At 47.3% G+C, this 69616-nt stretch overlaps 3 protein-coding genes across 18 annotated transcripts in view; all 3 read left to right on the top strand.

Moving 5' to 3' along the window:
- SLC41A1 (solute carrier family 41 member 1) overlaps positions 1–761 on the top strand; it is a 22010-nt gene extending 21249 nt beyond the window's left edge. For all 4 annotated transcript variants that reach the window (XM_051821240.3, XM_070055190.2, XM_051821239.3 and 1 more), the window contains exon 11: positions 1–761. This exon is cut by the window's left edge and continues 1651 nt beyond it. The gene's annotated coding sequence lies outside the window, so the exon portion shown is untranslated.
- A 9663-nt stretch (positions 762–10424) lies between these two features.
- RAB29 (RAB29, member RAS oncogene family) lies at positions 10425–24017 on the top strand. Of its 11 annotated transcripts, none has more exons than XM_051821246.3 (6): positions 10425–10952; positions 11279–11524; positions 14089–14160; positions 16349–16530; positions 17492–17613; positions 17892–24017. In XM_051821246.3, the coding sequence occupies exons 2-6, from the start codon at positions 11401–11403 to the stop codon at positions 18004–18006; spliced, it is 615 nt and encodes a 204-aa protein (XP_051677206.1). In that variant the 5' UTR covers positions 10425–10952; positions 11279–11400; the 3' UTR covers positions 18007–24017. The 11 variants fall into 11 exon arrangements, with proteins under 11 accessions (XP_051677206.1, XP_069911289.1, XP_051677214.1 ...); XM_070055188.2 differs by having other exon boundaries at positions 10925–10952; positions 16354–16530; XM_051821254.3 differs by lacking the exon at positions 10425–10952 and adding an exon at positions 10961–11150 and having other exon boundaries at positions 16354–16530.
- Positions 24018–34434: 10417 nt separating this feature from the next.
- NUCKS1 (nuclear casein kinase and cyclin dependent kinase substrate 1) lies at positions 34435–68809 on the top strand. Of its 3 annotated transcripts, none has more exons than XR_016218843.1 (7): positions 34435–34685; positions 49223–49272; positions 53542–53647; positions 57508–57563; positions 60802–60954; positions 61643–61837; positions 63591–68809. XR_016218843.1 is itself a non-coding variant. In XM_051821244.3 (7 exons), the coding sequence occupies exons 1-7, from the start codon at positions 34669–34671 to the stop codon at positions 63788–63790; spliced, it is 729 nt and encodes a 242-aa protein (XP_051677204.1). In that variant the 5' UTR covers positions 34435–34668; the 3' UTR covers positions 63791–68809. The 3 variants fall into 3 exon arrangements, 2 of the variants coding, with proteins under 2 accessions (XP_051677204.1, XP_051677203.1); XM_051821244.3 differs by having other exon boundaries at positions 61691–61837; XM_051821243.3 differs by having other exon boundaries at positions 61688–61837.
- The last annotated feature ends 807 nt before the right edge of the window (positions 68810–69616 follow it).

Genomic DNA, 69616 nt, shown 5'->3' with positions numbered 1-69616 from the left:
CACTGCTCCGAACGGCTCAGAAACGTCCGCACTCACGGGCGAGCCCGGGCGTTTGGGTGCAGGCTTTCGCCTCTGTCCGAAGCCTTCCCATGAGCCCTCCCCTCTGTAGCCGTAAGGGTCCATGTCCAAGGCGTCCCACGGACACCACGCCCTAGACCTGCAGAGCCTGACTTTTCTCTCCCTCCCTTGCCACCCAGGCCCCTCCAGAGTCCTAGAACCTTAGAACTGGAAGGAATCATAGAGGTTCCATAGTTGAAGTTGGGTCCAACAGCTCATTAACACCAGCCTGAGCTTGTGTCTGCTCGTCTTTCTGGCCGCCTTTCACCTTTGCCTCCACCTCGAAACAATGGACTCTTGTACAGGCACCAACCCAGCTCCTACCCCGAGGCTGTGCCCCTGTGCCCCAGCCAGTCATCACTCCGTCTCGAGCTCAGCCAGGCGTCCGGGCGGGCTCTGGAGCAGCCTCTGCCTCACAAGCAGGCAGGCGGGCATGCCCCGGGCCCATGTCAGCAGAGGACTGTGGGGACGGGGAAGACAATGAAGTTGACTTTTGTGGAAGATTCATTTCGGATCCCCCGACTGTACCAACTGCATGAGCTTTAGGCCTGGCTGCACGGAGCAATATTGGTTTACTCTTGTATCCTTAAAAAGTTACAGAACTGTGTCTTAAAGAGAATTATTTATAGTTACTATAACTGAATTGACAGATGTCAACTTAACTGATAAATTATATTTGGTAAAATAAAGAGGATGTTTATTTAGATGGCTGGTGTTTCCTGTGTGTCTCATCAAAAAGCAGCTGCATCTTTTTTATCTGGGTCCGCTTTATGGCCCCACTTCCTCCGCACTCAGAAACAGAAGGGGGCCAAAGAGTGACAAGAGACACAGCACTGCTGAAATACGGAGATTGTGTCGTAGGAAACACACAGCAGTTGTTCACTGAGGAAGTCAGTGGTGCCCGGGGACACATTCCAGAAGCCAAGTGCACGATCCTTGCTCTCAAGGTTAGGCTACGGACTGTTTGCTTTAACCCACCTCCACTGGGGAACTGTGCTAGGGATGGCAGCATGTGTGTTGAAGTCCTTTCCCTGAAGACACTAGAATCTGGTCAGAGAAAAGTAATAATAGCTGCTATTTGTTGAGTGCTTACTGTGCTCAACTCTTTAAGCTTTTAGAAATGTACAATGGGGGCTGGCGTCGTGGTGCAGCAGGTTAAGCTACCACCTGCCACGCTGACATCCCATGTGAGTGCCCGTTCAAGTCCAGACTGCTCTGCCTACATTCCAGTTCCCTGCTAATGCACCCAGGAGAGCAGGGGAAGATGGCCCAAGTGCTTGCACACCTGTCCCTCCCATGGGAGACCTGGATGGAGTTCTAGGCTCCTGTCTTCCATCTGGCCCAGCCCCGGACTGTTGTGGCCACTTGGGGAGCAAACCAGCAGATGGAAGACCTCTCTCTCTCTCTCTATCTTTCCCTCTCTCTCTCTCTCTCTCTCTAGAACTCGGCCTTTCAAAAAAAATTAAGTAAATATTTTTAAAGGTTTATTTATTTATTTGAAAGGCAGAGTTACAGAGAGAGGGAGAGGGAGAGTCAGAGAGAGAGAGAGAGAGATTTGTCCACTAGTTTACTCCCCAAGTGGCTGCAATGGTCAGAGCTGGGTGGATCCCAAGCCAGGAATAAGGAGTTTCTTCTGGGTCTCTCATGGGGTGCAGGGGCCCAACTACTTGGGCCATCTTCCGCTGCTTTCCTAGACCATTAGCAGAGAGCTGGATCGGAAGTGGAGCAGCCGGGACTTGAACTGGTACCCATAAGGGATACTGCATTACAGGCAGCAGCTTAAGTTGGCCTGTAAAGTTGTAATTTAAAAAAAAAAGAAAAGAAGGTGCCAGTTCTAGTCCCGGCTGCTCTTCTTCCAGTCCAGCTCTCTGCTGCGGCCTGGGAAAGCAGTCGAAGATGGCCCAAGTGCTTGGGCCCCTGCACCCACGTGGGAGACCAGGAAGAAGCTCCTGGCTCTGGCTTCGGATCAACACAGCTCTAGTCGTAGCAGCCACTTGGGGGGTGAACCAATGGAAGGAAGACCTTTGTCTCTGTCTCCCTCTCTCACTGTCTATAACTCTACCTGTCAAATAAATTTTAAAAAATTCACAATTGGCTGCAGTGGGTTTTGGTTTCAGGCCTGCTTTCCAATGCCAGCTCTTCTGTGCATATTCGCATGGCCTTGGGCATGCGACCCTCTGTGAGCTTCGGTTTCCTCATCCGTACTGATGCCCGGTGCTCAGGAGAGTCAGGAGACTTCAGTGATAACGTATGTCGAGCACCAGGCCTGATGCACACGGAAAGTCAAAGCACCAAGGTTACGATGGAGGGGGACAGGCCAAGGACACACAGTGTCGGCGTACTGCAGGGGTAAACCGAGGGTGGCCAAGGGGGCAGGCAGATAGGATGGGCGCCCAATCAGCGGAGATGGAGAATAGGAGGGAGCTGTGCAGAAAGTGGGCGGACAAAGGCCCCCAGCAGGGACACCAGTGGGCTGAGATCCAGGTGAGGACTGGAGTGTGACGTGCAGAGGGCGATGGCACCACCTCATGGGACACACACAGTGGCGACCACGGCAGACACGGAGGGCAGAGTCAGAAGGCAGCCCACCACCGTGTGTCTGACTCCAGAGCCTGTGTCGAGAACCCTGCCCACCAAGCCCCGCCCCCGCAACACCTGGCCCACTGTGACGTGGGGTGACCAGAGCGCTGGACATCTGCCGATCTCGAAAACCGCGCCTTTGCTGCGATGCTGGGCTCAGGACTGACTCTTAGAGCTGCGGCATGTAGCTCAGGCTGTTAGGGCTCACGTCCACGTTCCCGTCCCTAGGGTGTTTTAGAATTCAGTGTGCTTTTTCTTCAGAGTCTCATCACAACGTCAGGATGACTTCTGGTTACTGTGAGATGGGGATTATCACCATTTGATAAGGAAGGAGTGAGTTTCAGAGTTCAATATTTTACCCCAAATGTTCACTGGGTCTCACTAGGCTAATCCTCCACCTGCGGTGCCGGCACCCCGGGTTCTAGTCCCGGTCGGGGCGCCGGATTCTGTCCCGGTTGCTCCTCTTCCAGTCCAGCTCTCTGCTGTGGCCCGGGAAGGCAGTGGAGGATGGCCCAAGTGCTTGGGCCCTGCACCCCATGGGAGACCAGGAGAAGTACCTGGCTCCCGGCTTTGGATTGGCCCGGTGCGCCAGCCGTAGTGGCCATTTGGAGGGGGAACCAACAGAAAAGGAAGACCTTTCTCTCTGTCTCTCTCTCTCTCTCTAACTCTGCCTGTCAAAAAAAAAAAAAAAAAAAAGGCTCTTTCCATAGATAATCCTCTAAAGGGACCACAAACAGTGCTGGAATGATCCCCAAAACTGGTGCCTGTTACCCCCATTTTGCTCACGAAACACCTCACATTACAGCAAAATGTGGACAGTCTTTAGATAGACAGCATCTCCCAATGGACATTTAAAAACACACCTCGCAGGCACAGCCTATCTCTGATGATATTTTTACAGCATAATTACAGGCGGCACGAGCAACCCTGCCATCATCAGCTGACAGTCTCCCGGAGACGGCTGTGTCCTTCAGCTAAAATTCACAGCCTGAATAATTCACACGATAGTGCATTGCATATTACCATCTAAATATAAAATCTTGGGAGTTCAGCTCCCAAGAAAATGGTTGGCCTGGGAGGCTAAAAAAAGGGAAAAAAAAAAAAGAAAGAAAACAGAAATTGTTGGAAGGAAAGGACATTTTGGCTAACCAGAAAAGTATTCTGAAAGACAATTTGAGGGACTGGCTCTGTGGCATAATGGGCAAAGCCGCCTGCAGTGCTGGCATCCCATACAAATGCTGGTTCGAGTCCTGGCTGCCTCACTTCTGATCCAGCTCTCTGCTATGGCCTGGGAAAGCAGTAGAAGATGACCCAAGTCTTTGGGCCCCTGCACCCATGTGGGAGACCTGGAAGAAGCTCTTGGCTCCTAGCTTCAGATCAGAGCAGCTCCAGCCGTTGCAGCCAATTGGAGAGTGAACCAGCAGATGGAAGACCTCTGTCTCTCTCTTCCTCTGTGTAACTCTGACTTTCAAATAAATAAATAAGTGTTTTTTTAATAAAAAGAAAGAAAGACAATTTGAAAGCTTTCATGGCTGTATTCATGTTTATCTAAGTGGATGATTAATACTCTGAAGCTATTGGTGATTTTCAAAAACTTGTCGTGAAAAATAAGTTTAAATGTCATGTCACGTGCAGTCATTTATCCATGACAGAGCTTCTGATTTTGGGCCAGTAGATGGTGCACATCGCCGTGTGGCCTGCCTGGGACACCCATGGTTATCTGTCCTTGGCTCAGCCACAAATTGTCATGTGCGTAACTTTCAGGCATATGACCTGGTTGTCGACTACTTCCCAAATTACTCAGAAATGGAGAGTTTTGTTTTTTGAAATTAGAGATCCGTGGAGGGAGTTGCGTGGTGGCACAGCAGGCTAAGCCTCCTAGGGACCTCCACATCCCATATCAGAGTGCCTGGTTCAAGTCCTGGCTACTCCAGGCTTCTAATCCAGCTCCCTGCTAATGTGGCTGGGAGGCAGCAGGTGATGACCCAAGTGCTTGGGAGACCTGGATGGAGCTCCTGGCTCCTGGCTCCTGGTTCTAGCCTGGCCCAGCCCTGACTACTGGGGGCACTTGGAGAGTGAAGCAGCAGATGGAAGACCTCCCTCTCTCTCTCCCCCTTCTCTGCCCGTATGTCTGCCTTTAAAGATAGGTAAATAAATCTTTAAAACAAAATTAGAGAAATAGGAGGTACAGCGTGCAGTGATGTGAAGGAGCTAAGAGGAAGTCACGGAGCTGGAGCTCCCCTGGGCCTCACTCAGCAGTGAAGTGGGGGCAGACAGAGGGGGCACGGCCTTGCAGACAGGCGGCCTGCCCCCTCCGCACAGAAGCCACCGCTGTCGCATCTGGGAAGCCAGAGACCACGTGTGGCCACGAGCTGAGTGAGTGGGGATCCCAACCTGGGTCCATCCATCTCTAATTATTCCTGCTTTTTATTGACCGTGTGTCTGGGGGGCCGTGATAGATACGCCTCCCCTGGGTGAGTGCCCCATGACCCGAGCCTGGCCTCATCCTCGGAGGCTCAGAAACACAGTCCCATCCAGAAAGCGTCCTACTCAGAGAGGCCTGTGCATAGACCAGATGGCACTGGTCAGGGGGCTGGACAGACACGCCTGCCTGACCTGCACACTTGCTCCCTGCAGGCAAGCATGCAGGCAGGCTGAAGTCTGGAATCCTAGCAGAGAAGCTTGCTGAGTGTGGCAGGTGCTCCTCACCAGCACCTCTGAGGGCGGGGACCGCCCGTACCACTCTTTAAACCTGTCTTCTCACCAGCTTCCACTCCTTCCCACCTCTTCCCCTGGTCCTTGCTTGGCATGAGAGGGAGGGAGGCGGGTGGGCAACAGAGCAGGAGAAACGTGATGCAGTGTTTCCCCTGGGTACCCTCAGGCTCAAAACTAGCACCTGTGTGGGGCTCGCGCCAGCGGAGCAGTGGTAACAGGCTGCTCTTTGAACTTGCCAGCCTCTCCTTCGCGGGTTTCCTTGGGCACGCGGCACCTTGGGGCTGAGCGACAGCTGTAGCCCTTTCTGTCTGAAGCCAAGCTCCCCAGTCCTCAGATTGCTGGGCACCAGGTCATTTCTCTCTTTCTTTTCCCAAAGAAACCTTTTATTTAAGAGATACACATTTCATAAGTACAACTTCAGGAATACAGTGATTCTTCCTACCATACCCACCCTCCTACCCACACCCCCGCCCCTCCTCCTCCTCCCTCTCCCATTCCCAGTCCCATTCCCCATTAAGATTCGTCTTCAGTTAACTTTATACACAGAAGACCAACTCCATACTAAGTAAAGATTTCAACAATTTGCACACACACGCACACACACAAACTGAGAACAAGTTTTACAGTTAACTCTCATAATACAACTCATTGAGGACAGAAGTCCTGCATGGGAGTTAGTGCACAGTGACTCCTGTTGTTAGCTTAACAATTAACACTCTTGTGTATGACGTCAGTAACCACCCGAGGCTCTTGACATGACCAAGTCATTTCAACAAGTGTTCATTGAATTCCTATGGTAGGCATCGCCCATAGACGCTGACATGAGCCATGTACCAAGACATACATCACAGCCTCTGTGTAGAGCACTTGCCAAGCATATTTGTCCTGATTCTAATCTTGAGGAAACCATCAGGCAATCCAGAATGTAGGACTTGCTGCCATCAACTGGCCTGCACTCTTTAAAAAGAAAGTGAGCGCCATAAAAAGCAAACAAGGAGGCAGGCATTTAGCTTAGGAACTATAAGACGCCAGTGAGGACAGCTGCATCCCACCTCCGACGGCCTGGGTCATTCGATACCTGGTTCTGGGTCCTGCCTTCAGCTTCCTGCTAATGTGCAACCTGGGAGGTGGTGGTGATGATTTAAATAAACGGGTTCCTGCCACCGTCATGGGAGATCTGGGCTGAATTCCCAGCTCCTGGCTTCCGCTTGCCCCAGTCCCAGGAGTTACAGGTAACTAGGGGAATGAACAAGTGGATAGAAGCTCTCTCTGGGTCACTCCCTTTATCTGTCTCCCTATTTCTCTCTCTTTATCTCTCCCTCCCTCCCTCCAATAATTTAAAAAAAAAAAAAAAAAGCAAAAAAGGGACCAGTATTGTGGACAGCTGGTTAAGCCGCCACCTGTGATACCAGCATTCCATACGAGTACCAGTTCAAGTCCCAGCTGCCCCACTTCCAATCCAGCTCCCTGCTAATGCACCTTGGAAAGCAGCAGAAGATGGCCCAAACCCTTGGTCCCCTGTACCCGTGTGGGAGACCTGGAAGAAGCTCCTGGCTCCTGGTTTCATCCTGGCCCAGACCTGGCTATTGCAGCCATTTGGGGAAAGAACCAATGGATGGAAGATCTCTCTCTCTCTCTCTCTCTTCCTCTCTAACTCTGCCTTTCAACAAAACAAATAAAATAAAATAAATATTTTTTTTAAAAAGGCAATATTTAGTGTGTGATTGGCACGCCCGGCTCAAGGGCAGGCTGGTAGGCCGGCACTTTCCTTTCTACCTTCTCTGTGGGCTTGACAGTTTTCAAAATAAAAAAGTGGGAAGTAAGAAGTAAAAACAAGAGAGGCAGACAGCCGCGGGAAGCGTGATGATAGTAACCGAGCAGGCGTGACCACTCTCCAACTCCCCAAAGCGTGTCCTCAGAGATCAGCCGTGTGCCACTGTGAATGTTGTCACTCCCTCTCAGTGACAAGTGTCTGTCTGGGGACTTGCTCAGACTTGCAGCTCTGCAGTGAAGAAGTACCCCTCCCAGGGGCCAAAGGGATAGTTGACTCCTGTGAGAGACTGACTCAGGAGAGTACCAGAAACTTCCTTCTTCAGTGTGCGCTCCCCACCTTGCTGCAGTGGGAAACCTAGAGCAGTTCCTCTCACACAGGGCCAGAGACAAGGTCAAAACTCCGAGGTCCCTGTTTATTTCGCAATGTGCTGATTGCTTTTAAATTTGATGATTATAAATTGGTCACATAGTTGGGAGACTAAAAGTCAAACAAATTGTAAAAGCCATGAGTTGCTGCTGAAGCCTACAAGACTGAGATAAACGTTCATAAATGAGTAGATATGTACCTCAGGCCTTGATGTCCCATTTCTCACAGTGGAACCTGGCCTAGGAATCACGTGGGTACTTGCACAAAATGCAGACTGCTCTTGGTCCTACCCCAGCCCCACACAATCAGGGTGTCCCTGTTTAAAAAGCACCCTCAGCTGATTCTTATGCACACCAGAGTTGAGAACTGAGAGTGTCATATGACTTAGATAGACAGAAACATGAAGAGTATTCTAGAAGGAGAGGCATCCTAGGCAGAGATACAAAACCAAAGTGAAATTGGACTCTTAAGGAGTATACGAAGGGGTCAGCGTTGTGGCACAGCGGGCTAAGCCAGCTTCCCATATGAGCGAGCACCAGATCCAGTCCTGGCTCTTCTGCTTCTGATCCAGCTTCCTGCTAGTGCACCTGGGGGTGCAGCAGAAGGTGGCCCAAGTGCCACCCATATGTGGGAGACTCCAGATGGAGTTCCTGGCTCTTGGCCTCAGCCTGGCCCAGCCCTGGCTGTTGTAGCCGTCTGGGAGGTGAATCAGCAGGTGGAAAATCTCTTTCTCTATCTCTCCCTCCCTCTCTGTAACTCTGCCTTTCAAATAAATAAATGAATCTTTTTTTCAAAAAGAGTATCTTGGGGCCAGTGTTGTGGCACAACAGGCAAAGCCACCACCTGCAGTGCTGGCATCCCATATGGAGGCCGGTTTGTGTTCCGGCTGCTCCACTTCCAATCCAGCTCCCTGCTAATGCAGCTGGGAAAATCAGAAGATGACCCAAGTGCTTGAGCCCCTGCGCGCACATGGGAGGCCTGGAATTCCAGGCTCCTGGCTTTAGCCTGGCCCAGCCCCAGCCATTGCGACCATTTGGGGAGTGCACCAGTGGATGGAAGACTCTCTCTCTCTCTCTCTCTTTCTCTCCTTCTCTCTACCTCTGCCTTTCAAATAAATTTTTTTAAAAGAAGGAACAAATAATGGTGTTCTAGGACAATCACTTGGCCAGCTATATAGGATGAATTAAAGAGAAAAAGTACTAGAATCATGGAGACCAATGACTAGGTTATTACAGTGATCCAGGTGTGAGATGATGAAAGCCAGAACTAGGAAAGCATCACTGGATCTCACAGGTGGGAGAAGCCTTTCTGAAGAGGAAGTGTCCAGGATGTGGTGACTGTCTGTTAAAAGGGGAGAGAGCCGTAAAGGCCACATGTAAGAAGAAATGGTGGCCGGCGCCGTGACTCACTAAGCTAATCCTCCACCTTGCGGCGCCGGCATACCAGGTTCTAGTCCCGGTTGGGGCCCTGGATTCTGTCCCGGTTGCCCCTCTTCCGGGCCAGCTCTCTGCTGTGGCCAGGGAGTGCAGTGGAGGATGGCCGAAGTGCTTGGGCCCTGCACCCCATGGGAGACCAGGAGAAGCACCTGGCTCCTGCCATCGGATCAGCGCGGTGCGCCGGCCGCGGCGGCCATTGGAGGGTGAACCAACGGCAAAGGAAGACCTTTCTCTCTGTCTCTCTCTCTCGTTGTCCACTCTGCCTGTCAAAATAAATAAATAAAAATTAAAAAAAAAAAAGAAGAAGAAATGGCAATAATGCTTGAGGTGTGAGGCCCTAGAGGAAGGCAGACACCGGCAGGCCGCTGACGGAAGTAGGGAGCTGAGGAGAGGAGCGGGGCGCTGTGACAGGATCCCCCACTTTGGCTGTTGCACGAAAGTGATTGGGGGATAGTTTCAAAAAGGAAAACAAAGAGTTAGTTGACATCAAAGGTAACCTACTAGAGTAAAGTGTTTATAGGATCACCAACTAGGGACCAAGAACTAAGCCTTCGGATATCCTTTGGGGGAGACGGGAGGGAGAGAAGCCTGAAAGGTACAGGTGCTCCTCCGAGGAGGAAGCTGGAAAAGGAAAAGAAACGAAACCACGGAATTCTAGAAGGCACGTGGGAAGCAAGTCTCAAGGAGCAGTGAACTACATCAAAGCAAATGGGAACTAAGAACACTGGGTCCTTACAGATGAGCAGCCTCGGCGAACCTCCCGTGCCTGGAGCACACACACTTGGGGCTACGCGTGTCTGGAACGAGGCTGATGTTTTCTCCTCGCTGAAAGTGGCAGCCTCCCTAGCAAGACACGGGGACAAGATTTCACAGAGCTGGCCCCTGGGCTGTCTTCCTGGCCCCTGATGGTTCTCTCCTTCTGTTCTTGGAAAAAGCATGGCAAATGGAGCTCATTTTGCTAGCCGTGGAGGTCGCTGCTGCTGACTCCTACCTAAGAGACAGGCAAGTCAGGAGAGTTACAGGCTGAAAAATTAAAGCTATTTGCCTACTTCCTTCTATGATTAGTCATGAGCAACAAGCAGAGGACTCCCAGTGTACACCAACCAGCTGCCAGGTCGGAGGCTGTCGGCTGGGAGCTCGCAGTGTGGAGGTCTCTATCACCATGGCCGCTTAGTGCATGTAACTTTGGAACTGGGTCGGGTTTTGTTGTTGTTGTTGTTGTTGTTGTTTAGATTTATTTATTTATTTGAAAGGCAGAGTTACAGATAGAGAAGTTGAGAGAGATGGGGAGAGAGAGAGAGAGAGAGAGAGAGAATCTTCCATTTGCTGGTTCACTCTCCAGATGGCCACAACTGCTGGGGCTGGGCCAGGTCAAAGCTAAGGGCCTGGAGCTCCATCCTGGCCTCCCACATACATGGACAGCAGGGGTCAAGCATGTGGCCATTTCCTGCTGCCTTCCCAGGCACATTAGCAGGGGCCCGTACGGGATGTGGGCGAGGCAAGCAGCGGCTCAGCTCACGGGCACCGCCACGCCGGTCCCTGGTCTGGATTATTTTAAGCGTCGGTTTGATCTACTGGGTTAGGTTCTCCTGAGCTTGCCTGGTATTGGGTCTTATGGAAAATATGAGATTATGTTCACAAGGCCCTCGACTTCCTTATTTGAAGGAACTTCACTTGGAACACGGTGGGTGAGAAATGGGCTTTCATTAAAGCGATCATTTTTAATCTTAACTCCATAAAACCTTTAAAGAAATGAGAAAACTGAGGGTGGACTGAGTCAGGGGATAGCAAGTCTAACAAATGTCCCCTGACGGCACTCTACTCTTCGAAAGGAGGAGTTCGAAAGCCTTGAAAACTTCACGTAGGTTTTCTCCAAACAAAAATAGCGACGAAACTACATTTCCCAGGCGGCATTGCGGGCGGCTCTCTGCGCTCGGCCAGGTCTCCGGGCCGTGGGGCACGGTGGGAAATGTAGTGCGCCAAGCAACTCCGCGCATGACGCCCACGGAGGAAGGAACGGGACGGTGAGCCAAGGGCGAGAGGGGGTGCCGGGGACCGAGATGTGGGCTGCTCCAGCCCCTCAACATGATTCGCGCGCTGCAGGGAGGGCCCCCCTCCCGGCCCCGCCCGGGTCATGAGCTGGCCGGGATGGGGGAAATCCCGGTGGGCGAGGCTCCGCGGTGCCTGGTCCCGTTTCTCGGCAGCCGGCGGGGCGGGGAGAGGTGCGAGCTGCGTGCCGCGGGGGGCTAAGCGCGCGCCCTGCGCCCCACCCCAGCGGCGGCCGCGCGGGGAGGAAGCGCGTCTGGGTTTGCGTGCCAAGTTTCCTTTTTTTGCTTTCTCGTCGGAGCAGCTCGAACGCGTGGCGGGTGAGAATGTCGAACTCGAGCGCGGAGGGGGCCCGGAGCCGCAGGGGTTAAAGCAAGTGACTCCCCCACTTCCCGCCGCCCGGCGCCGCCGCACGCGCCGCCGGCCATGGGCAGCCGCGACCACCTGTTCAAGGTGCTGGTGGTGGGCGACGCGGCGGTGGGCAAGACGTCGCTGGTGCAGCGGTATTCCCAGGACAGCTTCAGCAAGCACTACAAGTCCACGGTGGGAGGTGAGACGCCGCCGGGGCCGGCGCGGTGGGCGGAGGCCGCGGACCCGAGGCGGCGGGAGGTGGCCCCGGGGCCGCGTCCGGCTCAGGAAGTGGGCGCCTGGCACCCGGCGGCGTCGAGGCCGGGGGCTGGCTCTGGGCGCCTCCCGCGCTCTCCCTACCTGGTTTAACCCAGCCCAAGCCGTCTATCTGTCCGCAGTAGGAGGTGAGTCGGCGTGTGCGGACGAGGCCTGGGACCGGCTGGGAGGCCGAGGGCGCCTGCCACGGGTCGCCGCCTTGCGAGCGGCCGGCCGCCCGTGCTGGGCCCGGCCGGCTCTGGGGCGTGAGGGACGGCTGAACACCTGGGTGTGCAAGCTGGCTGGGGGCGGGGGTGAACCTCGGAAGCGGAACTGGCTCCGGGACGCTGGCCTTGCCCTGGGGATGTGGGTGGCCTGGGGGAACGCAAAAGCCCCTGATGGCCCCCGGGCCACACCGTCAGACACCTGTCGGGCGAGAGCTGTGTTTTTGCCCAGTGATGGCTTCATTAAGGTAACCGAGGTTGTTCGAGGAACGTGAATTGCACCACTTCTCCCGCCTCTGCCCACCCGGGTTCCCCGCTCTGGGGAAGGCAGCGCGCAGCAAGAACCCACAGGGCATTCGCTGCTTTCCCGCCCGGCCCGGCCTTTGGACCCAGCCAGCTGATTTTCCAGAGGTGGAAACGCTTTTTTTGTTGCTTAGCAGGCGTTTAGCGGGAAGGAGCTGGTGGAGGGAGCGGGGTCACTTAACATGGATTTATTTCTGCTCAAAAGAACTTTTTCTAAAGAAAAAAAAAACTGCACTGATGTACATTTTTGACAATGTGTGCTGGTGTTCATATGGACTTTTTTAAGAGGAAACTATTTACAGTGCTATTTAAAATATCCTCCTTAAGAAGATCCAGCGGGTTTAAAATTTCACAGATTATCCCCAACCACTGTGCGCCTCGCTCCCACATAACACGAGGACCCATGGTTCGTGGACTTGGGTTTACAGTGTCCTGCTCCTTAATGTTTAGCAAGTGCTCCCCTTTGCCTTGAGTAAAGAATATAATTTTTAAAATATGTATTTATGTATTTATTTGAAAGTCAGAGTTACATAGAGAGAGGAGAGGCAGAGAGAGAAAGAGAGAGAGAGAGAGGTCTTCCATCCACTGGTTCACTCCCCAACTGGCTGCAATGGCCAGAGCTGCGCCAATGTGAAGCCAGGAGCCAGGAGCTTCTTCCGGGTCTCCCATGCAGGTGCAGGGGCCCAAGGACTTGGGGCATCTTCTGCTGCTTTCCCAGGCCATTGCAGAGAGCTGGATCAGAAGAAGAGGAGACGGGTCTCGAACCGGCGCCCATATGGGATGCCGGCGCTTCAGGCCAGGGCATTATCCTGCTGTGCCACAGCGCCGGCCCCAAGAATATAGTTGACTTTTTTTTTTTTTTAACGGTGCTTGTACTAAATTTCTGCTAGCTTTTCTCTCTGTCGCAGATCAGAAGGATGTGCCTTCAAACCTTGGACACTCTTCTGTTTCTGTCCTTAGCCAAAAGCTTTCCCGGGACCGCTCCTGCAGCCTTTGGTGGTGGAGCCCAGCCCAGCTCTCGCAGCTGCAGCTTCTTCCTGGGAAGCCTCTCGGTGCGGGACAGGCAGGGAGTCGGAGAGGGACAGGGAGCTAAGGTCAGCCCGGGCACTGCCCACATCCCGCCACCTTCCCTGCAGAGTCAGCCTGCCGTCACTCCGGGCCGTCTGCCTTTTCCCCATTGCGGCTGGAGAGCACTCCTGCAGCCAGGCTGACTGGAAGCCAGCAGTAAAACCGAACGTAGAAGATGCAGTGCAGCGCCCTCACCTCATTTCCCCATCTCCCCCATCGTCTCTGAGAAAATCCCCTAAATCTCCCAGGAACTGCTCAACGGAGAGAGGGGGGCTGGTCTCACAATCACTGCTGCCCTTTTGTGCCTGGCCTTGGAGTCACATGGATTGTGTGGGCAGGAAAGCAAAAGTCGGGCACCCCTTTGGAGAATAGGAATTCCCTGTCCCCCACTTAATATGCCAGGCTGAGCTCATTCAGACCTACTGAGGGCTTAAAAATAAACAAACGAATGGCTTTGGAATTGTGTGTCCCCAGGGTTGTAACTGCTTCTCGGATATGAGTGTATCCCTGTGGTTTTTTTGTTTTGTCGTTTTTGTTTTTTTTAATTTTCAGGGAAGGGTGATTGTGGCCCAGCCTGTTAAACCCCGGCCTGGGATGCCCGCACCCCGTGATGGAGTGTCTCGGTCAAGGCCTGACTGCTATGCTTCCTGCTAATGCACTCCCTAGAAGGCAGCAGATGATGGCCCAAGAGCTTGGGCCCTTGCCACGTATGTGGGATACCCTGATGGAGCTCCTGGCTCCTGGCTTCAGCCTGGCCCAGCCCAGGCTGCTGCAGGCATTTGAGAATAGAACCAATGAATGAAAGATCTCGTTTGCTCGCTTGTTCACTGTGCATTCAAGTAGATGCAATAAGTAAATAAAAATCTTTTTAAAATAAAAGTAAATTCTGTTAAAATACGACCTACCTGTGTTTCAGTGGACTTCGCGCTGAAGGTGCTGCAGTGGTCTGACTCGGAGGTGGTGCGGCTGCAGCTGTGGGACATTGCAGGTGAGCTGGGATGGCCGGCTAGGAACAAGCGAAGGCCTGTGACCTCACCAGCAAGTGCTTAGAAAAGAAGCGGGCCGGCGAGACCAGAAAGGTTTTTTCTGATTGGGCTGCTCGGAGGAAAGGAGCCGAGAGGAGGGGGAGCTTGGGCAGATGTTCTGCCCTGGATGGACCTGGAGCCGCGTCTGGCTAGGAGGAGGAGCTAGCAAGGTGGTGGACTATCCCAACTGGGGGTGGATGTTCCTATAGCAGGGGTTTACAGCTGACCCTGAGGAGAAACAAGGAACCCAGAAAACAGGATGATAATACTGGACCCTTACTGTGCCCCAAGCACTTTCCTGCGGATGTTAAATTCAGCTGGTGGGGTGCAGGGGAGGGAGGAGAGCAGACAGAAGCAGATTGGAAAACAGGTACCAAAATGCAGAGAGAAATAACAGATTCTAGGGACCGGTGTTTGGCATAGCCGTGTAGACACGCCCCTCACCACGTCCACATGCCATATCCAAATGCCTGGATTTGAACCCCAGCTCTGCCTCTGATGCTAGCTTCCTGCTAATGTGCACCCTGGGACACAGCAGATGATGGCTCAAAAACTTGGGTCCTGCCACCCACCTGGGAGACCCAGATTCAGTTCTGGGTCCCTGCCTTTGACCTGGCCAACCCTGGCTGTTGTGGGTAAACCAAGGAATGAAAGATTCTCCTCTCTTTTTCTCTTTCTCTGTCTGCCTTTCAAATAAATAAAAGTGAATAAATATTCAGTAAAAGAAGCACTAGATTCTAGTGTTTTTGTTGTTGTTGTTGTTTTTTGACAGGCAGAGTGGACAGTGAGAGAGAGAGACAGAGAGAAAGGTCTTCCTTTGCCGTTGGTTCACCCTCCAATGGCCGGCGCGCTGCGGCTGGCACACCGCGCTGATCTGATGGCAGGAGCCAGGTGCCTCTCCTGGTCTCCCATGGGGTGCAGGGCCCAAGTACTTGGGCCATCCTCCACTGCACTCCCGGGCCATAGCAAAGAGCTGGCCTGGAAGAGGGGCAACCGGGACAGAATCCGGCGCCCTGACCGGGACTAGAACCCGGGGTGCCAGCGCCGCAGGTGGAGGATTAGCCTAGTGAGCCGTGGCGCTGGCCTGATTTGATTGTTTTATGCTATATACATGTGCTGAAATACTGCATAGTACCCCATGAAAATGTACAGGAAATGGGGGCCAGTATTTTGGCATAGTGGGTAAAGCTGCTGCCTGTGATGCCAACATCCCATATGGGTGCAGGTTTGTGTCCTGGCTGCTCCACTTCCAGTCAAGCTCCCTGCTAATGGCCTGAGAAAAGCTGTGGAAGATGGCCCAAGTGTTTGGACCCCTGCAACCTATGTGGGAGCTCCTGGCTCCTGGCTTTGCTTGGCCCAGCGCTGGCTATTGTGACGTTCTGGGGATTGAACCAGCAGATCTCTCTCTGACTTCCAAAATAAATAATAAATAAATAAATAAAATGTACAGGTGTTACATGTTAGTAAAAACTTTCAGAATAAAATTTTCTTAATTCAGGGACTCATTAATTCCAACAACCCTATCATAAAAGCTGATTTTCTAAAAAGATTTATTAATTTATTTGAAAGCCATAGTGACAGAGAAAGAGAGAGAGAGAGATCTTGCGTCTACTGGTTCACTCCCCAAATGGTTGCAACAGCCAGGGCTGGGCCAGGCTGAAGCCAGGAGCCAAGGACTCCATCCAGGTCTCCCCCAGGGATGGCAGGGGTCCAAGCACTTGGGCCATCTTCTCCTGCTTACCCAGGAGCACTAGCAGAGAGCTGGACTGGAAGCTGAGCAGCCTGGACTCAGACTGGCACTCCAGTTTGGGATGCCAGTGTTCCTAGTGGCAGCTTAACCTTTCACTGTGCCACAACACGAGCCCCAAAGCAACTGCTTTTGACTTCACTTCACACACGAGAAATCTGAAGCACTTAGCAAGTCACACAAATAACAGTAACTGAGTCCAGATCTGGAGTGGGAGACTGGGAGCAGAGTCTGCCTTGGGGATGACTGAGTTTAGTAGGCCCTCTGTGGGATGGAGAGAAGACCAGGAGTGGGAGAGGGCAAGTCAGAGGGTTCCTGTGTCGCGTACGGGTGAGGCCTCTCCGACAAGAAAGGGCCGGTGGGCAGGTGGGGTCACCTTCTCGAGGGCGGCCCTTCCTCCCCAGGGCAGGAGCGCTTCACCTCCATGACGCGGCTGTACTACCGGGACGCCTCCGCCTGTGTTATCATGTTTGACGTTACCAACGCCACTACCTTCAGCAACAGCCAGAGGTGGAAACAGGACCTGGACAGCAAGCTCACCCTGCCCAATGGAGAGCCCGTGCCCTGCCTGCTCTTGGCCAACAAGGTCTGTGGCCAGTGTGAGAAAGTAACTCCCATTTCTTCTCTGTGGTCAGAGAGCAAGCATATCTGAAATGTCCTCTGGGGGTAGGCTTTTCCCCTGGCGGTCAAGCTGTCACTTGGGGTGCCCGAATACCATAGCAGTGCCCGGATTTCCGTCTCTGCCCCACTCCCACTTCCTGCTAATGCATCCCTGGGAGGCAGCAGGTGAGGACTCAGCTGGGAGACCCGGATTGAGCTCCTGGTTCCTAGCCTAAACCTGGCCTAACCCCAACTGTTGTTGGCAGTGGGGAGTGAACCAGTGAAGGGGAACACACACAGACACTCTCTCTCTCTCCCCATGTATCTCTTTGCTTCTCAAATAAATACAAGGCTTAAATGCTCTCTCATTCTGAACATTTGTTTCACCTTTTCAATTTGGCAGAATCTTTACTTCCTCCCTTCAAGGAATATTGTGAGTGAGACTCTCCTTGGGAAGAATGGGATTATAGGTTTTAGATGCTAGTGTTCATTGCCATTGGTGGAGAAAGGTTTCAAATTGACGGGGGTGGGGGGGGGGTGGTGGCACTGTGGTCCAGTGGGCTAACCCTCCGCCTGCAGTGCCTGCATCCCATATGGGCACCAGCTCGTGTCCCTGCTGCTCCTCTTCCGATCCAGCCCTCGGCCTGTGGCCTGGGAAGGCAATGGAGGATGCCCAAGTGCTTGGACCCCTGCACCTGCATCAGGGACCCAGAAGAAGCTCCTGGCTCCTGGCTTCATTTTGGCCCAGCTGTTGCTGCGGTGGCCATTTGGGGAGTGAAGTAGCGAATAGAAGACCTCTCTCTATCTGTCCCTCTCTCTGTATCTCTGCCTCTCAAGTAAACAAATAAATCTTTTAAAAAGTGAAAAATAAGTAAATTGGCAGGTTATCTGAGCCGAGGTCCTGTTCTCAGGAAGGTTATGATGTTGCCTTTTCTTATCTTTGTCAGTGTGATCTGTCCCCGTGGGCAGTGAGCAGGGACCAGATCGACCGGTTCAGTAAAGAGAACGGCTTCACAGGTTGGACAGAAACGTCAGTCAAGGAGAACAAGAATATTAATGAGGCCATGAGGTGAGTAGCTCCTGCTTTTCTGGGGGTGGGCACACGGACTTGCCCATCTTCCGCTGTGACTCCAGGGGCCCCCTTTTCTGACTTCTGAGGGAACAAGAACGGATGGAGCCCCTGGAGCGCCCGGCCCTGCAAGCCCGGATGCTGTCTTCTCTCCTGAGGACTGTGGTGCATGAAGCCTTGTGGCTTTACCACCTGCCGTCTGGTCTAAGACCGACAATGTCTGTGGCTTCTGCTCTTCCTCAGCCAGCCTCTCGGGCTTATTTTTATTTGCTTTTCAGAGTCCTCATTGAAAAAATGATGAGCAATTCCAAAGAAGAGGCCGTGTCTTTGTCCACCCAGGGGAACTACATCAACCTGCAGAGCAAGTCCTCCTCCAGCTGGGCCTGCTGCTAGTGGCTTCGGCTGCCTGCCCAGCCCTCTTCTAGGACTTTCTGTCTTCTCCAGTGGTGGTCCATCTGTCAGTTCCATCAGCTGTGGTCCGTACACTGGAACTGTCCTCTGCTGACCATCCAGGAAGGAGGTCCACCATCCCTTGGTAAAGACCCCTGGGACCCGTGTGCCTTTCTGTACCCCCTAGAAGCTGGCTCTGACCTGCTGCTGACTCATGGGGTCCAGCGCGTGCTTTCTGTCAGGGAAGATCATCTCAGCCCTCAGTCGGTCATCTGGAATTTTGCGGCAGGGATCTGTGTTTTAAAGATCCTTATTCTCACCTACTCTTGGACTTATTTTTCCATTGGATGCATGTTGGTATCATGACTTCAGTTGGAAAAGAAAATGAGATCAAATGACATTTCCCAAATTAGTGTAGGACTTCATTTTCAAATTCTTTCGGTCTTGAACTTGGAATTTAACCAGTGCAGGGGGATAGAGCCTCGGGTTTTTGGGTTGATGTCTTGACGCAGTTAGCTGTGATGCTCCAAAAATAGGCCTGTCCTTCACAATTCGGGAATCTGGATGGGAGAAGAAAAGGCAGAGAGGTTAACAGAACGGAGTCCAGCCGAGCCACCTTGTGAGCGCCGTGGCAGCAGGCACTGGACAGCCACAGGAAACTGTGGGCCTTGGCCCTGCAAAGGATGCTTAGACAGAAAATCAGTAGGCGATTTCAGCCATAAACTAGGCAGGCTTTTAGGGTCACATCTCTCCTAGACAGTTTAATTTGTTAAATTCTCTCTAGGATGGGGATATGTAACCTCCCCGAGGCTCTGAACGTTCCTAGTGAGCTCGGAGCCTGGAAGTCCTCTGCTAGACCTTAAAGAAGCGTCCTGAGTCAGTGGTTCCCAAACCTGGCCCAACCCCTTGAGAAGCTGAAAAATGTATTAATGTTAAGGTTTTTGGATCAGAGTCTCAAACCTACTGAATCAAAATTTCCAAAGGTGAAGCCCAAGACTGTCTCATTTTCGGAGCAGGTGATTCTGATGAGCCTGGTTTGGAAATCCACGCTGGGGAATTCTGTAGATTCCATATGCCCTGAGGTCTCTGGGTCCTTCTGCCACTGGTCAGATTTGAAAGCCACTGTCCTGAGAAAGAAGGGGCCAACAAGCAGAAAGAGAACCAGGGCCGAGCCTTCAGCCTTTTGCTGTTGGTTATTAATAGCAATTGTTGTAACTTGAACAATCTGTTAGGTCCTTAAAGTTCCTCTTTGCGTTGCTGTTTTCAGGTAGGGTTTTGACTACAGTGATTCTAAAAAGGATAGTAGAATACCAGCTTTCCTTTACATGAGAAGAAAACTGGCTTTTTTTTTTTTTTTTTTTTTTTTGACAGGCAGAGTGGACAGTGAGAGAGAGAGACAGAGAGAAAGGTCTTCCTTTGCCGTTGGTTCACCCTCCAATGGCCGCCGCGGCCAGCGCACCACGCTGATCCGATGGCAGGAGCCAGGTACTTATCCTGGTCTCCCATGGGGTGCAGGGACCAAGCACTTGGGCCATCCTCCACTGCATTCCCTGGCCACAGCAGAGAGCTGGCCTGGAAGAGGGGCAACCAAGACTAGAACCCGGTGTGCCGGCGCCGCAAGGCGGAGGATTAGCCTAGTAAGCCTTGGCGCCGGCCGAAAAGTGGCTTTTAATCCCTGATTCCAGCCCCTGAAAAAATAAACGAGAACTGAATCTTGTATTCCTGGCAGTCACTGGCCTTCCGTGTGAGTTTGTAAAATGCTACTGTTCAAGAGTATGTGGAAACAGAGACTTTACATTTTAAATAGACCTTCTTTTAAAATGAAGATAAATGTTACTGTTTATCTGTTGATTTACTAGTACCACTTGGATCCAATTGCCTGGTTCTGATTCAGTACTCAGTGTAACGAGTGAGCCACCTACTGCTTAAAGATGTGACCATTTGAAAAACTGGATGTGCTTGCTTTGCCCTCTGCTGACTCAGGACTTACCTACCTCTTCAAGCATTGCTAGGGGCTGGCTTCCAGCCCTTCGGGATTTTCTCTCCCAACTGGCAAGCATTTTAGGCCTAAAACTAGTAAAAGAGGACGTGAGAGAGAAGTATTTCCTCTCCGAGCTCCTAACCTTAAAGGAAAGCAAACTGGTTAAGAAGAGGAAGAAAAATGTTGACATGAATGGAAATGTGATTCTACTAAAAACAACTGGGCTCGTCACTTGGCTGCCACCTCTTGGATAAACTTGTTAGCATGCGGGTACTGTTGGAGCCCCTCCCTGGAGAGGTTTCTGTGTTTGAATCAAGATGCCCCTTCAACCACTCAGCTGGCCTTTGGCCAAGAAGAAAACATAAGAATTTCCTACAGAGTATATTGAGAACAAGCCGTGGGATCCTGGCTGTCTTGGCTCTCTTCTCTGAACAAAGTAGCTGAGTGACCAAATAAGCAGGGGGCGCGAGATCATAGGTCAGGGAAGGCCCTTTCGCAGTAATGACCGATGACTGCTGTCCCAACTCATGAGCCCAAATTACTCCACGACGATTCCTTTAATTCGCTTTTCCCAGCTATTGCTAAGGAATAATTGAGTTTCTCATTTTTTGTCCTGGTATCTCCATTTTTTGGGTGTCTGTCTGCTCTCCCTGGGAAACGGCACTGTTCCACTCAACGTGACACTTCTCTTGCCTGTCCTTATCGTTGCCTGCGTTTGGCATGTCCTGAGGCATGGCTGGGGGGTGTAAAAACCCCCATGAAATTCTCTCAAATCCAGAGACCACATTGCCCAGGAAACAAGCTTCAGGGCCCTTTTACCCTCCACCCTCGTTGCTCCCCTGTGTGTAGGAAGATGGCTCAGCTGTGTCCGTGCCTCATCCTTAACACCAAATAACGCCCAAAGCTCCAGGGCAGACTAGGTGGGCAGTCAACAGAAAATTATGTGTGTTGGAAAGAACTCTACATGTATTTTTTTATTAGCCTTTTTTTTTTTTTAAAGATTTATTTATTTATTTGAAAGGCAGAGTTACAGAGAGGCAGAGAAAGGGAGAAGGTCTTCCATCTGCTGCTTTGCTCCCCAAATGGCCACAATGGCCAGAGCTGTGCTGATCTGAAGACAAGAGCCAGGAGCTTCCTCCATGCCTCCCACATGGGTGCTGGGGCCCAAGGACTTGGGCCATCTTGTACTGCTTTTCCTAGGCCTTAGCAGAGAGCTGAATGGGAAGTGCAGCAGCTGGGACTTGAACCAGTGCCCATATGGTATGGTGGAACTGCAGGTGGTGGCCACAGAAGTGGCCATAAACACCAGAGGCTGAAGAATATTTCCATGCATGTCATTTGCTCTTAGAAGAACCTGCCTGGCCTTAGTTTTCAATCGTGATCTGAAATTCTCTCAAGTTTTATCTGCAGAGTTTCAGGATAATAATGCTATTGTATTAAGGTCCTCCGGGGAAAGAGAACCAACAGAAGAGAAAGAGGTAGGTGTAAACATGTAGACCTATAAAGATGTAGCTTTAAGTATATATAAATATACATATATATATAGAGAGAGAAATCTTTATGTATTTAATTAGGAATCGTCTCCCTTGATTATCGAGGCTGGGAAGTCCAGAATCTGCCAAGCCCATGTCCTAGCTCAAGTGCTAGCTAAAGTCCAAAGGCTGGAAGGCTGGAAGAGCCACTGTTCCAGTTGAAGACCAGCAGGCAGCGGGGAGGCAGCCTTTAGTTGTAGTCAGGCCTTCAGATGAGGGCATGAGGCCCACCTGCATTAGGGGAGGCATTCTGCTTCCCTCAGTCTGCCAAGTCAGATGTTCATCTCACCCAAAAATACCCTGGCAGAAACACCTAGGATAATGTTTGTACAGTTACCTGGGCAGCCTGTGACCCAAGCAAGTTGACCCGTGCTATTAACAGTATTTAGTGGGCAATGGTACTGTTTCCATGCCTTTTCTTCACACTCATTTAATTTGGCTCATATTCAAGTTGAAGTCTGTCTCATTTGGAACTACTTACTTGTCCATGGGAATAAGGAGGAGAAAATGCATAGGAAGACGAAAGAGATAACATAGATTTATTTATTTATTCGAAAAAATCAAAGAGTTACAGAGAGAGGGAGAGATAGATCTTCCATCTGCTGGTTCATTCCCTGCATGGCCATATCAGCTGGGGTTCATTCCCTGCATGGCCATATCAGCTGGGGTTGGGCCAGGCTGAAGCCAGGAACCAGGAGCTTATGGGTTTCCCATGTAGGTGGCAGTGCCATCTTCCACTGCTTTTGACAGGCCATTAGCAGGGAGCTGGATAGAAAGGGCAGCTGGGGCCTGAGGTGTGGCGTAGCCGGGAAGGCTTCCGCCTGCTGTGCCAGCATCCCATATGGGCTATGGTTCAGGTCTTGGCTGCTCCACTTCTGATCCAGCTCTCTGTTATGACCTGCGAAAGCAGTAGAGGATGGCCTAAGTCCTTGGGCCCCTGCACCTGTGTGGAAGACCCAGAGGCAGTTCCTGGCTTGTGGCTTTGGATTGGCCCAGTTCTGGCCACTACAGCCATTTGGGGAGTGAACCAGCGGATGGAAGACCTCTCTTTCTCAATGCCTCCGCCTCTCTAGAACTCTGCCTGCCTGGCTTCTTCCTTCCTTTTTCTTTCTTTGAATGGCAGTTACAGAAAGGCAGAGGCAGAGAGAGGTCTTCCATCTCTGGTTCACTCCCCAAGTGGCCACTTGGTTGGGAAAAGGCCAGGCCAAAGCCAAGAACCTGGAATTCCATCCAGGTCTCTCATGAGGGTGGTGGGGGCCCAAGCACTTGGGTCACCTTTCCCAGGCCATAGCAGAGAGCTGGATCTGAAGTAAAGCAGCTGGGACTCGAACTGGTGCCCATCTGGGATGCTGGCATTGCAGGCAGTGGCTTAACACACTGTGCTACCATGCTGACCCATATTTCTTTTTTAAATGAAACAAATGTATTTGAAAAGCAGACAGATCTCCCATCTGCTGGTTCATGCCCCAAATGCAGCCAACAGCCAGAGCTGGGCCAGGCTAAAACCAGGAACTGGAAACTCAATCCCATTCTCCCATGTGAGTGGCAGGCACCCAACTACTTGGACAATTATCTGCTGCCTCCCAGAGCGCACATTAGCAGGGAGCTGGAATCCAGAGTGGAGCTAGGACTCAAACCCAGGCACAGATATGTGGTGTGGGCATCCCAAGTGACATTGTAACCACTGCATCACAAGGCTGGCCCAGACACAGGTATTGTATGATTTACCATGGTAGCCCAGTAGCACAAGACACCAACAGCTCACTTTGTGTAGAGCTCTTCCTTCAGGTCTCTGAGTTGTAAGAGGGTCCTTCAAAAAGTTCATGCTGGGGCCAGTATTGTGACACAGTGGATTAAGCCGCCACCTGCATTGCCAGCATCCCACATGAGCACCTCTTCAAGTCCCAGCTGCTCCACTTCGAATCCAGCTCCCTGCTTAATGCACCTGGGAAGGCAGTGAAAGATGGCTCAAGGTTCTTGGGCCCTTGCCACCCACGTGGGAGACCTAGATGGAGTATCCAGCTCCTGGCTTCAGCCTGGCCCAGCCCCAGCCGCTGTTGCCATTTGGGGAGTTAACCAGCAGATGGAAGAGCGCTCTCTCTCTCTCTCTCTCTCTTCCTCTCTCTATAACTCTTACAAATGAATTTAAAAAAATTTCATGGAAAGTGGAATTAAAAGTTAAGTTTATTTTCATGCAAAAAAATGTTGAAATCCATGCCTAGTTTTTTTCACAATGCATTTTCCATGAACTTTCTGAAAACTCATAAGCATGGATTTCAGGTTTTTGTGGGTTTTTTTTTTTTTTTTTTTTTTTGCATCAAAACAGCCTTATCTTTTAATTGCATTTTCAAACTTTTGAAGTATCCTTGGCTATGTCTCTTAGACTATCTTTGAAATCCAGCAAACAGTCCTTCCCATTTTATGCCTGAGAGAACAAATGTCTCCAAATGTGACTGAGAGGCAGCCTGCTGCATTTGTAATAAAGCCAAGACATGACTGCACGTCTTCTCGTTCCCTGTCTCCATTCTGTCATTGAGGTTTCTGGGAAACATTTGGCCTGAAAAAAAAAATCTATTTTAGAAAATAAGCCCAGACATTTAGAGAAACAAAACTGAACCCGTTGGGGTTTGAGACTCTTGGTTTGTGTTAGATGGCTTCTGAGAGCATGTTTATGTGTGGGACAGAGACAGGCATGTAAGGAAATTTGAGGCCAAATAAGGTATAGTGTGACCAGCATGCAGTGCAGAGGTGTCCTGAGATATTTCACGAACAAGGTCCACTCGCCCAGTGACCGCCGTTTCATTGTGACGGTCAGCTTTCTTGTTTGCAAGTACAAGGGTTTTTAGGAGCCATTCGAGTTTCAACTGTTGCTGCCAGTAGCTAATGTTAATTCAAGTGTTCGCTACAAACTGAGTAATCTCCCGAGCACTTTCCACTGGTTCTATTTTCACAATAACCCGGATGAGACAAAGGTAAGAGGAATTTGAGGCACAAGAAATTAAGACCTCTGCTCAAGATTACAAGAGATTAAGACTTTGCTTAAGGTTACAGAGCTGGCAAGAGGCAACGCTGTCGTTTTTAAGCCTAAACAGTGGGACCCCAGCAGCCACAGGCTTTTCTGTATGTGTGTGTGCTGGTGTCCTTGGAGTTTTCCACTTAACAAGCTTACAGCATGATGGAAACAAAGAATAATTTATTTAATGGGGATACACATTTTCAACACATTTACAATGAAAGACTGTAAACCTGCTTATTAAGGAAAATGAAGAAAAAACCCAAACCACTTATAGCCCCCAACCCAATCCAGATCTCTATTTATATTTCAGCAAATAAGCTTTCAATCCACTTTTTATGCAAAGATATTTTTCACATCATTATACTCACACTTAAACCAAACATTTGCAATTGCACACCATATGTATTTAGTATTGCAGTCAGCATTATAGGGGGTATAAAGATCTATACCACAGAAATCCAAAGGGGAAAGAGGTCAAGGAAGAGTTTGTTTTGTCTTGTTCAAAGATTGATTTGTTTTTGTGAAAGAGTTACAGAGAGAAAGGGAGAGACAGATCTGTCATCTGCTAGTTCACTTCCCAAATGGTCACAACAGCCAGGGCTGGGCCAGGCCAGAGCCAGGAGCTTCATCCGGGTCTCTCATGTGGGTGCAGGGGCCCGAGTATTTGGGCCATCCTCTGCTACTTCCCAGGCCATTAGCGGGGAGCTGCCAGAATGGGACAACGATGTTGCAGGCAGCAGTTTGACCCACAGAGCCACAACAGCAGCTGTCAAGTCTTCTCTAACAGTGATGGAGGAGGAGGGGGCGGGCGGGAAGAGCCATGTGGAAGAGAAGGTAGTGGGTCTGGGCCGGAGTCTGCAAGTGAAGAGTGACGGGAGGGGATGCACTTCAGACAGAAATGCAGTGCACTCCCTCGGAATGAGGAGATGAGTGTCACAGTTTAGGCAGACGGCAATGTCTCTGATCAACGCTGGATCACAGAGAAAAGAGAAGGAAAGCTGCTGCTGTCATTTAAGGGTGCACAGTAACAGTGGAACCAGCAGCTCCTGTGGTGTGTATGTCTTGTCCCCCAAAGCCTCCCTGCACCCGCATGGGAGGCCTGGAAGAAGCTCCTGGCTCCTGGCTTCAGATCGGCGCAGCTACAGCCACTGCAGCCATCTGGGGAGTGAACCAGCGGATGGAAAACGATCTCTCTCTCTCTCTCTCTCCCTCTCCCTCTCCCCCTGCCTCTCTGCAACTCTGCCTTTGAAATAAAATAAGTAACTCATAAAAAAGAAAAATAAAAGGACTTAAGAACAGGAGAAAGGACATCTACAATAAGAGTTGATGCCCAAATATATATAACAAACTCAGCAAACTCAATCACTGAGAAACAGAAATGGGCAAAGGACCTAAATAGACATTTTTCCAAGGAAGACATACAAATGGCTAACAAGTCTGTGAAAAGGTACTCAGGAGCACTGGACATCAGGGAAACAGATGCAAATCAAAGCCACAGTGCACGCTCAGCGCACACCTGTGAGATGGGCCACTACCAAAAAGCCGAAAGGTAACAAGCATTGGTCAGGACATGAAGAAAAGGAAGCCCTTCCACACTGCCGCTGGGAATACAAATTGGTACAGCCATTATGGAAACCAGCTTAGAGGTTTCTCAAAAAATAAAAAATAAAAATAGAACCACCATATGATCCAGCATCTTCCGTCTGGATGTATACTCCAAGGAAATAAAATCAGTGCCTCAGAGAGGTGTCTGCGCTCCCATGTTCATCACGGCTTACTCACACTTGCCAAGATACGCACTCAACCTAAGTGTTTGCGGATGGACGAATGGATAGAGAATGTATATATATATCAGAATTATATATATATATGTATATATCAGAATATTATCCTGCCATTTGTGTTTTTAAGATTTATTTGGAGGCCGGTGCTGTGGTGCAGCAGGTAACTGCCGGCATCCTATATGGGTGCTGGTTTGAGTCTCAGCTGCTTTACTTCGTTCCAGCTCCCTGCTAATGATCTGGAAAAAGCAACAGAAGATGGCCCAAGTACTTGGGCCCCTGCATCCACGTGGGAGACCAGAGGAGGCTCCTGGCTCCTGCCTTTGGATCAGCCCAGCTCCAGCTGTTGCAGCCATTTGGGGAGTGAACCAGCAGATGGAAGATGAATAGATCCTCTCTCTCTCTCACACACACACACACACAACACACCTTTCAAATGGATAAATGGATCTTTTTTAAAAAATGATTTATTTCCTTATTTACTTGAAAGGCACAGTGACAGAGAGGGAGGAAGGGAGAAAGAGATCTTCTGTCTGCCAGTTCAGTCCCCAAATGGCTGCAACAGCCAGGGCTGGGCCAGACCAAATCTAATCTAGGAGCCAGGAACTCCATCTGGGTCTCCCACGAGGGTGGCAGGGACTCAAGTATTGAGCCATCATCTGCTGCTTCTCAGGACATTAGCAGAGAGCCAGACGGGCAGCGGAGCGGCCAGGACCCGAGTCAGTGCTGATAGGGGACTGCAGGCGTCCCAGGCAACAGCTTAACTGGCCATACCAGTTTTTACCATGTGACAACATGGAGAACATTTTATTAAGTGAAATAAATCAGACCCAGACATATACTGGAATCTCAAAAATGCTGAGCTCACAGAAAAAGAGAACGGGGGTGGGGGTGGGGTGGGCACTGGCCTCGTGGTTAAGATGCCCACGTCCCACATCTGAGTGCCTGGGTTTGACTCCCGGCTCAGGTTCCCAATCCCTGCCTCCTGCTTCCTGCTAGTGCACACCCTGGGAGGCAGAGGTGATGGCCCAGGAGTTGGGTCCTTGCCACAGATCTGAGAGAGCTGGATGGAGTCCCTAGCTTCTAGGTCCGACAGCCCACCCCACCCCGGCTGTTGCAGGCATTTGGACAGTGAACTAGCAGATGGGAGCTGCCTCACTCTCCACCTCTCTGTGTCTCAAATAAATATAGAAAAGAAAAGAGAAACAGTAGCCAACAGTGTGGTGCAGCATGGCCAGGCACCACCTGGGACCCCTGCATCCATCAGAGTGCCTGAGACTGAGTTCTCTTTCTACTTCAGATCCAGCTTCCTCCTGGGAGCACACTCTGGGAGGCAGCTGACGATGGCCCAAGTACTGGGTTCCGGTCACCCATGAGGGAGACCCAGATGGAGTTCCTGGCTCCTGGCTTTGGCCTGGCCTAGCCCTGGCTATTGTGGGCATTTGGAGAGTGAGTCAGTAGATGGAAGATCTCTTTCTCTCTCTCTCTCTCCATATGTGTGTGTGTGTGTGTGTGTGTGTGAGAGAGAGAGAGAGAGAGAGAGAGAGAGAGAGAAACTCTGCCTCTCAAATAAATGAATAAATAAACCTTTAATAGAAAAAGAGAGTAGAAGAGTGGTTCCCAGGGACCATGGGGTTGGGAGAACAGGAGATGTCGGTCAAAGGGGTTCTAAGATGCTTATGTTCTGGAGATCTAATGAGCTGTACACTTGAAATCTGCTAAGAGTAGATCTTAAGTATTCTCACCATACTAAAAAAAAAAAAAGATGATCCTCTGATAGAAATGGGGGGGGGGGGTGTGCCCATGAAGACACATCCCGATGTTCTGTCTCCTGTGGAAGCTGAAAAAAACTAGTTGAGCTGGATGTGGAGCAGAGGGTGGAAAGGCTGGAGGGGAGTCATATGGAGATGGGGTAATGGGTCCCAAAATATGCGGGACAGAGGAATAAATTCCCGGGCCTGGTGTGTGGCATTCCAGGTTAAGCTCCTGCCTCCAACACCGGCATACCATATGGTTCAACCCCCGGCTGCTCCACTTCCAAACCAGCTCCCTGTTAATGCGCCTAGGAAAGCAGCGGAGGATGGCCCAAGTGGTTGAGCCCCTGCACCCACGTGGGAGACCCAGAGGAAGCTCTGGGCTCCTGGCTTCAGCTTGGCCCAGCACAGGCCATTGCAGCCATTTGGAGAATGAACCAACAGATGGAAGATTACGTTCACTCTCTCTCTACCTCACTCTTTGTAACTTTGGCTTTCAAATAAATAAATATATTTCCTTAAGAAATCAATAATAAAACCAACTCAAAGTTTGCATTAAAAAAAATTACATAGGGGCCAGCACTGTGTTGTAGCAGGTAAAGTCGTTGCCTACAGTACCAGCATCCCATGTGGATGCCAGTTTGAGTCCCAGCTGATCCACTTCCAATCCAGCTCTCTGCATGTCCCAAGTCCTGGGCCCCTGCACCCACATGGGAGACCCAGAAGAAGCTCCTGGCTCCTGGCTTCGGATCAGTAGCTCTGGCCGTTGCGGCCAATTGGGGAGTGAACCATCAGATGGAAGAGCTCTCTCTCTCTCTCTCTCTCTCTCTGTGTAACTCTGACTTTCAAATACATAAATAAATCTTTAAAAAAAAAAAGAAAAGAAATGGATGAGTCAGGAATGGAAAGTGGGAAGGCAGGCGGCTCTTCTGGCATGGATAAGCCAAGCCTGTAGACATCCAAGTGGGAATGTCCCCTGGGGGACCCTGGGCCGGACCCACACAGAGACGGGGAGACCAACACGAGCGGGTGCTCTCGTTTGGGTAGGAATAGTGAGGAGGTGCAGGAGGTGCAGGAGGAAGACAGACACGCGTGGACATTCCGGTGCTGCGAGCTGACTGCTTCCACTTCTCACTGTCACCCTTGCTCCATCTGTAAGCCATGGGCAATCCTGGTTAACTGTGTTCCCAGAGTTTGGGGTCGACTGTTTCTGTTGGAGGAATAAGCTTGCTATTGGCGTGTGGGCTTTTCCTTTACGGAAGACGTGTGTGGTTGATCCCACGCCAGCTCCCACCATGCATGAGCTACCTTCATAAGCGAGCCCTTTTTCCTTGTGATTACACTAACCTTGTGCAGTAGGAAGGGCCAGTGCCATTATTCCCATTTTACACACAAAGGAGCTGAGGTGCAGAGAGTTGAAATTTGCTGAAGATCGCCCAGGTAGCAAATCCCAAAGCTCAAGAGAGAAATTCTTGACTACAAGTTCAATGTGCTTTTTAGTATACCTTGGTGCCTCCCTTTTCAGCAATGCTCATGTCATAAGGGCCTGGTGTTGTTAGCGCTGTAGACAAAGCTGTGTCTCCTTCAATGTTATACTGGCAACGTTTCTATGGATTTTGTTGGTGTCCAGCAAAGCAGCAAGAATTGGTCTTCTGACCTTTTTTCTTCAATTTAAAATCAATTTCAAGGAGGCTGCACTGCGGCACAGCAGGCTGAACTGCGCTTGCGATGCCTGCGTCCCATATGAGTGCTGGTTCCGGTCCCTGCAGGCCTCTGAGCCCATCTCCAGTGACTGTGCCTAGGAAGGTGGCAGATGATGGCCCAGGTACTTGGGTCTCTGCCGCCCATGTGTGAGGTTGAGATCGAGCTCCTGGCTCCTGGCTTCCGCCTGGCCCAGACGTGGATGTAGTGGAGTGAACCAGCAGATGGAAGATCTCTGTGTGTCTCTCCCTCCCTCTCTCTGTTGCTCTTTCAAATAAGTAACTGAATCTTTGAAAAATATAAAATCAAATGATCTCCAAGTTATACATCTTTATTGTTTTTGTAGTAGAAATTCACCTAAGCTTCACTCTTCCACCTTCAAAGCTAAAAGGAGGGGCCGGCACCATGGCGCAGTAGGCTAACCCTCCGCCTGTGGTGCCAGCATCCCATATGGGCACTGGTTCGAGTCCCGGCTGCTCCTCTTCCAATCCAGCTCTCTGCTATGGCCTGGGAAAGCAGTGGAAGATGGCCCAGATGCTTGGGCCCCTGCACCCGCATGGGATACCAGGAAGAAGCTCCTGGTTCCTGGCTTCTGATCAGCTCAGCTCCAACCATTGTGGCCTTTTGAGGAGTGAACCAAGAGATGGAAGATCTCTCTCTCTCTGTCTGCCTCTCTCTGTCTGTAACTCTACCTCTCAAATAAAATAGATAAAATCTAAAAAAAAAAAAAAAGCAGAGAGGAAGATAAAGTCTGGAGTGAGGAACTATACAAGACACTTGAGCACAGGAAGACCAGAAAGCATCCTCCTTACCCACGGCCCTGTTTGCAAGCAGGCTACTCCACCTCTGGGGTTGCAGGGAGACTAACCAGGGACACCAGCTTTTATGGCCCATCCTGTGTTCCAGGGTGGTGGGACAGAGACAGCTAACAGTTGGTAGAACTTTTGAAAACAAACGAAACAAAAGCAGGAGGAACTTTCTTGAACTTCTCGGCGGGGTCTTCAAAGGGCAGCACCTTTCTGCGCTCCTGCGGCCAGCACAGGCAGCGGTCAGTGTCTGCCCTGAGCCCTGGCTGGCTGACTTCCATGAGCTCACAGAGCTGCAAGTGCTGAAAACATCGTCCGAAGCTCCCAGCTGCTAGAGCCTAGCTCTTGAGGGCGACGGGTATTCATGAGGGATGTGGAAGGAGCGTCAGTCCTACCAGCCCAGCACTGCCAGCTCTCACTGTCATTACCATGTGCACAGGGGGCCAGCACAGGCCACAGATAACCAGAATCATAGCGGGAGTGAAGCATCCAGCTTAGAGGTCATTGGCTTTCACTTCCAGGGCAAAAGAAAGGAGTCTGCCTTTTCTGTCACCAGAGCCTCTTTTGTTGTTGTTGTTGCTAAATATCTATTTATTTATTTATTTATTTGAAAGGCACAACTACAGAGAGGCAAAGGCAGAGAGAGAGATCCTCCATCTACTGGTTCACTCCCCAGATGGCTGCAATAGCTGGAGCTGTGCCAATCCAAAGCCAGGAGCCAGGAGCTTCCTCCAGGTCTCCCACACAGGTGCAGGGGCCCAAGGACTTGGGCCATCTTCCATTGCTATCCCAAGCAGAGAGCTGGATCAGAAGAGGAGCAGCCGGGACTTGAACAGGCGCCCATATGGGATTTACCCACTATGCATGCAACAGAATTAATTTTACTTTTTGAGATAACATTTTTAATTTACCTTAGAGTCAAAGGCTTAATGGCTCCACTAAATAACAAGTAAAAAAGACCATAGTCCAACAGGAAAATAGGCAAGGACTGTGGACACTAACCAGATGAAAAGATACTCAGCTCACCCGTACGCCTCAGCCTCCTGTTCTCAGTTTCTCACGGCTTTATTACACAGATTGCCCTGCAGTAGAATCAGATCATGCTTCTAAAGTCTGACTTCTCCCAGATCAGTGCCTTTCTTCAGTTTCCAACAGACCGGGTGCGGCTGGGACAGGTCCACAGGCTGATCACTTGGGAACTGATCTTGGAGAGTGTGTTCCGGGAGCTCTCGGCTCTGACAGGTGTAGTTCTGTGCTTGTCCATGGAAAAGTAAACTAGAAGTTCAAGTCTTTCCTAAGAGACAGCGTTGCTGAAACAGTGAGTGAGCAAATGAATGGAGGGAAGATGTTTGCTGAGGCAGCCGTGAAGAGGATAGGGCATGACCCTCCCCTTGGAGGGGGAGAGCCTTCACTCAGCGCCCATCTGCCTGTCGGCCTTGGACTAAACCAGGAGGCCCAGGCCTGGAAGACCCGCTCTGCACTTCCTACCTGCCTGGGCAGTTTCACAAAAGCCACTGCCATTCAGTACCTAATCAATGAGTGGAAACAACTCCTCTCTCATCTCAGAACCCCAAGCAATGGTATTTGCTAAAGCAATAGTGATTTATCCTAATAAAACTATTGCCACAAAAGTCACTCCGTTATCCTTGTACCACCACCGTCTCTGCCTTGGATCCTGACAGCAATATGGATGACAATATACTTGGTCGAAACATATATGGAAATGCATTAAGATTGCTATTTTATATTAAAAAAAAAAGTGCTGGCCAGGGTGTGGAAAAATTGGGAAAACCTGTGCATTGCTGGTGGGAGTGTAAAATGGTATCCCTGCTCTGGAAAATCTTATGGCGACTGCTTAAAAGGTTAAATATAGGATTGCCACATGATGCAGCAGTTCCACATCTGAGTGTATAACCAAAAGAAGAGAAATCAGGGTCTCAAACAGCTCTTTGCAGTCTCCTGAGTGTGGTGGCACCATTCACAATAGCCATTAGGAAGAAGTAACCCAGATACTCATTAATGGATGAATGGATAAACAAAAAGTGGTATGGACGTTCAAGGAGGGAGTTTTGACACCTGCTGCAACATGGATGAACCTGGAAAATAGAATGCTCAGTGGAAAAGCCGATCCCAAAGGACTCTCTGACTCCACTTACAGGTAGTACCTGGAGTAGCCAAACTCCTAAGTGGCTCGGAGGCAGGGGGAGGATAGGTAGTGTGTAACGGGTACAGAGGCTCAGTCCACAGAGTTCTGTAGCATCAATGTATTCAATCCCATAGAACTGTACTTAAAAATGGTTTAAATAGCGAACCCTATGTTATGTAATTTTTTTTCCAGTTTTATTTATTTGAGAGGCAGTAACAGAGAGAGAGAGAGTCAGAGAGACCTTCCATTGCTGGTTCACTCCCCAGATGGCCCCAGTGCAGGAGCTGGGCCAATCTGAAGCCAGGAGATTCTTTCAGGTTTCCCACGTGGGTGCAGGGGCCCAAACACTTGGGCCATCTTTTCCTGCTTTCCCAGACCATTAGTAGAGAGCTGGATTGGAAGTGGAGCAGCGGGGACTGGAGCCGGCACCCATATGGGATGCCAGAGCTGCAGGTGGAGGCTTCCCCACTACGCCATAGCGTTGGCCCCTTATTTATTTTTTTTAACTAGTATTTTTTCAAAAAGCATTCTTGGGAGAGAGGGTGGAGTCACCCGGAAGAGCCACGGTAACCTGTTCAGTGCTTCACCGTGAACTGTGACTATTCTCTTTCTCTAGGGAAGCCTGAGTTCACTCGACTTTCCGGAGGCAGACAGAGGTCCCGAGTTTCTGATGCCCTCTGGGGAGTGTATCTGCAGTTGGTTATTAGCACCCTGTCTGTGGCAAGGACTGAAGCCCATTTACAGGGATGGGCAAGCCCTAGTCACTCCCACAGGGATCCTGTGCTCTGCCTCTAGTAGGCATACATGTGTCTGTGCACTTACACGGAATGACTGGGTTACCTTCAGCCACTCACCTCTACCCGGGGATGAGGCCATCTTCTAAAAAGCGAATTTAACGCATAACACTTACCGTGTGCCCGAAACACTGTTGTTGCCCATTTCACAGATGAGAAAACCGAGGCACAGGAGGGAAAGTTACAGTTATTAAGCGGTGGACCCGGGATTCTCAACCAAGACACTTTATGGTCTCAGAGTTCACGCTCCTAATCATGACACCTGGGAATGCTCGTGTCCAAGTCGGGGACTTCACTGACCCTGAAGTGGGTCTCCCAGTCCAGAACGCAGAATGGAAACTGAGGTTGAAGATATTCCTTGATTATGATCCTGCTCCTCTACTCCGGCAGGGTGGTTGGGCCCCGGAGGGCTAATAATGAAGCCAGAATAAAGGGGCTTGCGGGTTTAAGGTCAAATTTTTTGAACCTAAGGAATTTCCCTCCAATTCTGAAGCAGCCCCTTAGTGACGAATCTGCTGCCTGTCCTCCGGGTTTTGCTATTACTGGATTTTCCAGGTGATCAAGGCAGGCGAAACGAAACACCATTACACTAACACTGAGCGATGCCGGACCCCACATAAATCTTTTTTTCTGGTTGTACTAAGAGAAAACCCAAGGCGAATCTGCCACTCCGGAGTGCAAGCCGGGAGGCGGGCTGAGCAGCGACCATTTTTGTTTTGCGGCCGTGCGCTCTCAGAACAGCTTGACTAACAGGACCCCCACGGGGGAGGTGGAGCCTATCAGAGCGCGGGGCGGGGTCTCAGGGACGTGATGATTCAAACGGACTAATGAGCTGGGCGCATCTGGCAGAAGTCGCCAATGAGCGGGCGTGTTGGGGCGGAGCGCGCAAGCCCTACTGCGTTTGGTTGTACGGTGGCTTTGGCGCATTTTCGGCTGGTTTGATTCATCCATTTTGAAGAGACGGGGGAGAGGGGGGTTCGTCTGATCCAGGGGCCCTGAATCTAGGAGCGGCGGAGTTTGAGAAGCCAGCAGCTCGGGGCTCGGCGGCAGCGGTCCCATCGGCCGAAGCTCGGGGGGGGTGGGGCGCCGAGCGCGCGGGGTGGGGGGGGTCCTGGTCTTTGGCTTCTCGACTCGGTCCTGTTTCGACAGCGAACATGTCTCGGCCTGTCAGGTCAGTGCGGAGTCCGAGGCCTGGAGCGGGTTGGAGGGGGCTGGGGTGCCTGGTGTGGAGTGGGGGACAGAAGCCTGGAGTCGGCCCTCGCCGGTGCCACGCGCGGCCTCCGCCCTGCCGGGGCCCGCGCGCGCCCTTGAGCGTGGGGGGCCTCGCTGGCGCGCGGGGCTGCGCGGGGGTGGCGGCTGCGCGCCCGCGCGCGCGCCCTCCCCGCCCCGCGCCGCTGCAGGGCTCCGGTCCGCCCGGCTGCCTCCCCCACCCTCCGCACTGGAGCGGGCGGGGTGTTCCCGAGCCGCCAGCGGCCGGGGGGAGGGTGTGGACGCAGCGCCCGCAGGCAGGCCCCACCTCCCGGGCCGGCCCCTCGCGGCCCGGAGCTCGGCGGGGAGGGGCGGCGGCGGCGGGCTCGCCCTTCCCCCGGAGGGCGGCGCGGGGGTGGGGGCGCCGGGTGCCCCGGGTCGCGGGCCGGAGGTGGTCCCCCACGCCGCGGGCGGGCCGGCCCCGCCCCCGGGCTCGGGCCGGGCGTGGGCGGGCCCCGCGCTGTTCTCCAAAGTGGGAGTTCGGGACGGGACCCCGAAAACAGGACGGGCCGCGGCCTCGCTCCCACCTCGGAGCTCGAGGAGGCGGAAGCCCGGAGTTGACCCTTTCGCCCCGACTGGCAGTGTCCTTGCTCGGGGAATTGTCGGAGCTCAGCGAGGTGCGGGTTAACAGCGCGACCCAGATCCCGTGAGGTTCTCGTTCCCCTCGCTCCCGTGTACACGTCGCGGGATATTTTCGTAACCCTCTCCTTCCCCCGAGCGGCGGGAATGGTGAAGGGGCTACGTGGGGTTAACCCTCGGACTCTGGGCACTGGGACAAGTTGGCGCTCCCCCCGCGGCCGGTGGACTCGCCCTCCGCCCGCCTGGGGGCCGGCGTGTGGAATGTGCCATTCGCCGGGGGGGGGGGTGCGTGCCCGGCGGCTCGCAGGGTTAGTTTGGAAAAGGTCGAACAGTTGTCGCTTCCCTTTCTTCATTCCAAGTTTTGTGCAAAGGGAAGTTCCTTCAGAGTTCCACAGAGGCCCGGGAGGGTTCTGTCCCGCCCGGTTCTGTGGGAGCGCGGACGCAGCGGCCTCCCTGGCTGCCCCGTCCCTGCCGCCGGGTTTGAACCCGCGCCTCTGGCTAACTTCGCGAGTTTCCGAGGCGTCCGAATGGCTGTTTGCGACAGTGGTGCGCGCATTTTTTTTGTGTGTGACATGAGAATTGACTTGTAGCCCATCATCTCGCGTGAGATATTTCCTTAGGATCGGGTAAAAGTGACTACTATAATAAAGATTTCTGTTATCTGGATTGTATTTTTTGTCTTCTGGGAGTAATTACTGTATGGTGGAATTATTAATTTCTCCACTTTTTAAACTTCACTAAGTTTTGACTTTTTATTTTATTGTAGTGACTTTCTTATTTCATCTGCCCGAATTTATGTTCCCAGATTTAGATACTGGAACACGAACAGAACTTTTTACTGTGAAACTTGGATTTTTAACTTTAGCATGTGTGGATGAATATATTAAGCACATTCTGACAGTTTTTTTGGAGGCATTAGGGTTTCTGCACAACTTTTTTCTTGATGTTAACAATTTTAACCTTGTTTGTTGCCTCTAATTGAAGGGTGAAGTTATCATATTGTGGGCTCATTTGTCACTTTCGAGTTAATTTCAGAGCAACTTGGTTCCTGATTATATTTTAGTGATAAAGTCTCTTTGTAACTCCTTTTAAAAGAAGTCTTTAATATGCTGGTGACCAATAATAAAGCAGAAATAATTAAACTTGAGTTTGGTGGTTTGTTAAATTTGGCAATAAAAAGGCCTGACCAGGGAAATGCTGTTTAAGTGTAGTTGAAGAATCTGTAAGACATTTGACACCATAAAAAGGACATTGATTTCAGAATAATCAGCCCTTTTTTTTTTTTTTTTTTTTTATGACTATTTGAAAGGCAGAGAGAGATCTTCCATTCACTGGTTCACTCCCCTCATTTCCCAACAGCTGAGTCTGGGCCAGGGCCAGGCCTAAGCCCAGAGCCTGGAACTCTATCTGGGTCTCCCACCTGAGTGCCAGGAACTCAAGTGTTGGGGCCATCATCAACTGCCTGCCAGGTGTCCTAGCAGGAAGCTGGATTGGAAGCAGAGTAACCGGGACTCACTAGGCGCTTCGGATGGGACGCAGCAACCCACACAGCGGCTGGCCTTGCTGTGCCACAACCCCTGCCCTGATTGCCCTTATTTAAAAATAAGCCCATGTGGGGAAATGCCAGTGTTCACAGCAGTGCTGTACTGTACTCAAGCCTGTATATGATTCTGATGAGTTTTCCGGTGCTCATTTTTACTGTAAATATTGATTTTTGTTTTTAATATGAACCTAAACATTTAAAGAGTGTTTAAGAAATACGCTAATGGTACCTTGACAGATTTCCAGATAAAACATATGATGGACCATTTGGCTACAGCATGATTTTCCATAGCCCTGTGTCTAGCGTGTTATTCTTCAGTAGCCGTCTTTACCTTTTATAGTTACTGACCTGTAAAGGAGAGCTTAGAGTCAGATTAATAGCATAAAATTGTAGCCTCAGAGCTAGAAAGAAGTTGAGGCAAACTCAGTTCACAGAGGACTTACGGGACCTAGACAAGTAAAGTGCCTTGTTTCACACACTGCTAGGTCCCAAGGTCCCACGCCCATATTTCTTAATTCCAGTGCTCACCCTATTCTGTCATAATCACTTTACCTTCTGCCTGGTCAATACGTTGCCAGTGTTGATGAAAGAACACACAGTATGGCATTTCTAACTTGTCAGTGCATTTGTGACACTTGTGAGGGAAGAAGGAAGAAGGATGAGGGGAAAGCCCAGGAGATTTACTGGCTCACCCAAACCGAAACCAGGTTTCTTAAAATTTAGCGTGGGGTGCAGAGATCCTCCTCCCTTGCTGAAAGTGGTCCAAGTCACTCCCAGCCGTCTAGTTACTCCTCTTTGTAACAGAAGCGTGCTTTGTAGCTTGTCTTTCCTTTAGACTTGACTGCAGGGAACGTTTGCTATTGAAGATTTAGACGTTAACACATAGCCTCTTAGAGGTTGATAAAAGATTGTTTATCATTATATGAGAATTACCAGTTTTCCCAATAGTCCAGATTGTTTTCTTTCAAAGAATCATGTGCCTGGACTAAAACTTAGTCTCTCTTACCAAAAGGGTTAAAGGGAAAACTCAGAAGTATATTCAGGTTTGTGTGGAATTTGGTTCCCAGTATGCACATGAAGACAAATTTAATACCCTAGGAAATGGGGTTATAGCTGAGCCTGGTTCCTTACGTCTCTTACATTTCTGGTACATTTTATTACTTACATGCCATGTTCCTCTAAAAAGACATAATCCTTTCTGTAGACTTGGCCTACAAAGATACGCCATCGAAGATAACATAGTGTAGTAGTTTATAAAATGAATAATGGCAGGGAGTTAATGTTAATAAAAGAACATTAAAGCATTCGTTTTTCTCAGTATCCATGTAATTAGTTATACTAAAGATTATAATACAGTGCTTAAAATGTGGTTTTTGGAGTAGCATACTGAACATTTGAGGAAAAGCACAGAGACAAGCTCTGTTATAGGGACCTTTGTTTTAAATCTATAACAAAACGAAGTTTAAAGAATATGTTGCTCAAGGTTATATAACTGTAATAACAGAAGATTTGAACCCAGACTTCCTGAGTACAGAGCTGGCATTCTTTGCATGGTACCACTCTTGCCTGGTGTTTGGCATGGTGATGGTCGAGTGTTTGCTCACTAGCAGTCTCTCCAGTGTTGTACATTCTTAATACATACATTTTTAGCTCTGGGGAATATTTTGCCAAAAACATGGCCAAAATGTCTTTAATATGAGCATTTTGTCCAATATTTAAAGTTGTTAGAGATAGCTTTTCAAATTAAAAGTATTAAATAAAAAGAACTTGAAGGAACTTCAGAAATAAAGTCTGGGTTCTTCAGTTTACCACTGATGACTTTGAAACCCCAAGAACTAAGATGTAGAGATCAAGACTGGTTTTGAGAGAATAAAGATGTTAGCAACTCTCCTTTCTGCTAGATTTGTGTGTGCCGTATTTTATTCCACAGTCTTACTGGTCCGCATCCCCAGTTTCACACTAGTGGGACCATATGAATTTGGGAATTTGGAATTTTCACATTTAACATGAGAGTAGGATTGTACAGTGTATTCATGTCCCACTAGTAAAACACTTTAGTATTTTGTGAAAAGCAGTTTCACACCAAGTTAATAAAGAGTAAAAAGTCTCACATTTAGGTCAAGTTGTGCCAAAATACAAGGGGCCTGTAAAAAGTTAATGAAAAATGCATATTACAAAACATGTGGGTTTCAAATTTTTTTCACCAAAATATAATTCCATTTTCAACAAACTGGTTGAAATACCTTTGTGGGAGTTATGAAAAAAATGCTTAAGTTTTCAGAACTTTATAGATTTCCAAATTGTGTATTTGAGATTGTATACCTTTAACATAATAGCATACATTCTTTTAAAAACCTTTGAAAATCAGTAGAACTCATTTACTGGCAAATACTCTGCCAGGTACTTTACATACATATTTCAAAATCACGCAGTAACTGTTGAGACAGTGTCTATCTTATCCCTATTTTGTTGTGAGACCTGAGGCTTGTAGAGACTAACGGGCATAGCTCACCAATGAGAGGCGAAGCAGGAATTTCACTGCTAGTGTGTGATCCTCCCCGTCCTGTGAGATGGCCTCTGTGTTACCCTTCCTCATGGTGGCAGCACAGGTCGTCTTTGGAAGGCTTAGCAGTACATGATAGGACTTGGCTAACTTTAAAATGAGCTTGTGGGGTCAGGGGAATAGAGTATGTGAGGGGGTTAAAGGAAGGGACACCTAACTGGGGAGAAAAATCCAGTGAAGTGGTTAGTGTGAGTCCTTGGGAGGAAAATGTGAATGTCAGCCCTGTTTTAACTTTATGCATTTCATAATTTCCTCTGACTAAACTAAATGTATAGATTTCAAAGCCACCTAAAGAACAGAAGAAGAAAATTACCAGATCATGTTACATTAAAATGTGTATGTAGAAATGCTTAGCAGACTTAGGTTAACTGAATCCTAAGGCGTATTAAAAGTAAATATATGTGATCAAGTAGGGTTGTCCAAGGAACAAAATAATCTGTCACTATGAGTCATCATATAAAAGGACTAAAAGAAAGGCTTGGCATTTGAAGAAGTTTCAACACCTATCATAAAACGTGTTAATGCATTATAATTAGAAAATTAAGGTTAAAGTTAGGGATTGATTTAATATGTAAAAGGTTACAAATTAAGGTAAGTGGTTGTTCTTAGTGTTTTAAATCTGAATTAGCTGTAAAACTGGTGGACGGGAGCATGCACAGTAAATCAGGAGACAAGAGTTTTTGCCTCTGATTTATATGATGGAAGATGGGAGCTCCATTGGATAATTGACCTTGCGCTTCCAAAGCACTTTATAGTTTTCAAATCTCATTAATTTCTTCCAGCTCTAAAAATAGCTGGTTACTAAGAAGGAGAAAGCTAATTTTGAATAAAATTTTGTTTTGGTTTTAGGGTATGTTTTTCCCAGAAATGTAAAAGGCCACCATACTGTAATAGACACTGTCCACATTACAGTCCATGGGAATGTTGTCCCTTTATCACTTGTGATTTACAGTCTGCATGGTCAAATGGGCCGTTTGGTTTCTTGAACTTAGCAGTATTAATGTTAAATTCTAGTCAAGTTAGAAAAAAATTGTTGGCTGCAAAGATACTTACAACCTCACTGTAGATACAGAAATCACTTTTTGGGTTGTTGAGACTAAAGACACCATCTGGGAGACTCCTGAGTTGTACACAGTAGAAGGAAACCTTTGATTTAGTGTAGGACCACTTTGGTCAAACTGGACATCCCTTTATTTTATGAAAAAGTGATTACTATCGATTTTAGGAAGTGGACCTGATGGTTCTAGAGTTACTTTGTAGTGTTTTTAAATAACTACCATTTACATAGTCACAAATCTAGGCTTTTGAAATACTTTAGCTGGAGAGACCACAGCTGCTACAGTGTTCACACTGGATATTGTATATTTTCAGGTGCTTCTTAGAGATACATGTTTTTAGAATTGTGCATCTGTTGAATTATCTGCTAAGCAAGGTGATCTTCTAGGATACCTTCGGTTGGAATGTAGAATCCTTTATCTGTCAAGATAAAATGACCTAGATGATGAACTACTTGAGAAACTAAAAATTAGCTCAGCTGAGAACGTAAAAGTCCACCCTGCTGTTGGGCTGAGATTACAGATGGGGCTGGTTCACTGGCCAAGGACATTCCACAGCCATAAAGACCGATAACACACCTTCCCCAAGTGCAGCTGCAAAGTCAGACCGTCAGAAACTTCGCTTTTTTGTTTAGGATGCATCATAAATGAGACATGACACTTTTGTCAGGACTCTAAAGTCATTTGACAGAGACCTAGTCTGGACTTAGACCCTCGCAGCTAGCCGTGGAACCCCATATCTACATTGCCACCTTGCTTGAGGATGAAGGCTTTGGGTCTGCTCTGCGGTCCACCCTTGAGCACTGTGCGTGGAACATACCCAGATGCTGCATTTACCCTCAAATCCTGCGATTTTCTTTCCTGTTAGGTGAGCTGTCCTGCACTACTACGCCATGTTTTTCCTTTGTAATGAGTCGATAGACCAGAGGTGGAGAACTTTTTTTCTGCCAAGGGACTTTTGAATATTTATGACATCATGGTCCATACAAAATTATCAAAAATTAGCCTGCTACAGGTTCATTGAGTTTTGAGCCCCGCCTGTGGTGGTTTTGGCAGGGCCAGACCAAATGACTTTTTTATGAATGGCATGTAAGCTCACTTAGTTACAGGTTTATCCCTGGTGATTGGGTTAGACAATTTGGGCGATTCCACAAGTTTCCAAAACCCTCTGCTTCAGATCAGAACTAGGTAATGCTTAGTCTGGGACCCCCTTCAGTCCCAATTGCATAGATTTTGCATTGAACTTATATTGGGAAAAATAGCCGATTATTTAGAGGCACTTTATCTTGTAATACTCAATGAAATTTGTGAGTTTGAAAAAAAGTATTACTGGTGAAACTGGACATGGTGAATGGGTACTTACTCATTTGGACTAAAAAGGAAGTTGGTTAAATATTCAGTAGGAGATTGAGGCATGTGTCTAGCTCATTCACAACAACATTCTTGAGAAATTAGAACTTTCTACTTGAAAAACTTGGTAGCCCTTTCTAAATTTTTTTGTCTTTAAAGTTTCTTTGATCTTGTGACTTTGTTTTTAATTTTTACATTTTAAACATAAGAGTGCTGTATAATACAGTCCAAACAGCACATTTGAAGTAAAAGGAACTTGAAGGTCAAGACGAGTGAGGCAGTTCTAAGAAATTAACCCGAGTTGAGTTCAGGGATTGTGCCCTCTGAACCAACACTTGTGTGTCCTGAGAAAACATGGCACTCGAGGTTTCTTGGTCATCTTTGAGGGATAGAAGAAAGGAAAGACGGAAACCCGGGTTACAATGGGCACAGATTGTTGACTGCAGGGGCATTTGTCCTGTGAAAGAGTTGAGTTTGGGAGAGGAAGGTTAGTAGCCTGTGTGGGCAGTGGCCTGTGGGGCACAGGGTTGGCAGGACTTGGGTGGAAAATAGCCTTTACCACTGAACAGCTTGCGGTGGTAAAGTGAGCCTGGAGCCGCATTTCAGTGAGGATGACAGAACTGAGCCTTGAGCATTGGCTTCCTCAAGTAAGCGGAACTGAAGATGATTTGCCCCGCGTGCGTGTGAGGTTAGTGCGTGAGTCAGGATTCAGGTGCGTCACTCGCATCTGAAGTGACTTGTAATGATTAGTGAAAGTCATCATGGAGCCACACAAAGCCTCTTGTGTAAATCAGGCCCCAGGATGCTGGCTGCCTGTGGTGTTAGCGTAAACATTTGTTTCCAACTTTCGTTTTCAAAGACAAGCAATTTTGCAGGTAAGCAGGTCTCTTTCATGGAGAGCTTGGGGATTACCAGGTTTCATTATTCTTGCACATGATACACAAGCTCATTTTAAAGTGAAGTTGCAGTACAAGGTTAACTCTTAAAATGCTTCCAGTTAAGAAACTTTTTTTAAAATTTGAGAAGCAGAAAGAGCGCGTGTCTACTGATTCACGCACCTCATCCCCCACCCCCGCCCAGATGCCTGAAGTGATCAGGACAGCCCAGCTGAAGCCAGGAGGTGGAAACTCAATCCAGAGCTCCCATATGGGTGTCAGGAACCCAGTTACTTGGAACCTTCGCCACTACCTCCCATGGTCTTCCTCAGCAGGAAGCTGGAGTCAGTGTCAAAACCAGTCGCTCCGATAGGAGACACCGGTGTCGGCCAGAAGGCTAAACACTCGGCCTTGCCTTTTCTTTTAATCAGCTGTGTTTTATGTTGTACTTCCTGGGAAGATTTTGTTTGAACAGACAGTTTTATTGCTAAAATGTTTTAAATATTGCCAATTTAAATGAATTCATCTCATTTTTTAAAAATATTTTCTAGAGCAAAACAGTTCTGTGAAAATACCAGGGTTTTATTTCGACAGTGATTCTGATACCTCGACAAAATGAGGGCCTTGTGAGTAAGGTGGAGACGGTAGTTCACTGTGGTGAATGTGGGCCTCAGTAGCCATGCGCAGAGAGAGCCAACATCATCCTGGGAGGATACTTACACTGCCGCTTTAAAGGGCTCTCTCCTGGCCTGTCTTTATTAATGATGTAAATGAAGACATTGGTGGTACACTGATGAGATCTGCAGATAATAGGAAGTTGGGAGAAAGTGTGTTGGGATCAGGATACCAGAAGTTGTTAGCTATGGACAAGGACGTTTGGGTCATTGGAATTGCTGTGTAAAGCCACTCTGTAATGGAACAGAGTGAGACTTTGGATTGCTTTAGCAAAAGTACAGGGAAGATAGAGGTTGGATTAGATTGTCGAGAATCTAGTAGCTCTAGTACTTTCTCTGGCCTAAATGGTAACCTGTAGAGACTGCCATAAAGTCAAAAAGAATTTGAACACAGGGAGGTATTTTGGTATTAATGCTGTAGTGAAAGGAGCAAGAAACCTTTTAAGACAATTCTTCTAGTTGGTGCTAGAACCATTACTATTAAGACCTACATACTTTTAAGCTGAATGACATATCCAAATATGAGTGTGAACTGTGTGTATTTAAAATTACGGGGGCCTGTGTGCATAGCGGGTAAAACCACCTCCTGCAATGCCAGCATCCTTCATGGGTGCTGGTTCATTTCCAGTCCCGCTCCCTGCTAATGGCCTGGGAAAGCAGCGGAAGATGATCCAGTACTTGGGCGCTTGCCACCCACACTGGAGAACCAGAGGAAACTCTTGGTTCCAGCCTGGCTCAGCCCTGGCCGTTGCGGCCACTGGGGTGGTGAACCAGCAGATGGAAGGTGGATCTCTCTCTCTTCTCTCTTCTTTCTTTCAAATAAGTACATTTTTTTTTTATTTTTTTATTTTTTATTTTTTGACAGGCAGAGTGGACAGTGAGAGAGAGAGACAGAGAGAAAGGTCTTCCTTTGCCGTTGGTTCACCCTCCAATGGCCGCCGCGGCTGGCGCGCTGCGGCCGGCGCACCGCGCTGATCCGATGGCAGGAGCCAGGAGCCAGGTGCTTCTCCTGGTCTCCCATGGGGTGCAGGGCCCAAGCACCTGGGCCATCCTCCACTGCACTCCCTGGCCACAGCAGAGAGCTGGCCTGGAAGAGGGGCAACCGGGACAGAATCCGGCGCCCCAACCGGGACTAGAACCCGGTGTGCCGGCGCTGCTAGGCGAAGGATTAGCCTAGTGAGCCGCGGCGCCGGCCAAATAAGTACATTTTTAAAAAATCTGTTTTTAACCTCAGTTCTGTAATGAAATCTTGTATTGACCTCCCAGTTCTTGTTATTGATAGTCACTTTATACCGAAGAGTTAGTTTAGCTTTGGCACTTAAAGTAAGTAATGGTGTTTTGAGAAACTCTTTGTTTTCAATTAGAAATAGAACTTTCCTGGGGCGAGCATCGTGATGTAGGAGGTCAAGCCTCCACCTGCAACACTGGTATCCCATATGGGCACCAGTTTGAGGCTCGGGTGCTCCATTTCTGATCCAGCTTCCTGGTGCTTGGGCCCCCGCACCCATGTGAGAGACCCAAAAGAAACTCCAGGTTCCCGACTTGGGCCTGACCCAGCCCCGGCCATTGTGGCCATTTGGGGCTTTTCCCTTGTTATTCCTTTGCTGATGCCAAGTCCCTAAACCATTAGCTACATTTCTTGGTCCCTAATGAAGAGGTGAAACTCCCTGGCCACAAAAAGCTCACAGTAAGTAGGAGAGGCAGGAAGAATTGGTAGACTATATAGTGTAAATAGAGTACTAAGATTATTAAGGAGGTGAATGTCTGATTGGAGAGGGAGTGATATGAACAGCACTCCAGTAGGACAGGGAACAGCAGGACCAGGTGATTAGAAACAAAATAGAGGAATTCCAAATTTCCTGGGTTGCTTGGGCAAGTGGCAAGAGATGAGCTCTTGCAGGAGACTGGATATTAATTCTATAAAATAAAAAATTAAGCTTCTAACAAAACTCTTAAACTTGGGCCCTAAGCACAAATACTGGAGTGCCTACTTTGTACCTCGGTTATACCAGAACTGTAGCTCTAACACATAATGATTGTTTCTGTCATGGAACTTGGGTCAGTGACCAAAAGTGGTACAGCAATAAGTGATATGGTATAAGGTATACACAAGGATAGCTGTTTATAGTAGAAAAGATTTTTCATTAAATGAATACATTTTATAGAATATCTGTTAGATCTGTCAAGCAGCTTATGTCATCGGTTTCAGCAGAAGTGACCTCATAGTTGTAGCACTGGTAAATAAGCTTCTGTACTTACTGCATGATAAGCTTTGCGGCACACTTCCAGTGATAGCCTAAGGAAACCGCAGCCATCAGATGCAGACATGGTAGAAAGTTGTTTGGGGCTGACGTGGCTCGGTGGGTTAAGCTGCTGCATGTGATGCCGGCATCCCGTATCAGAGCACCAGTTCAAGTCCTGGCTGCTCTACTGCCTATCGCCTATCTGGCTGCTTGCTAATGTGCCTGGGAAGGTAGCAGAATATGGCCCAAGTACTTGGACCCCTGCCACCCATGCGGGAGACCGAGCTGGAGTTCTGGTCTCCGGGTTTTGGACCCGGGTTTTGTGGCCATTTGGGGAATGAACCAGCTGATGGAAGATCTCTCTCTCTCTCTCTCTCTGTCTCTCTCTGTCTCTTTCAAATAAATAAATCTTTTTTAAAAAGAAAGAAAAAAAGAGGGGAGGGGAGGGAAGAAGAAAGGAAGAAAAAATTAATGGGCCAGTGCTTGGCTAAGCAGGTTAAGCTGCCACCTGCAACCCTAGCATCACATATGGGTGCCAGTTTCAGTCCCAGCTGCTGCTCTTCTATCCAGCTCCCTGCTAATGGGCCTGGAAAAGCAGTGGAAGATGGCCCCAGTACTTGGCAACTGCACCCACGCAGGAGACCCAGAAGAAGCTCCTGGCTTAGATCTGGCCCAGCTCCAGAGGTTGCAGCCATTTGGGTAGTGAACCAGCGAGTGGAAGATCTCTGTCTCTCCCTCTCTTTCACTCTGTACTCTGCCTTTCAAATAAAATAAATCATTTGAAAAGGAAAAATAAAAAAGAAAGATCTTGATGTTGAATCTATACTTAGTCTCATTGCTAAAACTAAGCAGGTTCCTTTACTACTGTCTTCTTATTAAAGTCCCAAGGCAGCTAAAATGTTTTCTTGGTTGCAAGTGCAGTATTCTCAGTTTATTAAATTGCTCTTCATCTGATGTGCCCTATACCATTCTCGTGCCCCCTCAAATAGTCTCTTGGCCCATGTTTATCCCTTTGGCACCCAGAAATTGAATAATTACATTTTCCTTGTCATCCCACAAGCATGGGATAGACCAGAATCATTACCCCTGCAAGTTTACAACCTGTACTGTGATTATTAATGATTAAGGTTTAAAACTCTGTCTTCTGGATACATTTCTTTCTTTGGTCTCATGTCCTGTTTTACATGATCCTAAATAATGCAGATCCTCCTTGCATTTTGATTGTAGTACTGTTTTTCCTGGCCTTTGTCATTAATACAAGCCCCAAAATACTAGGTTTTTAAAAAAAAATTGTCATACAAAATTGTCTCTATGTGATTAAAAATATACTTTAACAAAATTTACTGTCTTAACCATTTGTAACTGTACAGTTTGGTAGTGTTGATGTAAGTGGAATTAATAGTCATGTTTTTAATGAACTTTCCTAGTAGTCTGATATCTTTATTAGTCACTTGCTAGAGCAAGTATATAGTTTTATTAGGCTAAAGCAATCAAAGAGAAATTCCTTAATATCCTTTCTTCCCCCATGAAACTGAGGGTGTCACTGTACTTTCTACATCTGAGTCCCAAACACGTGGTCAGAGTTCACCCATCCTCATGTTGTCCTGGCACATTAGGATAGAACATGGGCTGTGGCTTGTTCTGACCACCCTGTCTGAATATTAATGATATCTTTTTTTTTTTTTTAAGATTTATTTATTTATTTAAAGGCAGAATTACAGAGAAATCTTCCGTCCCCTGGTTTACTCCCCCAGTGTCTGCAATGGTCAGAGCTGAGCCAGTCCAAAACCAGGAGCCAGGAGCTTCTTCCAGGTCTCCCACACAGGTGCAGGGGCCCAAGTTCTTGGGTCATCTTCCAATGCCCTCCCAGGCACATCAGCAAGGAGCTGGACTGGAAGTGGAGCAGCCAAGACTCAAACCGGTTTCCTGGCACCACAGGCCAGGACTTTAACCCGCTGTGCCAAAGCACCAGCCCCTATTAATGGTATCTTACATAAGCTGTATAACCAAGAATATTCTGCTCAAGTGTAAGTGTAGTTGATAACATGCATTTCTAATTCAGTTCACTTGTGTGCATTTAACCCTAGAGTTAACAGTGCATTTTTTTATCCAAGGCCCTTGCAAGGTAAGTTGTTGGATACTAAAATGGAAGTTGTTTTACATCTCCAGGTGAAGATTTTTAAGCTTATATTTAGAATACAAAGGGAAACAGAATTGGGATTTTTTTCAAGATAGTAATAGCTGCCTTAGCTGATAGGAAATGCTTAAAATCATTTAAAAGAAAGATGGATATATAAGCTTTTGAGGCTTTCATACTTCTTAAATTATATACTCCAATAAAAAACATCTTTTGACTGGACCAGTTAACTTTTTTTCTTTTCTGTGTAAGGCTTAACTTCGTGTTACCATAATTTTATGCATTATCATTTAACTGCTGTAGTCTTAAAACTTGATCTTGCTGGCCGGCGCCATGGCTCACTTGGTTAATCTTCCGCCTGTGGTACCAGCACCCTGGGTTCTAGTCCCAGTTGGGGTGCCGGATTCTGTCCAAGTTGCTCCTCTTCCAGTCCAGCTCTCTGCTGTGGCCCAGGAGGGCAGCGGAGGATGGCCCAAATGCTTGGGCCCTGCACCCGCATGGGAGACCAGGAGGAAGCACCCGGCTCCTGGCTTCGGATTGGCGCGGCGTACCGACCGTAGCGGCTATTAGGGGAGTGAACCAGCGGAAGTAAAACCTTTCTCTCTGTCTCTCTCTCTCTCACTGTAACTCTACCTGTCAAATAAATAAATGTTTTTTTAAAAATAATAATAATTTGTCAGGGGCCGGTGCTGTGACGCAGTGGGTAAAGCCACCACCTGCAGTGCTGGCATACCATGTGGGTGCCAGTTTGAGTCCTGGCTGCTCTCCACTTCTGATCCAGCTCTCTGCTATGCCCTGGGAAAGAGTAGAAGATGGCCCAAATGCCTGGGCCCCTGCACCCGTGTGGGAGACCCAGAGGAAGCTCCTGGTTCTTGGCTCCAGATCAGCCTAGCTTTAGTTGTTGCAGCCATTTGGGGAGTGAAGCAGTGGATGGAAGACCTTTGTCCGTCTCTCTTTCTCTCTGCCTCTGCCTTTTCCTTTGCCTCTGTAAACTCTGCCTTTCAAATAAGTAAATAAATCTTAAAAAAAAAAGTAATAATAACTTCAGGGCAAGCATTCATTGTGTTGGATAAGACACCAGTTGGGATGCCTAGACCCCATATCTGAATGTCTGGGATTGAGACCCAGCTCCACCTCTAATTCTAGCTTCCTAGTTTCCTGTAACTACACCCTGGGAGGTGACAGCTCAGGTAGCTGGGGCCCTGCCAGCACATGGGATGTCTGAATTGAGTTCCCAGATCCTGTCTTCTACCTGGCCTAGCCCTGGTGGTTGTGGGTATTGGGGTGTGAACTAGTGGGTAGAAGCTTACACACTCTGTATCGCAAGTGATTTTTAAAGGATGATTTTCAGAGAGTCCTAATTCTGTTTATGAAATAAAATGTTGTGATAGAAAAATCCTACATTTTTTATAATTGTAATTAGAATCTCTTGTTTTTGCAGAAATAGGAAGGTCGTTGACTATTCACAGTTTCAAGAGTCTGATGATGCAGGTAAGTTTTGTGATTTTAGCACATTTTAAATTGACCAGTACAAGAGTCACCAGCTTAAATATCCAATAATCCTGACACAGGGTGTATTACCTACAGTATTTCCTGCCATTGCAGCAAAACATGTCCTGGAGGGTACTTGTTTTTTCTATAATAAAGTAATAACTAAGATGAGAGTTTACTTTGTGAAACAACTTTGATTTGTGAACTAATTCAAAGAATGGGTGGTCTTAGCTGTAAAAAGTTCTTTAGAGTATATATCCTTAATCCTCTTACTGTTTTCCAGATGCATTTACTGTTTGTTCCCCACCCCTGCCACCAAGATTGGTTGATTGTTTTGAAAGTCAGTTACGGAGAGGCAGAGACAGACAGATCTTCCCTCCACTGGTTCATCTCCAGGTGGCCACAACAGCTGGGGCTTAGCCAGGAACCTCTTCCAGGTCTCCCATGTGGGTGGTGGGGCCCAGACACCTGGGCCATCTTCCTCTGCTTTTCCCACACCGTTAGCAGGGAGCTGGATTGGAACTAGAGCAGCAGGGATATGAACCGCTGGTGTCTGGATGGCGCATTTGCTGGCTATGCCACAAGGCTGCTCCTGTTTTTTTCTTTTTTAATCTAACTTTACTTTAAAAAGATAATATGTATCCTTTGGAAAGATTTGGAAAATGCAGAAAAATTAAATAATGAATAATATGTAATCCTATCTCCCAGAGGTAGTACCAACATTTATTAAATGTGTGCTAAATAGTCAAGGATTGTCCTAAATGTTTTTTTTTTCTTTCTTTATTTTTTTGACAGGCAGAATTAGACAGTGAGAGACAGAGAGACAGAGAGAAAGGTCTTCCTTGCGTTGGTTCACCCCCCAGATGGCTGCTATAGCCGGCGCACTGTGCTGATCAGGAGCCAGGTACTTATCCTGGTCTCCCATGGGGTGCAGGGCCCAAGGACTTGGGCCATCCGCCACTGTACTCCCAGGCCACAGCAGAGAGCTGGACTGGAAGAGGGGCAACTTGGACAGAATCCGGCACCCCAACCGGGACTAGAACCCAGGGTGCCGGCGCCGCAGGCGGAGGATTAGCCTAGTGAGCCGCGGCACTGGCCAAATGTTTATTTTTAATAATTTATTTCTTAGAACATCCTGTTAATGTGGGATGTACTATAATTTAAGGAAACTGAGACATGGGTCTCTTAGCCAGCAAATAGCTTATTTTTTTTTTTTATAAATCTTTTTAAGATTTACTTTTTTGTTTGAAAGGCAGAGACACAGAGAGAAAGTGAGAGGGATTATCCATCTGCTGGCTGACTCCCCAAGTGGCTGCTACGGCTGGGGTCAGGTGCAGGGGCCCAAGTACTTGGGCCATCTTCTGCTGCTTTCCCAAGGGCATCAGCAGGGAGCTGGATGGGAAATAGAGCAGCTGGGACTGAAACCGGTACCCATATGGGATGTCGGCACTGCAGGCAGAGGCTTAACCTACGCCACAGCGGCCCTGCAAATTGCTATTTTAACCTTTTTGTTAACTCCTAGCCTTTTATCTTTCATTGCGTTTAAAAATTTTTTCTACTATTTGAGAGACAGAGAACCATCCACTGCTTTGCTCCCCAGATGCCTGCAGCAGCCAGGGCTAGGCCAGGACAAAGCCTGGGAACTCAATCTGGGTCTCCATTGGTGACATGTACTCAAGTACTTTAACCGGTATGTCCTGCCTCCGAGGTGTTAACAGGAAGCTAGAATTGGAAGCAGAGCTGGGACTAAAACCCAGGCACTCCAGTATGGAATGCAGGTGTCCCAAGTGGTATGTTACCTGCTGTGCCAGACACCTTCACCCTCCTTTTTATTCTTTTAAAATTGTAGTTGAAGGTTTGATACAAAGTTTTTAGTTCTGTTCCCCCATCTTCTTGTACTTTTGAGTATCTTTTTCATGTTACTACAAATTAACTGAAAAATCTTTATTAATGGTTAGGATATTCCATAATGGAATTTATAATGTATCCAGCATTTTAGTAATAGCTGAAGCTCCAGGCTACTTCCAGACACTGTATATAATGTGCAGTACATGATTTTGGAAATAATCACCTTGTAAGGTGGGGTAATTTTCTTTAGTTTTATAAGACTTTAAAAAATGTTTTATTGATCTTATTTATTTGAAGGGAAGAGAAAGTGAGTTTCCATCCCCATATGGCTAAAATGACTGGGGCTGGTCCAGGTCTGAATCAGGGGCCTAGAACATGGGTATTCTCACTGCTTTCCCATATGCATTAGTAGGGAGCTGTATTAGAAGCAGAGTAGCTAGGACTTGAACTGGTGCTCCTATATGACATCCTGGCATTGCCAGTGACAGCTTAGCTCGCTGCACCACAATCCTGTCCCCATACAGGCCTTTTGAAACTAGTATTTTCCTCAAAAGCCAGAGTTTCCAAAGTATGTATTTAATAACTTAGGTTAGAAGTAATTTCCTTGATGATAGCAATTGTGTGTTAGGATTATAAAAGCTTAGGTTGGTTACTTGAAAAAATGTTTGTAATGTAACCTATTAGTATGGAATTTTCAGATAAATATATTGGACCATGTGGAACTCTTACAAATAGAAAGGGTAGGCTATAGAATGATAAGAGATACTTGCTGACATGTAAAAAAATTGGAATATAATGCTGATTGGAGGGTTAATATACAGCAATAGAGGTAAGGTGGTAGGACTAGAATGGTAAAGAATTTTAAAAATGAAAGGGGCAGGCGCCGGCACCGCGGCTCACTAGGCTAATCCTCCGCCTTGCGGCGCCGGCACACTGGGTTCTAGTCCCGGTCGGGGCGCCGGATTCTGTCCTGGTTGCCCCTCTTCCAGGCCAGCTCTCTGCTGTGGCCAGGGAGTGCAGTGGAGGATGGCCCAAGTCCTTGGGCCCTGCACCCCATGGGAGACCAGGAGAAGCACCTGGCTCCTGCCATCGGATCAGCGCGGTGCGCCGGCCGCAGCGCACAGGCTGCAGCGGCCATTGGAGGGTGAACCAACGGCAAAGGAAGACCTTTCTGTCTGTCTGTCTCTCTCACTGTCCACTCTGCCTGTCAAAAAAAAAAAATCTGAAAAAAAAAATGAAAGGGGCAGGCATTTGGCACAGTAGTTATTACTCTGCTTGGGACACCCATATCTCATTTCAGAGAACATGGTTCAAGTGCTTGCTGGGGTATACCCTGTGAGGAAAATCTCTTTATGCATTTGTCTATGTCTAGCCGTCTCTCTCTGTTTTCTCTGCCTTTCAAATTAAATAAAAATAAATAATTTTTTGATGTGAAAGAAACTAAAATCCTGCCCTCATCTTTTTGTGTGGGGTGGTGGTGGTGGTATTGTTTATTTGAAAGATAGAGTAGCAGATCATCTGGTTCAGTCCCAAATGTCTACAACATTCAGGAGCAAGAACTCCATCCAGGTCTCCAAGTGCGTAGCAGGTATCCAAGTATTTGAGCCATCATCTGCTGCCTCCCACAGTGCATATTAGCAGGAAACTGGATCAGAAGTGTAGCAGCCAAGACTTAAATTGTGCTCTGACCACTTAAATAGCATGAAAGGGGTTAAGTGTTGTGGCGCAGCTGATACCCACATCCCATATGCCATATTAGAGTACCTGGGTCAAGTCTCACCTCTGCTTCCAGTCTAGATTCCTGGTAATATGCACCCTCAGAAGCAGTAGATGATGGCCCAGGTACTTGGGCCCCTGAACCCACATGGGAGGCCCAAAAGCAGCTCCGGGTTCCTGACTTGAGCCTGCCCTGGGCTATTGCAGGCATTTGGAGAGTGAACCAGTGGAAAGAAGATTCTCTATATCTCTATCTCTATCTCTCTTTCTCTATATTTGAAAGGTAGAGTTACAGAAAGAGATCTTTGTTGATTCATTCCCCAAATGGCCTCATTGGCCAGGGCTGTACCAGGCCAAAGCCTGGAGCTAGGAACTTCTGGGTTTCCCACGTGGGTGCAGGGGCCAAAGCACTTGGGCCATATTCACTGCTTTCCCAGGCGCATTAGCAGGGAGCTGGATCAGAGGTGAAGCAGCCAGGTCTCAAATCAGTGCCCATGTGGGATGCTGGCATTGCAGGCAGAGGCTTAACCTGCTGCACTACAACACTGGCGTCTTTCTTTCTTTTCTCTCTCATTCTGCCTTTCAAATAAGTAAATAAATAAACTTAAAAACTTAAATAGTATGAGAAATAATTGTCAGTAAGTATAGTGATGATTTTAACATGTAAAAATATAGTTAACTGAACTTGAAGCTTTCTCCATTTAGATGAAGATTATGGAAGAGATTCAGGCCCTCCTGCTAAGAAAATTCGGTCATCTCCCCGAGAAGCTAAAAATAAGAGGCGATCTGGAAAGAATTCACAGGAAGATAGGTAAGAGGCATTATGTTTTGTTCCTGTTTTCACTGTCACTACACTGAAATGAGGGCAGTCTCTGGTCTCTAAACTGTTGGAATCCCCATAGAGATTTGGGAAGTACTTGCCCATTTAATGTCTTGCATATTTCATATTCTCTTAGGCTGTGCTTCTGGTCTAGAGGTTAGCCTCTTTCTAGGCATGATGTTTGCTTAGATTTAATTCTAAATCCGGGCGATCTCTAGGAATGCTTTTGTACTATCTCATTGAACATAAGTGGAAAGATTATTTAAATGTGTCATTTGTTACCTAGTTAGTGTTGACAGTTTCATTGTAGTGATAGCAAAGGAAAGTGAGCTGTCCTGTTTAATCACAAATCACTGACAGAATCAGCCAAAGCTTGTGGGATCTCGAGTTGTGTAGCCTGCTGGGTTTTATTGGCTCATAATCAGTTCTGCTTTGTTTAATAATGTAATCATGTTTGGCTGTTGCTTGCTTTCCATTTTTTAAAATTATAAGTTTACACATTTATGTGCTATAGTGTGACATTTCAATGCATATATATAATATGTGCTGATCAAAAACAGGACAGTCAGCATTTCCCCTTCTCTAACATTATTTTCTGAGTGGAGGTTTGGAGCTGCTTTCTTCTATTTGTTAGTATAATATATACCAGGTTATTGTGAACTACAGTTTCCTCACTGTGCTGTGTAACACTAGGAACTTTTCCTTTGCTCTAACTCTGATTTTTGGTACCCATTATCCAAACTCCTTGTTGTCCCTCATCCCCTCCCAGCCTGTGGTAATCTCCATTCTGTGGTTGCAGGTTTTTCCTTCCCCGTCATGCAGGAGAACAGGTGGTGTTCGTTTTTGTGGGTCTGGCCTACTCAAACTTCACACGGAGTCCTCCAGTTCCATCCATTTTGCTGCAGATGATAGGATGTCCTCTTTTTTATTATTTTTTTAATTTTTAAAGATTTTATTTACTTCAAAGGTAGTTACATGGAGTTGGGGAGAGATCTTCCATCCGCTGATTCACTTGCCCAAATGGCCACAATGGCCTGGGCAGATTCAAGCCAAAGCCAAGAGCCTAGAACTCCGATCCAGATCTCCCACAAGGGTGCAGGGCCCAAGTAATTGGGCCATCTTCACTGCTCTCCCAGGCACATGGGCAAGGAGCTGGATTGAAAGTGGAGCAGCCAGGACTCAAAACTGGTGCCCTTATGGGATGCTGGTGTCACTGGATCCAGTTCAACACACTGCACCACAACATCAGCCCTTCCTTTTTAATTTTCCAGTATATGCATCTATCTGTATCTATCTACGCGCACACACACCACAGTTTCTTTATCCATTCATTTGGTAGTGAACACCTTTTGGTGATTCCAGATCTTGGCTATTGTGAACAGTGCTGCAAAGCACATGGTCTAGTAGGTATCTTTCTGACACATTTGATTTAATTTTGAGTATACCCAGTAGTGGGATGGCTGGATCATATGGCAGCTCTATTTCTTGGTTCCATACTTTTTTCCCTGTGGCTGTACTGATTTACCTTTCCACCAATAGTGTGTGAATTCTCCATAGGCTTGCCAGCCTATGTTACTTTGTTTTTTTTTTAATAACAGATGGGCATTCTAACAGAGATGAGGTGATAGCTCATGGTATGGTTTTCTTTTCCCTTGTTTTACAAACGGATTCATGTGAGTTGTAATTTTAACTATGCTTTTGCCTCAAGTGACCAGGATATTTTAGCTTCTACCTCTGTTTAAGAAGGTGTACGCTCATATTTCTTTCACTTGGTGCGGCACATTTCTAAGACTTTGATGGTGGTGAAGATGATGAGTACTGCCGTTTGAGAATATTACATACCAGCACCTTCCATACATTATCTCTGAATTCTCAGGGCACCTCTGTTAGGTTCAGTGTTGTTAACTTAGAGAAGTTTGGTGATTTAACCAAGATTACCCAGCAGGTGGACAGATTTTGAAATCATGTCTCTTGGACCTCAAAGTCCATACCACTTTGAAATAATACTGTTACAGATGAACAGTTCAGGCCGGCGCCGCGGCTCACTAGGCTAATCCTCCGCCTGCGGCGCCGGCACACCGGGTTCTAGTCCCGGTCGGGGCGCCGGATTCTGTCCCAGTTGCCCCTCTTCCAGGCCAGCTCTCTGCTGTGGCCAGGGAGTGCAGTGGAGGATGGCCCAAGTGCTTGGGCCCTGCACCCCATGGGAGACCAGGAGAAGTACCTGGCTCCTGCCTTCGGATCAGCGTGGTGCGCTGGCCGGAGCGCAGCGTCTGTGGCGGCCATTGGAGGGTGAACCAACAGAAGGAAGACCTTTCTCTCTCTCTCTTCTCTCACTGTCCACTCTGCCTGTCAAAAAAAAAAATGAACAGTTCAAAGAAATGCAATAGTATTTCTCACTAGTTCCTTTAAGAAGCTAAGGACACTCTGTCCTTAATGTGTTATACTATGTGAAGTAACGGTATAACTAGTACTCAAACAGTACTTTATACTTTGTGTTTCTGTGTGGGTGCAAAATGTTCAAATCTTTACTTGGTATATACTAAATGGATCTTCTGTATATAAAGATAATTTAAAATGAATCTTGATGAAGTTGTACTTTAGAAATTTATATTTATTAAATAAAGGTTAAAAATAAATCTTTAAAGAGAAAAAAGAAGCTAAGGGCACTGAAATCACTATTAAATATGTACATTTACCTAGCATGTTTCATTTGCTTATATTGAAAACCTCTGATATTTTCTTTGGTAGAAAATTTTAGAAATGTGGTTTTGAGGAAAAATAATACAAAATTATACTGTTAGGAATTAAGTCTTCCTGAATTTAATAGTTTATCTCTGTTCTGATTTAATACTATTTTTCATTGGGTTCATTTATTATATTTCTCCTAAGAATGAGCTGCTTCATTACATCTCATTGATTTTACTCTCCTAAATGTTAGGAATGATTGAGATGAATACAATTGTTACTGCCACCTGTATTAAGTGTCTTTTGTATTTTATCAGAGCATTGCTATGTTGATTTTCCTGTAAAGTTTCACTTAAATGTTCAGCTTTCACTTGACCCTCCTGTAGTGGTGTTCAAGGATTAATAGTCTCTATAAATACAGTAGGAAGCTAGAGAAAATAGTCTAATTTCTCATCACTGTGTTGGAATTGTGAATTAGATGCCTGTTTTGCATGAAGCCACAGGCTTCAGAATTGATTGCTGATAAAGAAATAGGTTTGGTTATTCCTTTTGCTTAAGATTCTTGGGTTCAGCAATTTGCCCTTTGATGGTGGTCCTAGATTATGGAGAATACCGAAAAGTGATTTCTAGGACCTGCTGTGTAAGAAAGGAGAGACAGTTTTTATTCATGAGTATGGTTATGACTTTAAAAGCTGTTGTTTCAGAACTCTGCCTTGAACTTTGAATCTCCTTGAAACCTTGTAGAGCATTCCCGAGCTCACTTTTATTTTCCTCGTGGTGTGAGGCACATCAGTTTGTTGATGTTACCAATACATAGAAATATTGGGAGCCAAAATTATTGGGAGATAATTGATATGCCTTGATCTTTTAAAACATTTCATTTGTATGTGTGTGTATTTTCATCCTCTGCCTCTATGTATGGAAGACATTTTTCTTAACTAAATACTTTTACTGAATATTCTGTGAGTAAGGTGAGAAATTTTCAGCCTGTGGTAAGATACCTTCTTTATTTCCTTCAAATGTTTAGAAGCAATTTCATTTGGCATCTGTTTGAACATTTAAAAGAACTGGTTTTTGGTGTTCTCAAGTCAGATATCAGCCTGTCTTCATTTAGGCTTTGATCTAAGACTTCTAAATGGCATGTACTTTCTCCCTTTGCCTTACAGTGAGGACTCAGAAGAAAAAGATGTGAAGACCAAGAAGGATGATTCTCATTCAGCAGGTAGTAAACTGTTATTCTTGGGATGGGGGATAGTTCTAGTCACATGTTCTTTAAACACCACAGCAAGTGATCTTATATGCTAGGCACTATTGCAAACACTGGCATTACCAAGATAAGAGATCCCTGTCTTCAAAGAGCCGGTAGCGATTCTCATTAGCTTAGTCTTATGGCTTATTATGGTCACCTGTGAAGCTTTCAAAAACACTTCATTTTGAGCCCTGCCCCAAGATGTTTGCTTCAATAAAAAGTCCAGGTGGGACTTTGGGGCTTTGTTTTGGTTTTAAGTATCTATCTATTATCTTGTATGTAGTCAAAATTCAAAACCTTACCTTATACAGACATCAAACTGAATAGAATAACACATCTATCTCCATATAGTATAATGCTAGGAGAAATGAAGTGTAAAAAAGAGGGAGTGACTGAATTTAACTCTCCTAAAAATCAAGAATTTTGTTCCATATTGCTCCCAGCCAGTTTAGTTTTGACCTAGTTTCCCTTGCCATTACCCTCCTTGAACCCCTTTATTTACTTACTGGTTTTTGTTTTTTTGTTTTTTTGGTTTTTGACAGGCAGAGTTAGACAGTGAGAGAGAGACAGAGAGAAAGGTCTTCCTTTTTCCGTTGGTTCACCCCCCCAAGTGGTTGCTGTGCCAATCCAAAGCCAGGAGCTTCCTCCTGGTCTCCCATGCGGGTGCAAGGCCCAAGGACTTGGGCCATCCTCCACTGCACTACTAGGCCACAGCGGAGAGCTGGATTAGAAGAGGAGCAACCGGGACAGAATCCGGCGCCCCGACTGGGACTAGAACCCGGGGTGCTGGTGCTGCAGGCGGAGGATTAGCCTAGTGAGCCGCTGCACCAGCCTACTTACTGTTTTTAAAAAAGATTTATTTACTTACTTGAAAGGCAGAGTTACAGAGAGAGAAGAGACAACTCTTCCATCTGCTGGTTCAAACGGCCACAGTGGCTAGGGCTAGACCAGGCCAGAGCCAGGGGCTTCTTCTAGGTCTTGCATGTGGGTACAGGGACCACATCTTCCTCGCCTTTGCCAGCCATATTAGCAGGGAGCTAGATTGGAAGTGGAACAGCCGGTGCTGCAGGCCACAGCTTAACCTGCTGCACCACAGCTCAGGCTCCTGGAGCTCTGGTAGACGAGCTTCTGCTAACTCCAGTCCCCTGAGCTGTTTGTCGTCCTTGCTGTTCAGGCATGCATCTGGCTGTCTGCATGAAACAAAGTACAGTAACCTTTTGTACTACCTAGTGGTCTTGTAGTGATATGATTTATACTTTAACTTGCCTTGTGAACACTAATTTGGATCTCTTACATGTATTCCCTCTTTGAGTGCTTCAAGGTGAATGGCTCTACTAATATTAAGCACAGCTCCTAGCCAGGTAGGTTTAGGGTTAGTAGTGTCATCCAAGGTCAGCTTTATTCTTTGTTTGTCTCTAGATGAGGCTTTTGGCATTGAAAGTGATGACTTGAGCACTGACCGTGGCAGCATTCATGGCCGGGAGTGTTTTCTGAAGAGTGAAAGCTAAACCTTAATATAGAATAAGGAGCCAAAAAGTCCAGGAAAAGGGCTGTAGGTAAAGACTAATAAAAATAACACCTTACTCTAGAGCAACAGACCGGCAGCCTGCCCTTTAGACAAATTTATTCACAAACACAACTAACTGTGTGTTGAAAGCTTTGTTAATCAATAGACTATAATATGTGAAAGTACTTTTTTTTTAATTATTTATTTGAAAGGCAAAGTGACAGAAAGGGAGAGACAGAGAAGAAAGGAATCTATCCACTGATTCATTCCCCAAATGCTTACAACAACCAGGACCAGGCCAGGCTAAAGCCAGTTAGGAACCAAGTAGTTGGGCCTTTATCTGCTGCCTGGCGAGGCCCATTAGCAGGAAGCTGGACTGGAAACCCAAGAGTAGCCGGGACTTGAACCTGCATTCCCATATGGGATACAGGTGTCTCAAGCAGCAGCTTAACCCGCTGTGCCACAACACCTGCCCCCAACGTAACTTAGTAAACTTGTTGAAATGTCTTGAGCTAATTGATCTAAACATGTGTTTTAGAGATTTTTCCCAGTTCCCTCTAACTTCAGTTACAGCTCATTCATTGTAAAGATTAGCAGTTTGACATTCTGGAGCTTATGTGTTTTATGTGTTAGAATAAGATCATTGGAAGATATTCTGTTTTTCTTAGAGTTTATTTATTTTTTTAAAAAGTAGAGGGGCTGGTGTTGTGCCATAATGGGTAAAGCCGCTGCCTGCAGTGTCGGCATCCCATATGGGCTTCGGTTCCAGTCCGGGCTGCTCCACTTCCGATCCAGCTCTCTGCTATGGCCTGGGAAAGCAGTAGAAGATGGCCCAAGTACTTGGGCCCCTGCACCCACATGGGAGACCTGGAAGAAGCTCCTGGCTCCTGGCTTCGCATTGGCCCAGCTCTGGCCATTGTGGCCATCTGGGGAGTGAACCATTGGATGGAAGACCTCTCTCTCTCTCTCTCTCTCTCTCTCTCTGCCTCTCCTCTCTCTATGTGTAACTCTTTCAAATAAATAAGTAAATCTTTAGGGAAAAAAGAAAAAGTAGAGCATCAGAGAGAGAGAAACCAAACAGTCTCCATTCACTAGATCACTCCCCAAATGGCTGCAACAGCTGGGGCTAGGCCAAGCAAAAGCCAGGAACCAGAAACTCCATCCACATCTCCCACATGGGTGGCAGGGGCCCAAGTGCCTGGGCCATCCTCCACCGCCTTCCCTGCACAGTAGGAAACTGCATTGGAAGTGGAGTAGCTGGTTCTCCATATGGAATGCCAACATCACAAACAGTGGCTTAACCTGCTGCACCAATACACCAGCCCCCATTCTTTCTGTTTTCAAGCATTTTTCAAGTTTGGCTACTAAAAGCAGTGGAAATAGTTTTGAATGTAATTACAAAATTTAGGACAAAATAATGATTGAGTTTAAAGGATGTTATAGGAAGCATGTCTTCACACTTTAATTCATCTCCTTGCTTAAAACTACATGCCTAAGTTATTTATATGCATAATGGATACAGTCTTACTTCGCTTCCTTCTTTGTGAACTTTAGCTGTGGGCACTTTTAAAGCTAGAATTTACCCTTGTAGAATGAAATAAACCCTCAGGTTATATCCGATATTTGCTACTGGGTTTGCTTTACAGTCAGCTGTCCAATGCAAAATGCTTTGATCATTGCATCAAAATAACTTTGATATTGTAGAGGACAGTGAAGATGAAAAAGAAGATCACAAAAATGTGCGCCAGCAGCGGCAGGCAGCATCAAAAGCAGCTTCTAAACAGAGAGAGATGCTCATGGAGGACGTGGGCAGTGAGGAAGAACCAGAGGAGGAAGACGAGGCGCCATTCCAGGAGAGTACGTGCAGCCGCCTGTGTGCTTCGGGAGTTTGATTGTGCTTGTTGTTTGTGCCTCTATTCGTCTGGCATTTTCTAGATGCTAAATGTTACAACTAGAACCTTCAAGGCTGATACCCATTAGTACTTTAGAAGGTTCAGAGAGTCTCACGATTGTCCACCATTTGTGTTGAATGACATCTGTGTTCAAGCACAAAATGAACAATGATTAGAGCTACAGTTATGCTAAGTACTGTAATGGAGGTTTGTGTTTTGACCTGCCTCCCACAAAAGGAAATGATGGTAACAGAATTTAGATGCTCCTTAGGTTCAGATTAATTATGTGTTTTTGCTTTGTGTACAAATTTATTGTTTCATTCATTTATAGCTGGACCAAAAATCCAGGTCAGGTCAGTTCATTTGCCTGGTCTCAACCAATACTACTGGGGAACGCTAGTGTAACCACAGGTTATTTGACGGGTTCAGTTTTTATTCAGATTAAGTCATCCCTTTTTGTTTTCAGCCTACTCTTGAAACCGGTTGACGATTGAACTCTCACATGAGATCATGCTATAAACAGCTTGCAGGTGGGCAAGGGACGGCTCCAACCAAACTGTTGGCTCAGTTGCAGATAGAATCCAGTGGTGTTTAACTCTCAAATCTCATCCTCCCACCATTCTTAGCACTCTTTCCCTTTGTTCACTTGGAAGGATATGTACATTAAGTTGGACGTTGAAATTCTTCTTTCCTCTCAGAAGATTCCGGCAGCGATGAAGATTTCCTAATGGAAGACGATGATGATAGTGACTACGGCAGTTCAAAAAAGAAAAACAAAAAGATGGTTAAGAAGTCCAAACCTGAGAGAAAAGAAAAGAAAATGCCTAAACCCAGACTAAAGGCCACAGGTGAGCTTTGCAGAAGTGAAATTCAATGACTGCGGTGGGGCAGGTGTTGCGGCGCAGCGGGTCAGTCCTCTGCTTGGGTGCCCGCATTTCACACTGGAGTGCCCATTCAAGTCCTAGCTGCTCGCCCTGGATTCAGCTTCCTGCCAGTGTGCCCGGGAGGCAGCGGGTGATGACCCACATGGGGGAGACCCACATGGAGTCTCTGGCTTCAGCTTCAGCCTGGCCCAGCCCTGGCTGTGGCAGGCATTTGGGGGAGTAATCCAGCAGATGGATGACCCCTCTCTCTGACATTCTGCCTTTCAAATAAATAAGTAAATTGCTATTTTAAAAATTTTCAAAAACCACTGCTTTCCTCTACAGAAATTCCTCAGGATTGCCCAATATTTAATAGTACTACAAGAAATCTGAGAGGAACCTGTCTTCTACATCTGGAAATGTCATCACATACCAGTCAGGACTCTAGCCCCTCTTAGAGCCTGGTGAACTTCCTCCACTTGGCACCCACTGCCATCCCCAGTGAAGGTTTGGGATGCCCCTTCGTTGTGCCAGCCTAGCTGTTGCTGCCCTTCTTTCCCCATTAGTGTCAGTCCCAGCAGCTGGTGAAGAGTGGAAGTGTGCAAATGCACAGAGCTACAGTAACATGACATTGTGATCTTCGCCCCATCCCCTGTGCCAGCAGAATGAAACCAAACTTTGTGATGTACGTTGATTTTTTTTTTTTTTCCCTGAGCCCTAATGATTTTTGCCAGATGTTCTCCTATATAAGCCCTAGCTTGTTAATTAAATCATACCTCTGGATTTGCTTTTTGTGTAACAGAGCTAATGAGGCAGGTATTGTACAACAGATTAAGCCACTGCCGAACGAGAGAGAGAGAAGGGTCTTCTGTCTGTTGCCAACTCCCCAAATGGCCATAACAGCCAGGCCTGGGCCAGGTCAAAGCCAGGAAACAGGAACTGTTCCTCCCAGTGTACTTTACTCATCACCTGCTGCCTCCCAGGGTCCTCATTACCCTGCAGCTGGATCAGGAGCAGAGGCAGGACTTGAACCAGGCACTCCAGTATGGGATGCAGGTGTCACAGGGGCAGGCTAAGCCACTGTACCACAACACCTGCCCATGTTTTTTTGTCTTTGAGGGGCAGATAGAGAAAGACATAGGCAGGGAGAAGAGAATTCTTCTATCGCTCCCTACGTGCCTACAGTGGCCAAGATTGGGCTGAGCTGAACCAGGAACCAAGAACTCAATCCAGGTCTTCCAATGGGTGGCAGAAACTGAACTACTTGAGCCACCACCACCGTCTGCCACAGGAGCTAGAGCTGGAGCCAGGTGTCCTCGGCTTCTCACATACTCCAGCGTGGGATGTGTGCTTCTTACCCGGCAGCTTAACTTAGTTAGGCTGAAGCCCCACCACTGACCTGCTCCTTGAATGTGAACAGAAATAGCTTCTGTCATAAACCTTGTCAGTTCCTAAGCCCTGAGGAGACCAGGGACTGGTGCAGCAGCAGTTTTGCATGGTGAGCATTCGCTGAGCTGACCTCACCTCGGGGTTGCCACAGCACGCCTGGGAACGCCTGCAGCAGCCTGCGGTCTATGCCTGACTAGCTTAGAGACTGACATGGCGTTCTCTAGGGGCGGGGACACTACAGGGCCGCCTTGGAGTTTAGTCCGTCGGGGTTGTTGTATTTATATTTGATTTTTATGGACTCGTTTGTAGCTGATTCTCCCCGAATGGTTACTTGTTTCTTTTCTTTCAGTGACACCAAGTCCAGTGAAAGGCAAAGGGAAAGTGGGTCGCCCCACAGCTTCCAAGGCATCAAAGGAAAAGACTCCCTCTCCCAAAGAAGAAGATGAGGAACCGGAAAGCCCCCCAGAGAAGAAGACATCTGCAAGCCCCCCGCCCGAAAAATCTGGGGACGAAGGGTCGGAAGATGAAGCCCAGTCTGGGGAGGATTAAAAGTGATGACGGTGTGGGAGAGATTTTATTAAAAAAAGATAAAAAGAGGGGGAAAAAAAAGAGAACCTACTTAAGATAGAACATGGTTTTGGCTATGGCTTGACTCATGGGCTTTCAGTGCTTTTCTCCATTTGTTGACAGTAACATTCTCTCTCTCTCTCTCTCTCTCTCTCTCAGAAAACCATTGTATGTTTAAGTTACCTTTTGGTCCGTCGGTTTTCTCTGCCACCCTGCCCCTTTCCCAATGAAAGCCATGTCAAATTAATCACTGGATTGGCTGCTTCATCTTTTTATTTTGAAAGGAAGGTTTACCACGGTTGTAAAGCAATAAGATTGGAGATAAACACTATGGAAACTGCTCTTTTCTAAATGATCTGAAGTCGAACGTAAGCCAAGAAAAAAAAAGTAGAAAGGTTTTAGCTAAAAATGATGGACTTTTTAAAAAATCAGTTGTCATCTAATCTCGAATTTGTATGTCTATATAAACAGGTATAATTGTCTTTAAAATCATGACTTTACATGTCCCCTGATGAGGCAGGTAGCAGATAGAGATGAATTCTGAATTGTTTCTAAAAGTACTCCTATTTTTTACCTTGGGGGGAGGGTGGGGAGTGGGCTTACCTGACTTTATTCAAGGGTGTGGGTTTTCTTTTTTATTTCATCACTAGTTATCTCAGAGAGACTCGGAGCCAGTGATCTTTTATCTCATTGTAGTCTTTAAGGAGCTTAAATTAAAAAATCAGGGGCCGCCAAAACTGAAATCACTTGATTTCATATTTCATCCTCCAATGGTTCATGTTTTAAAAATATATATATATGTATGTATGTATCCTGTTTTTTTGGATAAAATTTTAACCAAGAATCAAAAGAAAACCCCACCCTAGAATTTAAATGGAAAATAAATCTAGACATCACAATGGATTTCTTCTCAGACTGACAATGTTTAGGTTTTAAGCAAATAAAATTCCAGTTAATGTGAAACTCAGTCACAAATGAGATTTTTCCTTTAGGAAAACAACAAATTATTTTAAGCTGTTAAAGGTATACTCAGATTCCGTGAGAACCATGCTTTGTTTTTATTTGAGGATAGACCATTTTCCGTTTCATACCCCAATCTTACCTTTCTTTATAGATAGAAACATCAGAGGAAGTACATCTCTCCGCTTCCTGCTGCTACGTAGTACCCTGCACACCCTCCCCAGTGCCTCTAAGCTCCAGTATAGGACAGTGTTTTCCTGGCTCTGTTCTTCACCTACTTCCCGTCCTTTCCTTGATGGGAGTGTGTTAAACGCTGCTTCCTTATTATTCAGTTTGCTCTTTTCTTTCTAGTTGGTCCAACCCCTGCTTACTTGCTCATGTTACTTAAAGCAGGAGACTGGGACTCACCAGGACTAGAGAAGCCGTGCATTTTAGGAGCCAACGTGCAGTTGATAACACACTTTACATGCCTTATGAAAGCAGTCAGGGGATCTGTAGGCTTAATCCTCCACATCCTAATACCATGAGCAGATGGAAGCAAGGTTTAGGGGTCCGAGTATGCTAATGTGTTGAAAAATTAGTGAAGTTTAGCTTCTGCCTTTTTCTTTCTCTTTAATCTAGATTTGCTTCCTCAGTATCCTACTTAGGTGGTTTTCTTTCTGTCTTTTAAGTGACAGTGCGTTTTTCTCAGACAATGTGGCTTTCTTGCAGGTTTTCCTAGAACAAAAGATTATTAATTCTGGAATATTTTGACCCTGGTTTTAAGATGCTTTGAAAAACATTCTTACTCTTGATTTTTTTAAAAACACTGTGTGGCAGTGTAAAAGGATAAGTAGGGAGTTTTTAGTCACATGGCCAAAAACACAGGATGTGAACATAGGATGTGGGACTATTACCTTTCATGATGGCTCAGTTTACAGTGGTGGACTTTGTAATGAGGTTGTTGAAGATTATTCTGTTTGCTCCAGTGGGTTTGTCAGGGTTTCTGTTTTTAGCAGGTCTGTGTTCACAGAGTTTTAAAAAAGCCTACCAATGTTTCCACCGTGGGCTTCTTTTTTTTTAGGGGCTGATAATTTTGTCTTACATTCCTAGTAACATTTGGGCTTTTGTTAGGTTCTAGTGTATGAAGATTAAAGGCGAGGGCTCTTTTAAAATTTCAGCCTCAATTTGTGTTTTGTTTTGTGTAACAGCCTCTTTAAGGTGTAACCTGCTCTGACATCTGTTGTCGTATGCGTGCATATGCAGAGGTGAGCGGATCTTCTAGGTTACTGGTATGCATTGGGTTAGTCTTCTTTTTAGGACCCCTTTACAAATTAATTCATTAGATGGAAGGATGTGTTCTGTTTGTAGTAGGCTGGACAGAAGGACCTGTGTGTGTCCATTCTCCCCTCCCCCCCAGGTAAGAAGGCTCTGAATGGCTTTGGTTTCCTCCACAGTTTTTCTTGATGATCTCACATCTTGTCTTCCCCCTCAAAGCTTGCATGCAAATCGGAAGGCAGTTGTGACTCAACTGGAAACAGGTGCTCGGCCGTCAGGCGTGGCAGTGGCAGTGACGTGAGGGCACGCTGTAGCTGAAAGCCCGCCGTGACCGGCCCCGGGCGCCCCCTGACTGAACGTCCTCGCTTTTCCTAGTGTGCCTATGGTGAAATGGCAGTAGCATTCACTGTCTTCTTTTGCAGTGCTCAGGAAGTGGGACATTAACTTTGAAGGTGCTTGTTTGTGTTATCTGAGTTCCCTAGGTTGACTCTGTGCAAAGATCTCGGCAGCTGTGCTGACTGACACTACGTAGATTCTGGTTTCCACGCCCCCCCCCCCCCCCGCCCCTCCGGAGCTGGGCGGCTCTGTCTTCTTCCTTACGTTGCTGCTGCTGCTAGCTCTCCTCACCTCAGATCAGAACTGATGGAGTGTGGGCCCAGAGGATATGTCTTCATTTCCGGCATGGTGGATTTGTCTTGCTTTCTCAGACATCTTCCCTCTTTATGTATCCACTGTGTCTTATTTCATAAAGGAAAATTATGGGTTTGTCATCCTTTAGGGAAGTGATGAAGATTAGTAGTTGAGTTCCCTTGAAAGAGCTTTGATAGTGATTTTTTCACAATAACTGGGTGGCCCCAGCTCAGCCTCAAGCTCAATACTTAATTCTTGGGACTGGTTCATATGGCATTTTCTTACAGAAACCAAATCAGGAGTGAAATTCAAGTTTATAATCACTCTTGTGAATTGAGGATCAGCCAAATGGAAGACTTTATTTTTCTTTCTTAAATCCGTGAACTTTCAAGCAACTACTGGGTCTTAGAAGATAACTGAGTTGTAGAAAGCAAGAGTAGAATTTGGTCCCAAGAGCAAACGGGAAAGCGTCATGAAAGATCATGGCCACCACTGCTGTCGCAGAGGCAGGGCTGGTCGCTGCCCTCCCAGAGGCTGCGTTGAGAACAGAGTGGGACGAAGATGCCTAGCGATGGGTGTCATCGTGTTAGACTGAGATCCTCAAAAGCTAGAACAAGTAATACGCGTTTCCTGCCAAGGGACAGGCACAATCAGAGAAGCTGGTCCCTGAGGTTAGAGAATTGTCTCTCTGTGAGTGGAGCTGTGTTTACCTGAAGAGTGAGTTCCTTGAATATTGGAATTTCAGGCTGTTACAGCGCAGTTTCAGGCTCAGTCCCTTTTCCTTTTGTCTGAGGTAAACTCGATACAACGTGATTCTTTTTTAATCCCAAATCTGTACGTTGCACTTGTTTTCACAGCCTAATTCACAATTCACAGTGGTGCTGACTGTGTAATAACCACTATTGGGAAAAAATCCCATCAACCTGCCTGTTGCCATGCCAATGGAGTGACTGAACTGGTGACATCTGTGTGAGCATGCTTCGTGTGGCTGGTAGAATGCCACCGTGGTGCATACACTTTGTACATCAGGGTGAAGGGAGGGTTTTCTAGATTCTGGGGGGAGGGTAAAATTGGGATGCTTTTGTTCCTTTTTTGATGGGGTGTGGGTACAGTACTCAGTTTATGCCCTAAAATACTATGTATAAAACCCCCTGAAGTATCGTGTGGGTGTGTGTGTGGGTGTGTGTGTTTGTATATGTTTGGCAGTTAAACCTTTGTCTTCTGGAAATTAGTGAATTCCTTCCTTTTTTTCCTCCAGAAGTATTTGTTACAAGATTTGTAAATAAGAGCTCTACTTAGTTTGTTTACCATGAACGTGTTGCAGCAAACCTCACCCAGTTCCTGTAAGATGTAAGGAGACTAAGACTTGCCAGGTTAAGCAGCAGCCAAGTTCTCAGTAATGATCGCCTTGCTTCATCTTTTAGACTTTTCATTTTGTCAGCTATAAATCTCCCAGTCTTCCTTGATTTTCGTCCTTGATCTCTCGTGTTCTGAGCAGGAAGGGTAAAAGAGAGGAAGAGGAACCCGCGAAGTGTGTTGAGGAATCCTTGGGCTGAGACCGACACAGCATCCCTTTCTTCTTACTGCAGTGTTGCTAGATCCATGATCAGACACCAGAGGGTTGGGCATTCTTGCAATACCTTAACAGTGCTGAAATCTGCAGCATGGTACTAAGGAAGTTAAAGTTTGAATGTAACCACTTTATTTAAAAGTTCTTTTCCTTTAATTTAAATGAAATGGGGTTGAAGTGAACATGATTTTGTTGACCATGTTCGTGAATTTTAGATGCAACATGCATTGGTAGAATCGTGTGATGGTCTTTTGTGATACTTAATTTTTACATATCCCAGTCTCTGTAGGTATCTGCATAGACAAAGAAAAAACAAACTCCTGCTTTGCTTTTATTGAAGGGTTTCCAGGACTGCGTGTCGCTCCTGAGCTCTGTTTTAAGTATGTGTATCCTTTGCTTGTATTTTGTATTAAAAAATAAGAAAAAGAAGCCTTTACTGTTGAGCATGTTGGCATTGTCCCCTTTATTTTTTTCTCTCTTGGGGACATTTTGAAGCAAGTTATTCTTTCTGTTCTTTTTTCCTTTTGTAAACTTTTTTTTTGTTTTGTTTAAAAATGGCTTTATAAAAGGGCTTTTACAACCCAGATGTGTGCTCTGTGTACTTCTTGTAATATTTTAAAGCAAATGCGCTCTCCTGCACAGCTGATTACCTTGGCCCATCAGCTGCCCGTACACTCCGACTTTGAGGGGGACCTGTTTCCCAAACAAATGATTGAGAAATTTGAACAGTGGCCATCCTGTTGGAGAAGGGTGTATCCTCTGTCGAAAGTCAGAATTTCAGAGCGTGGCATCAAGAGGCAGTGGATTGACTAGTTTGTGGCTAATTGAGGAAGCACAGGACTGCACACATGGGGATTCCAGTTAGTATTCATCCTCATGTTCATACAAGGTTATGAATGCTGGAGGACAAAGTGGGTTTCAATGATCTTGTAACAAAAGGCAGCATTTACACTAACAAAGTAGACATTTGCGTTCAATTTTAAATGCCCTTGAGAACTACACCGAGTCGTCCTCATGGTTGGGAATCAAATGTTTGCAGAGAGAGCATGGTACAGCTCCGTCGTAAGAGGTGGACTGATGGGGTATGCGGCTTTCCTTCTTTTTGACGTCTTGCCTTGTCAGCCAAAGACTGATTGACATGCAGACTCATATTCTCTCTGAAACTGAATGCTTCGTACACGCCTTGTCTGTCAGTGACTAGCTAGCTTTACATTGATTTCTCATTCATCCCAGGTCAAAGTTGACTTTGGAAGACCATTCACCCTCCACTTACCATGTGCAGATGTTTTGGGATGGCGCTGAATAGTCTGGTGTAAATGAATTTGAAAACGGTCAAGGGGACAAGCACCAGATGCATAGAGGTTTAAGGCTAGCACGTGCCTCAGCTCCTT

This window comes from Oryctolagus cuniculus, chromosome 13 (assembly GCF_051225735.1).
Source record: "Oryctolagus cuniculus isolate XC-2025 breed Fujian yellow rabbit chromosome 13, ASM5122573v1, whole genome shotgun sequence".
Taxonomy (NCBI): domain Eukaryota; kingdom Metazoa; phylum Chordata; class Mammalia; order Lagomorpha; family Leporidae; genus Oryctolagus; species Oryctolagus cuniculus.
Note: the sequence above shows the minus strand (reverse complement) of the source record. Positions and strands in the feature narration are given on the sequence as shown.

Excerpts from the sequence above, each read along its gene's own strand:
- NUCKS1 (XM_051821243.3), top strand. Across the intron at positions 49,273-53,541 it reads TCAAGAGTCTGATGATGCAG|ATGAAGATTATGGAAGAGAT; the intron begins GTAAGTTTTGTG and ends TTCTCCATTTAG. Across the intron at positions 60,955-61,687 it reads CGAGGCGCCATTCCAGGAGA|AAGATTCCGGCAGCGATGAA; the intron begins GTACGTGCAGCC and ends CTTTCCTCTCAG.
- RAB29 (XM_051821246.3), top strand. The coding sequence starts at position 11,401 with ATGGGCAGCCGCGACCACCTGTTCAAGGTGCTGGTGGTGGGCGACGCG. Across the intron at positions 11,525-14,088 it reads CTACAAGTCCACGGTGGGAG|TGGACTTCGCGCTGAAGGTG; the intron begins GTGAGACGCCGC and ends CCTGTGTTTCAG. Across the intron at positions 16,531-17,491 it reads GCCTGCTCTTGGCCAACAAG|TGTGATCTGTCCCCGTGGGC; the intron begins GTCTGTGGCCAG and ends TATCTTTGTCAG.